Below are 72089 nucleotides of genomic sequence, written 5' to 3'. Positions count from 1 at the left end.
GAGGTGTAAAGTCCAGGTTCAGAAAGTAAAAGTCCTCCTCAGTATTTTGTTCCAATCACCTGGATTTGCTTATTAGCAGTTTTTCAGTCAGGAGACAGAAATCAGCTGAAATCAACAGTCAATCAGTTCATGGCTGGAATAAACACATGGCAGGACTTCTACTTTTTCTCTACTTCTACTTCTACTTTATACACCTCCTGTTACAGCAACCAGATAACTTATTTCAGTTTTTTTCTTCAACCCCTGCTGATACTAACCAGATACTTATTTTTTATTTACATTTTATTTGATTTTTTTTTTCCTCCACAGGCAAATATCCTACAGCGTCACACACTACATGCTAACAGCATGACAGGAACCCCCCCTCCCATCTCAGAGAGATACTCAGAGGAACTGAGGGAGTTGATCAGACAAATGCTCAGCTGTGACCCTCATACGAGACCTTCAGCTGATGAGATTCTAGCAAAACCATTCCTGAAAGAAGGAGTAAAGAGAAATAAGAGAATTCCAGAGGCACTTGAGCAAAGCTTCATGAAGTCCATCAATGCCTTTGATAAGGCCTATGACAATAACTATAAAGACATTGAGGGTTTAGTTAGTGAGTGGGGGAAAATAACAGATTCGATGGAGTCTGCACATTATAATGCCAGAGCAGGGAGTCTGACAGGTTCAGTGATCGGAGCCGCTGGAGGAATCACTGCATTGGCTGGTTTAGTTTTGTCACCGTTCACTTTTGGAGCGTCTCTGATTGTAGCAGGTGTTGGTGTTGGAGTCGGAGTTGCAGGTGGTGTAACAGGTGCTGCAGCCAACATTACTGATACAGTGCAACAAAAATCATTCAGAGAGAGCCTTGAACAAATTCAGCAGAAGTATGAATCTGTAAGCAAACCAATTTTCACACCACTGAATACACTGAGAAAGGTACTGAGAAAAATTACAAAGTTCAAGGTTTTTTTTCGGCAACCCGACTGTTGACAATGTACGCATGGCATGCAATGTAGACAAAAGAAATGTTTTTGGTGGCGCACAACTCGTCAATCTAGGTCTTTTGGCAAATGTTAGCAGAATTGTTACTCGGACTGCAGGAGTTGGACGAGTGGCAGCAGAAGCAGTCTCTGGTGTGTTGGGCGGACTATTACTCATAGCTGACGTCGCCTTCATAGTGATGGATTCTGCAGACATTCACCAGATGAGACAGGGAAAAGTAGATGATCCAGAAAAGGTCAATTCCAGTGTCCTCAAATCCATCGCTCACATGAGGAAAACACACAATGAGCTTTGCAATGTTCAGAAGGAAATAGAAAAAACAAGAGAGGAATTTAAAAAATATAAATTGGCAAGAGACAGAGAAATAGACAATGATTTAAATAGTTTTAAATTAATTTAAAAATATATCGATATGATTCGAGTTAGATACTCATGCAACCTCCTGATTTATCCATGAGCATGAGTAAAGAATTTTTTTTTTTGATCTAAATATTTAATATGTTGCTCACAATCAACCATAATTCAAGAGTGTAGCATGAGTTTTACTCAGGTGTTATATATATATATATATATATATATATATATATATATATATATATATATAGTTTTTGATTCTGATTGGCTGAAAGCCTTTTCCAGCGATATTCTCCCAGCATCAGCACTGGAACCATTTCACCATGTATATCTCTCGGCTTGCAGCATTTCTCACAGCGAGTGTCATGGCGGAACAGCAAACCACCATCATTTTACAAATACTACTGTTGTTGTGTCACGTAATGCAGTTTTAAGAGTTTTTAGGCGAGAATGTAGTTATTTAGACCTCAAATGCGACTTAAAAATAAACATAGTGCATATTTTACACTACAAGATGTGAGCTCCAGACTGTCAGCAAACAAAGATGATCAGGTGATATAGTTCAGCGCTCATGTGTCCGCGAGAACAGCGTCATCTCCGCCAGTCCTTCGGGAGTTTGGTTTCTCTTATGTAGTATCTAATAGTTTTTAAACATGAGGTTTTTTGCATATATCAAGCAGGCAATCTTTGGACTTATTAATCTATTACTTGTTCCAGAGCAAATCGATTTAGCTAAGGGCGAAGTTAAGATTTATAGCTTTATATTTTTATATAACTGAAATCCTGTACTATAACTAGCGCTGCTTTTGTACTTTTGACTGAACCGTTTGCTTGTTTATTTCCTTTTAAACTTCTTATACTTTTATAATGGCTAATATTGTTTATTTTCCTCTTTTTTTTGTAATATAAATACTAGTGCTGGGCAACGATTAATTTTTTAAATCCCGATTAATCGCATGATTTTCTGCGATTAATCACAGTATGTACAAAATTCAATAATGAATTCAAAAGTAGTGTATTGCGTACTACTTTTATTTTAAAAGTACTACTATGAACAAAAGTGCAATAACATTTGGTCTTCAAACACTTTAAACAAATAAGGTCCTTTTTTATAGCGGTTAAAGTTAGTAGCAGTTAAAATATTCTAGTAAATCTTAACTTAAACATTAATGTAATCAAATTAAATAAAACCAAAACTATTTGCCACTGCCAGGGCATTAACATGTTGTTTAGTTTGTTATAAAAAAATAAAAAAAAGTTACAGCATTCTCCTTTGGAGAATCTTAGTAAAAAAAACAACAGAAAAAAAAACACTTTCAGTGATACAGGTTGAGTACTTATACAATGACAAAATTAACGGCATTTATCCATTCCTCCAACTTTACATTTACTTACACATCTGCACCAAGCCAGTTGCTAAGACACACAAGGTCATTAACATTTTCAGATGATAAAGAAACTCTCTTCTTCTGTACAATATGACCAGCAAGAGAAAACAACCTTTCACAGGGTACAGATGTTGCAGGTGTGGCCAAATACTTCTGTGCAATGGAGGCCAGCCTGCTGTGTGAGCCTGCATGTTTGGACCACCACTGTAACGGACAGGCCTCTGTACTGATGGTGGGCTCTGCTCTGTATCGACGCACACTGTTCTCAACTGATAGACACAGGTTTCTCTGCAACAACCCTCTGTTCCTTTAGTAAGTTAGTGACTGAGGCCCACACCTCACCTCTCTCAGCTCTGGGTATACATTTGAGGTCCTTGAATCTCGGGTCCAATGCGGTAGCAATCTTCAGATATGCAATGTTGGCATTTTCCTTGCATGTCTCCAGGTCTGTTCTGAATGTAATGACGGCTGCTTGGGCAGATATTGTGTTTTGCAGTAGGTGGTATGCCATACATTTACATTTATTCATTTAGCTGACGCTTTTATCCAAAGCGACTTACAATTGCTAGGGGTTAAGTGTCTTGTCTCACAGTAGATTCGAACCCGGGTCTCTCACACCAAAGGCATGTGTCTTATCCACTGCGCCACCACCACCCATACGGAACCATTGCCATTGAAACTGCATATTAAAGCACCAGTGGGGCTCGGCAGCCTTAGTCAAACGGGTTGGCGCATATGGTTGGGTTGCGGAGAGATTGTGAGATTGTGGTTAGGTCTCAGCAGCAGGAGGGATGTAGAGGTCAGTAAGCAGGGCTGAGTTGAGTGGGGGACGGAGGGGGGTGACTCTGCACAGCAAAAACTCCAGTGTTAAATTAACTCTCCTGGGAGTATATATGGCTCCAGACTCAAGAGTGTAAAGTGTTATAATATGAGTGTTAAATTAACACTCAAGAGTGTTAAAGTTAATGAGATAATTAAGTGATTACTTGAGTAATAATTGAGCATTATTGAAGACACCTGATGTTAACAAGCAGAATCACTGAAGGAGAAAATCACAAATTGTACGTCACCATTATATAGATCAGTTTTTGCTTTAGTTGGGTTCTTGACCCTTTTATTTTTGTCTTGAGATTTTGTTTGTCTGCTGTTATTGAGTTATAGCAGCCAGATGAACAAAGACTAAAAGAGATTGGATGCTGTTGGTTATTTTTTGACATAATCATGTTGCGATTTGAAAATCTAAACTTACTGAGATAGTTTAACTTGTTAATTACAACTGCTCTGTGATTCTACAGCATAGGACTTTCAGTGCTTTTAATATAATCAAAAATATCAAAAAAAGTTTTCAGAATTAATAATCAGACTGTGAATCTCAACAATGGTGACAATAATAAAGCATGTTACATTGCATTCTGGCAGCCACCAATCACAACTCATTAATGGCTTCCATCATGCATTGCGGTATGAATAAATTATGATCTGAATTGTCTATATAATTTACTTTTCCTAATTGAATATTCTGCTCGTCACCATTGTTGAGATGCATAGATTGAATCTTGATGTCTGTGTGTGCCTAAAATAAAGACTTTTTTATTTTTGAAAACAACTTTTAAGAAATCCTTTGTATTATATAGAAAATTCTAGATCTTTGTCGTATAATCAATGATGTTGTAATCAACAATATGTATCTATGTCACAAGATTCTCAATGAGTTCAGTGATCAAGTTCATATGATGATTACATCATAACATAATCAACAATGTCAAATCAATTTTTTACTTTATTTATCTGGCTGTTATAATTAAGTAACAACAGACAAACAAAATCTAATGTTAAAAATAAAAGGGTCAAAAGCCCAACTAAAGCACACACTGATCTCCATAATGGTGATGTACAATTTGTGATTTTCTCCTTCAGTGATTCTGCTTATTAACATCAGGTGTCTTCAACAATTCTCAATCATCCCTCAATTAATCACGTAATTATCTCATTAACTTTAACCCTCTTGAGTGTTAATTTAACACTCATATTTTAACACTTTACACTCTTGAGTCTGGAGCCATATAAACTTCCAGGAGAGTTCGTAAAAAAAAATCGTAAAAAAAGGGTCAAATGACTGGCAGCTACGGCTGCTTAACAAAAAAACATAAAATTAAAGTAAAATATGCTAATTTAAATAAACCGAAAAAACATTGTTATTTCACAGGTATTTCCTGCATTATTAAGATAAAATACCTTCATTGTAAAAAAATCGTAAAAAAGGGTCAAATGACTGCCAGCTGCGGCTGCCAAACAAAAACCATAAAATTAAAGTAAAATATGCTAATTTAAATAAAGTGTAAAAAACTTTAATTCTCTAAGGTTCTCTAATATTACAGTAAAATCTCTGAATATGATAGTTCAGATTTTAGAGTATGTAGGTGGAATTTGGCTTTATACAAAGTCTTTAATTAATTTCATAATTTTTCACATGCTCCCACATATTGTGGTATCAGTATTATAACAATCTGCATTTAATATATATATATATATATATATATATATATATATATATATATATATATATATACTACACAAAAAAAGTTTTGTCATTTTTTGTTGTTGTATAGAGACATCAAGATTCAACATATGAATCTCAACAATGGTGACAACCAAAAAAGTTTTTCTTTTCATTGTCACCATTGTTGTGATTCATACGCTCATTCTTGATGTCTGAGTGAGTCTATATGATCCGGTCAAATATTTTCTGTATAATGACTTCATAAAATCTGAGTATCACAGCACTGGAGAATGTTTTATAGAAGCTTTGTCATGCAAAATGATTAATTAATATTTAATGACATAATCAGATATTATACTTCAGATGGTATCATTGGAGCCAGACTCTACATGATGACTATTATCACTACAAAGTGACTAACATCATATGATCTGAATTTCTCTTTGACCCTTACCATAGCAAATATGGATCAGAGACACACAATGAATGCAGCCAGAGAAACATTAGAGTACAATGCTAAAAGTTCAAGAGCCGAACTAAAGCAAACACTGATCTCCATCATAGTGACATCAAACTTTATTCTTTTCAATAAAGCTTCAACTTCTAAACCTCTGTTAATTCTCAATAATAATGTTAGTATGAAAGAAATAAAGTCTGGATTGTAATAAGTGAAGATGCTGAGATCCTGAGAGATCTGTTAGTGTTTAAAGTTCTGTTGGGGTTTAAAGTGTTTCTGTATGGTGTTTCGTGTGTCACCATTGTGTTGAAGCGTAGAGCCTGAGCTTCAGTGCAGGACGAGCAAATGAACACAGATGAAATGCAGCAATGTTTCTTTATTTAACTGACAGTAACTGTGTAGTTGCTGATGTAGTGATGTAAATAGTCAAAGCAAATCATGCATGTAATTAACTGTGTGTTTTTCAGTAAATAAATCAGAAAATAAATGTGAAGTAACTGTGTTTAAACTGTGTGTTTCTGTTAAAAAAGATTAATGAAGATTTCTGTAAAAGTATTTTGCACTTATTTAAATTAAGATATTTTACATTAATTTTATGGTTTTTGTATGGCAGCCGTTGCTGACAGTCATTTGACTGTTTTTTTTATGGGATTTTTTACAATGAAGGTGTTTGATCGTAATAATTCAGGAAATAGTTGTAAAATAACAGTGTTTTTTCTGTAAAAAAAATTAAGAAAAATTTCTGTAAAAGTTTTTTGCATTTCATTTAAATTACTATATTTTACTTTATTTTTACAGTTTTTGTTTGGCAGCTGTATCTGCCAGTCATTGACCGGTTTTTTACGATTTTATTTTTTTTACAGTGAGCCTATGACTATAAATCATTAGAAAGGTCTTAAGTGTTTATTATAAAATATTATATTATTATGATACAATTGATAATTATAATAATTTGTTTGTCAGAAGGTATGAAAAAATCAAAAACAGAGTCTTTAATATTAAATATGAGCCTCTTACCTATTGTGCACATTTCTGTACACTAAAGAAAAAAACATGGATTATCATCTTTACCTCAAATTTCTTTAGAGAGAATTATTAATTTTCCTATTTTTACACTAAATAGGATGGAGTGAACATTACAGAGTCCTAAACACACTTAATACACATACTAAACGCACTTAACACACACACACTAAACACTAAACACACTTAACACACTTAACACACTTGTTTGACACGTGTTGCTTTTTCAAATGCTCAATATAAGCGACTCAAACTCAGTGTTTTCAGAGATGGAGCAGCGTTTACTACTGATCACAGAGCCGCTCTTCACTAACACACTCTGCATATATTTATTTAATTCGGAAATATATCGCAGCCTTAGCTATTTCATAATCACACTAAGCCAAATCGGCGTTTCGGTATAATTGCAATTTATTGTTCAGCACTAGTGTATATTCCATGGTTAATGTCATTCATATTCTCATATCTTTTCCCCTCTCCGTTCCTTCATACTCTCAGAGTTATGGATATGGAGGCGGTCGCTGGGCCTCTGAATGAGGGCATTGCCTCCATCTCGAAGATAAGCTATTGCCTTATGAATGCAGACGTAGATCCCAATACTGACATGTGTTCCAATTACAAAGAAATCCGGGAACACATTGAACATGCTGAGCAGAGCCTGAAACAATCAGAGATGATGATAATACAAAAACTGAAACGTTTGGATGAACACATGGAGCAACTTATCATAGAAAAAGAAAAGGTTGAGCGGCAGCACAAAGAAAAGTGCATGAGCATGGATAGATTACGCATCGAGAAGACCTCTATGGAAGAATCCCTGAATTACTCCAAAGCAGCTTTGGCGACAGCTTACAGAAATTACATTTACATTTATTCATTTAGCTGACGCTTTCATCCAAAGCGACTTACAATTGCTATATATGTCAGAGGTCGCACGCCTCTGGAGCAATTAGGAGTTAAGTGTCTTGCTCAGGGACACATTAGTGTCTCACAGTGGATTCAAACCCGGGTCTCTCACACCAAAGGCATGTGTCTTATCCACTGCGCCATCACCACTTCACACTGTCTGAGCAAGCCTGACAAACAAGTTCCCTTTCGATTGACGTATTAGGGAACGCCTCAGGCGTGACAGGTGTCTGAAATCACTATCAAATCACAGCAATCCTATTGACCAGTGGCAGCCCATGACTTCATTAATAACTTGCAACCCAGAATATAAGGGCGCCTTGCAAACATGACTTCATGGACTGTTCTGTCTGTAAGCGCTATGATACACTGAGAAGGCTGAGTGCTTTCAGAAGCATGCAGACCCGTGCCCAAGGTATTTGACGCCAGGTGACACACAGAAATAGTGCGTTTTCTGTCTGGGGGAAGAGCACACACAGGCAGTTCTCGGGGGAGCTGTCTGTGCAAATTGTGAGCGTTTTTCTGTGAAAAGCTCCGCTCTCGACTGGCCCTCTTTTCAAGAGAGGAGGGATCAGCGTTTGGACCTCTTGGCTCAGGTCCCACTCGTGCTGAGGCAGAGCAGCGATGATGATTATCTGCCAACGAAGGCTGTGCTGTAAAGTAGTAGGCCTCAGCAGGCCTCCTTGATGGGCAGACCCTAAAAATGGCTCTTTAGGCCAGCTTGCCTCAGGTGGATGGCCTTAGTAGTTCGGGCACTGGACTCACTGACAGGTAGTAGATCTTAACAGGCCTCCTCGGAAGAGAGTCCCAATGTAGTGGGACATACATTATAGCTTCGACAAGGTAGCCAGCCTAAAGAGGCCTCCTGTGTGTGGCCCCAATATTTGTGTTGGTGTAGTATGCTTCCCAACGGTGTTGTGTTCGTAGCAGAATAGACTTGCTATCAGCTAGTAGGCCCTACCAGGCCTCTCTAAAAGCGAGTCCCCAGCAGTATTGGTAGAATGCTGACAGCACTGGCTTGCTTCAGGCCTAGTAGGCCTCTCAAATCCTCAAAGTGAGTTTCGAGTGACGGGGTATACAGCCAGCAGTGTTGACGGTCAGGCACTGGCCTTAGCAGGCCTCCCTGACCCTGAGTCCCATCATGGGGTGCTTGGCTGTTAAATTCACTGGCCAATCAGGCAATTGGCTTCAGTGGGCCTCTCTGTAGGCGAGCCCGATTTGGATCAGCCAAATAAGATTTGCCACTATATGGTTGGCCGTTTAGGCAAACCCCCAACAGCGTGGGGAAGACCACTTTCAGGTGGTTGGCCTAATCAAACCACCATGAAGCTCAGTCCCCAACCTTACTGATCCATAGCAGTCAGTTTCTTACTTAAGAACACTTTCAGGCGCCCGGCCTTAACAGGCCCCTCCGAGACTGAGAGCCAGGACTGGGCAGCTGGCCTTAGCAGGCCACCCTGGGGCAGACACCCGGAATCAGGGTTCATAGCAACTATAGAGAAGGGTCAACAGTGTATTTACTCATGTAATTACTTTGATTAATTACACAGCTGTAATTACATGCAGGTATTTTTAAAATATAAGTACAATGTTAGAACATGTATGTACACAATAAGTCCATTGTATCAAATTATTAGTTTCAATGTAAGTACATAGTACTTAAATCCACTTAAGAGGTTTAGATGTCGAGGATCAGTGTTTGCTTTAGTTGGGCTGCTCTTGACTCTTGACTTTTTAGTTTTAGTGTTTTTTCTATCTGTTTTTGTAAGATACAGTTGTTATAGCAAAAATAATAATAGAAACAGAAATATGAACATGCACAAAAGGTAAAACCCGTAAAACCAGCATCACATTTTTCAAACCTAAAGCTCTTTTGCATATAATGATATGACAACATATATAATTCCAAATATTTTTAAAGTATGTCACACACCCTCTGTTAATCTTCTATGCTATGTTGCAGGTATTTATTTATTATTATTTTTTTATTTTTTTTTTGCAAACTCAGCCTTTGTTCTGAGACACCTGCAGTTGTTAAGGCCTTACCCTTCTCTTAAATTCCCCAGACACAATAAACACTTTTCCACCGTCAGCCCAAACTGTTCTGGTTAATTAACCGTTCCATTCTGTGCAGATCCGGCCCAGCCAGTATGAACACGGTTTCACTTTCCACTGCGGGGCGTATTACAGCCCAAATATCAAGCAAGCATCGAAACAATGTAAAATCAATGTTAATGTGCCAACGTTAACTGCATTGAATCAACATCACTTTGCACCTGCAATTAATGTTGAAATTTCATCCAAAAATCAAAGGTAATGGCATTGAATCAATTGGTTCAACATCATGCCTGACTCAGAAAATTAAACACAACAAATGAATGGAAATGTTTGGTCACCGTTATGATGATCGGTGTTCCCTTTCGAGAGGTCTCTCCTATTGCGTAATGCTTACGCTATGGGAAAACTCCTTTTCTCGAGAAATATTGAAGTCTTTATGTAAAACGCTTTGCAGCTGCACAGCATACAGTAATGAGCGAGGCAGCTCGGTCATTGGCTGTGCTGCGGCAACTTGCACGAACCAATGACGGGGCGACTCTGAACCCGCTTCCAATGAGCGTGCTTCGTGTCCACGCGCGTCAGAGGTGTGTCCTACAGGTGTGTCGCTCCAGGATGGGCGTGGCCAAAGGCTATATATTGGGCGCCCCGTCGTCTGAGTTCTTTAGATTTAATCTCCTTCAGCAAAGAACCTTCTCTTCGCTGATCCTCCGGATTGTTGGAGTCTTTCGCCGCCGCCGCCGTCGACAAGCCTACAGCAGGACTGCTTCGAGGACGCCGGCGCCTTCAGCCGCCTTCGATCACCCTTCTGCTAAGCCATCCGGCGCGCATCGCTATATCCTTTTTGCAAAGCTAATCAGTGTTCGCCCCCACGACACTTTTATTCTAAAAGAGCAATTTTCAAGGCGTCAAATGCCTTCCTGCGCTTCGTGTCGAGGCCCTCTCCAAGACGGGGATCGCCACATCATCTGCGCCCGCTGCCTGGGACCGGACCACGCAGAGGCTGCCCTTACTCGAGGCGGATGCCCCGAGTGTGACGCCCTGGGCCTCACCGAGCTGCGCGCTCGCTTCGCCGTCTTCACCGCGAAAGAGCCCACCTCTTCCGTGCTGCCATCTCCTCTGGTCGAGCCGCGAAAGAAAAAACGCCGCTCACAGAGGCTGCCTGAGCACGTGGTTTGCAGTGATGTCACGCCGGGTCAATCCCCGCGTGCTTCACCGCCACCCGAAGATTCCCCGCCGCCAGTCCAGTTCACACAGGCGGACCAACACCCCTCCAGCGGAGCGATGGGGCTCGTCTCGTTTGGCGCGTCAGGGGATGACCATGACAAGGATGACAGCTTTTCCTGCGATGCTGCATCCGATGACTGGCCGGGCTCGTCTTTCGACCCCGCGCCGTCGACACTAGCGGGCACGAGCGCGGGCTCCAGCATGGACTCAGAGATCGTCCGCGTTCTCTCCAAGGCCGTGGAAGACCTCGGGCTCGATTGGTCTTCCCCGGAAGAACCCGCCCGCAGCCGACTGGACGAGTGGTTCCTGCAGGGGCGCCGACAGGCCCCTCGACAAAGACCCTCCCCCTTCTTCCCGGAAGTTCACGACGAACTCACGAAGTCGTGGAAAGCCCCGCACTCCGCTCGCCTGAAGCCCTCTTTTTCTTTGTCGCTCTCCTCCGTGGACGGCGCAAAAGAAAGAGGCTATGAGGGGACTCCACCCCTCGAGGAGGCCGTGGCCAACCACCTGTGTCCACCCTCCAACGCTGGATGGAAAGCTAAGGCTTCTCATCCCTCGAAGCCTTGCCGGTCCACGTCAGCTCTCGCCGGTCGCGCATACGCCGCCGCCGGCCAAGCTGCATCAGCACTTCACTCTATGGCTGTCCTACAGGTGTTTCAAGCCAAACTTCTCCGCAGTATGGACGAGTCTGGACCCGAGCCTGAGGCATTTAAGGACCTGCGCAGCGCCACTGACATAGCGCTGCGAGCCACAAAAGCCACCGCCCAATCCATCGGCCGTGCTATGGCTAACCTGACTGTCCTTGAGCGCCATCTGTGGCTGACGCTAACTGATATGAAGGATGCAGATAAGGCGTCTTTCCTCGATGCGCCGATCTCCCAAGACGGCCTGTTTGGACCAGCGGTGAAGGAGTTCGCCGAGCGCTTCACCGAAGCCCGTAAGGACTCACAGGCTATGCGTCACTTCCTGCCTAAGCGATCTAGCTCATCGCAGAGCCGCCAACGGCCGCCTCAACAGCAGCGAGCTAAGACGGCGCCCCCCGTTTCTCAGCCCAAACCTGAAACGGATTTTCGACGCCGTTCACGCTCGGCCAACAGGAAGCAACCGCCCGAGCGACGGGGACCTCGGCCCAGGATTGTGCTGAACCCAGAGCCTCGTAAGTCCTCCTAGCCACAGGGAGGAAAAGGGAGAGCGCGTGTCTCGCAAAAGCCGGACCGTTCTCTCCAAAACGCCTAAAGCATTACCCAGTTCCCTTACAGGCGGCTGGAAATGTCTATACAGCAGTCAATGTGCCAGCCACACAGCTCGCCCACCTGCAAACAAACGCCGTTTTTACGGCGACACACAGAAATCACATAAAGAGCTATTTTCTGCCTGTGTCATTAAAGGGTCACGTGTCCACACCAAAGTGCGCATTCCCACTTTTCAAAACTGTTAACGCAGTGCCAAATGTTGTCCCAGCTCAGGCTGGACGCCCCATAAATGTAGATTGTGTTCCAACTGTTACGTATGCACCACTACACACAAGCACTGTTCCCACAGTTATAAACACTTCCCCAGTAAAAGCGGGAAGTTGTATAAGAGTAGCGCGTGTGCCCGCTGTTATGCACGCACCCCAACTCACAAACACTGTTTATATGGCCAAAAACCCCCCGCCACGAGCGGGAAGTTTTATGAAAGTGGCGCGCGTGCCTACCACAGTATATGCACCCCCACCCATAAGCACTATGCACACAGTGTCAAACATTGCCCCATCTCACTCTGTGAGCATTACAGCGAGCGTGCCTGTAATCTCACACGCACCCCTGCACTCGGCATTCAGCAGAGCTGCTCAGCGCGCGTCCGCGCCGCTGAGAGCTGTAAGCTCGGTGTTAACACAGAACGATTCGCTGACGGGAGCCATACGTCACTACGACACGCCCCCAGCCAGCAGTCAGCCCATATCTGTGCGAGCGAAAGCTTGGGAAAATATCCCCGACATGCCGAAGTGGGTTTTGAACATAATAAAACACGGTTACTCGCTTCAATTCGCTCGCAGACCGCCCCGCTTCACAGCGGTGGTAGAGACGAAAGTGAGAAAAGATGTTTCACATGTTCTACGCACCGAGATGCTCAAACTGATAGAGAAAGGCGCTATAGAAACAGTCCCCCCCTCTATGAGCGAGGCAGGTTTTTACAGCCGCTATTTTCTCGTCCCGAAAAAGGATGGCGGTCTCCGCCCCATTCTAGATCTCAGACATCTGAACAAAGCTTTAATGATTCGTTCGTTCAGAATGATAACTACCAAGCATATCCTCGCGCAAGTTCGCCCGAGGGATTGGTTTCTGTCAGTGGATCTGAAAGACGCTTACTTTCACATTCCAATAGCGCCTCATCACAGGCCGTTTCTGAGATTCGCTTTCGAGGGACAGTCATACCAGTACACAGTACTACCATTCGGCCTGTCACTGGCACCCCGTACATTTACGAAATGTATGGATGCAGCACTTTCCCCCCTGAGACAGCGGGGAGTGCGAATACCGAATTATCTCGACGATTGGCTAATACTAGCACAATCAGAGAGCCAGTTAGTGACACACAGGTCTTGGATTATCAGTCATCTAGAGTGCCTAGGTCTAAAAATCAATTTTGCAAAGAGCATGCTATCCCCCAGCCAGAATATTTCTTTTCTGGGAATAGTGCTAGACTCAGTGCAGATGACGGCGCGCCTCTCATCAGAGCGCGCGCTCACTATCCGGCGCCTTGCAACATCGTTCAGAGCGGGCGCGCGCGCCCCCGTCAAGCGGTTTCAGAGGATGCTCGGTCTCATGGCCTCAGCATCAGCTGTACTCCAACTAGGATTGTTGCACATGCGTCCTCTCCAACGCTGGCTCAAAAGCCGTGTCCCCACTCGTGCGTGGCGCTCGGGCCACTTTTTAATCAGGGCAAATCACGGCTGCATAAAAGCCCTGACGCCCTGGAAAGCTGTCGACTGGTATCAGTCCGGCGTGAGTTTGGGTGTAAACACAAGGAGAAAAATGATCACGACAGATGCCTCCAAAATAGGCTGGGGGGCCGTTTACGAGGGCAGGCCTGTCTCCGGCTTGTGGTCAAACCCGGAGAAGCGCCTACATATCAACTGTCTGGAATTGAAAGCGGTCGCTTTGGCTCTCAGAGCCCTGCTCCCGTACTTGAAGGACGAGCACGTCCTAGTCCGAACGGACAACATGACGGTAGTCTCGCATATAAATCGTCAGGGTGGACTCAGATCGAGCTCCCTGCACTCGATGGCCAGGGAGCTCCTCCTATGGTCCCAGCGCAACCTGCGCTCGCTGAGAGCAGCGCATGTGCCAGGCGTTCTGAACCAGGGAGCGGACATGCTGTCCAGAGACAAAGTTCTCCCAGGAGAATGGTCTCTCCACCCCCTGACGGTTCAGTGGTTATGGCAAACCTTTGGCAGAGCAGAGGTCGACCTCTTTGCCTCCAAGGAGAATACGCACTGCCCCCTCTTCTTTTCAAAGAGCACGGACGCGCTCGCCCAAGTCTGGCCGAGCCGCCCGCTGTATGCCTTCCCTCCAGTTGCGATGCTACCCCAGGTCATCAGTCGGATCAGGGAGGAGAAATGTGCAGTGCTCCTGGTAGCCCCACTCTGGAAAAACCAGACGTGGTTTCCAGAACTGATGCAGATGATACAATCTGCCCCATGGCCGATCCCACTGAGGCTAGATCTCCTCAGGCAGGCCAACGGGACGATCCTCCATCCCCGCCCCGATCTGTGGGCCCTCCATGCGTGGCCCCTCAACAGATTCCCGGGAACCTCCCCAGTGGAGTGTTGAGAACCATCACTGAGGCACGAGCGCCCTCTACGAGGCGCTTATATGCCCAGAAATGGAAGGTGTTCAGTGACTGGTGCAAGCCCAGGAACCTGAATCCTGACACATGCGAAGTACCGAGTGTGCTCGTTTTCTTACAAGAGCTGTTGGAGGCAGGCCGCACCCCCTCCACGCTCAAAGTATATGTGGCTGCCATAGCGGCATCACATGAGCCGGTCGAAGGACGCACACTAGGGAAAAACTACCTAGTTGTTCGTTTCCTGAGGGGCGCCAGGAGGATAAATCCCCCACGCCCCCCCTCGGTGCCGATTTGGGACCTGACCACGGTCCTGGACGCACTTAAGCGTGCCCCGTTCGAACCCCTCCGAACTGTGTACCTTAAACAGCTCTCGCTCAAAACTGCTCTCTTGCTGGCTCTCGCCTCGGTCAAGAGAGTGGGCGACCTGCACGCGCTGTCATCAAGCGCTTCCTGCCTGGAGTTTGGACCTAACGACAACAGGGTTGTCCTCAGGCCAAGGCACGGGTATATTCCTAAAGTGCTCTCTACTCCTTTCAGAGCACAGGTGATATCTTTGGCCGCGCTATCGTCCCCAGCAGACGAAAGTAACGCCAATTTACTCTGCCCGGTCAGGGCACTCAGAGTATATTTGGAACGTTCTGCCCCGTTCAGACAGACAGAGCAGTTGTTCGTATGCTTTGGCGGCCGCACTAAGGGTCTGGCTGTATCAAAGCAGAGAATATCGCGCTGGATAGTTGATGCTATAGCACTGGCTTATGAGGCCAAGGGCCTTCAGTGCCCCTTGGGCATCAGAGCTCACTCTACGAGAGGCATGGCCTCCTCGTGGGCGTGGTCGAGTGGGATACCCATTCAAGATATTTGTGCGGCTGCAGGCTGGGCCTCACCGTCCACATTTATCAGGTTTTATAACCTACAGGTCCCCTCATTGCACTCTAACATACTGTCGGTCTAACTATGCATAGGCTGAGGTGTGTACATGCTGAGCATTATCTCCTCCCTCATAAAATCACATCTTTGCATCTGATATGGAGGATTTTTCATACATAACAGTACATAGAAATGTGCTTGTGTGTATATTTGGACGCCCTTTGGGCCGTTCCACGTTGTCCCTTTATAAAGCCCGCCTGCGGCTGGCTCGTTGGATAATTACTTCGCTAAAAAAAAAAAAAAAACCTCAGGCACCGGCCTCCGGCTTAATAGATGCGAAGTCAGCACGCACGGCGTTTTACATGGCGTTCCCATAGCGTAAGCATTACGCAATAGGAGAGACCTCTCGAAAGGGAACGACTCGGTTACTAACGTAACCTCGGTTCCCTGAGAGGAGGGAACGAGTATTGCGTAATCTGCCGTGCTTGTGCTTGGTCAATTTGCTTCAGTCGATTGAACCTAAAGAACTCAGACGACGGGGCGCCCAATATATAGCCTTTGGCCACGGCCATCCTGGCGGGCTCTGACGCGCGTGGACGCGAAGCACGCTCATTGGAAGCGGGTTCAGAGTCGCCCCGTCATTGGTTCGTGCAAGTTGCCGCAGCACAGCCAATGACCGAGCTGCCTCGCTCATTACTGTATGCTGTGCAGCTGCAATGCGTTTTACATAAAGACTTCAATATTTCTCGAGAAAAGGAGTTTTCCCATAGCGTAAGCATTACGCAATACTCGTTCCCTCCTCTCAGGGAACCGAGGTTACGTTAGTAACCGAGTCGTTTCCTTTTGTTTGCTTTTTATGTGAGTTTGTTTTATCTTTGTAATGTTTAATAAAACATGTAATTTGTTGCAAAGAAAATCAGAAACAAAGATTATCAGGTGATATAACTTTCATCAATAATGAATGTACACTGAACAAAATTATAAACACAACACTTTTATTTTTCATGAGCTGATCTCATAAGATCTAAGACTTCTTCTATGTACACAAAAGGTCTATTTCTCTCAAATATTGTTCACAAATCTGTCTAAATCTGTGTTAGTGAGCGCTTCTCCTTTGCCGAGATAATCCATCCACCTCACAGGTGTGGCATATCAAGATGCTGATTAGACAGCATGACTATTCTGCACAAACTGTCAGAAAGCGTCTCAGGGAAGCTCATCTGCATGCTCATGTTGCACAGTTTGCACATTACTATAATATCGGTAACTTTCTCCAGGTTATTTTCCCGGCGAATAGAGCAGGCGGCTACGTGTGGGGTCCGACATGCATGACATATTTGTTGCCTTCATCCAATAGCGTGCGTGGGAAAGTGTCGGTGTTGGTGACGCGTTTGTCAACACACTGGCGCGCTGATATGAAGTTGCTGTCTAACTCTGTGGACATCTTTTCGAGAAGTGATTTTAGCCCTGGAAAGATTGAACTTGTTAACTCATTTTGCCCACTTATGCTACATATTCAGTTTGACACAAAATGTGAATGCAGAGGTAACGTTATGCATTCTCACTGTTTTTATTTTATGTAACCGTCTTTTGTCATAAGATGTCCTGTCATTTCGTTGTAATCTTTGATAAATATACCGTTCTGTTTTCACAAATTTGATCCATGGTATTGCTTGGAAGAACAACATCATAAAAACCATAGACAGCAGGATACAACGTTAAAATAGCCTAAATATAAAGTTATGAAACTTTACTTTGCCCTCAGCCAAAACGGTTTGCCAAGGAACAAATTATAGATTAATGAGACCAAGGTTATCACCCGTTAGATATACACAAGCCGAATTACATATCATGTTTAACCACTAGACATCAGAGCCAGCGGCACACGTCAGAAGCACTAGCCGAAGTAAGGCTGTTCCAGGTGGGGTACATGAGCGCTGAGCGCCCGGTGATCGCCTGGATCTCTTTCTCCGAAAACATCAGATCAAAATGTTAAATAGGCTCTATATGAATAAACCATAGATTTGAGCTTTAGGCAACTACATTGTCGACTGAAAAACTATTAAAACTACATTTCGTGACACAATAACAGTAGTATTTTGAAATTTCTAATTATATAATGGCCAAATACAACCAGAAAGAAATGTTCAGTCTTGCTTGTGAAAGGTAATTCCTCGAGACCTGTTTTCAATTGTGTGGCGATTTGTACAGACCCAAGCAGCACACGAAACACACTTTTCTCAATTCCCAGTATGAAAGTTATGGGAAAGTTGCCCTCCGCAAAATGACGGCACCGTTGACGTACGCTCCAGCGGGCAATTGGGCGTCTATGTATTTATTATGTCTATGATAAAAACGAGCCAGACAATACTCTTTTTCCCGCACATTTTTACTGTGGAAGAAATGGCAAAAACATGAAGTGCTGCATGCATATATGTGAGGGATATGGACCCACCATTCCCTTCACAGACATAAGTTGGGAGAAATTAATTAAATCTGTGTTTCTGTGGAAAGACCTTGAATGCAGAGAAAGTCTTATAGCAGAAGAGGCAGTACAGGCATACAAGTTACAAAGCCAGGAACCTACAAACCAGTTAGTCAAACCAGCTAACATTGGCTACCACAGGGAGTGCTACAACCATTTCACAAATATCACGAAGATAGAACAAGCAAAAAGGAGAAGAGAGAAGGCAGTATTAGTTGAAGAAACTGCAAATGAAGGTTGGTATTATATTGTATAGACAGGAGGTGCAGTAAAAGACATACAGTGCAGTATTATATTGTATAGACAGGTGGCGCAGTATATTACAGTGCAGTATTATATCGTCACCTTGCGAAAGTAATTGCCTAAGTCATTTTTTGACCCAATTTTTTTTTTTTTTTTGCACAAGTCATCTTTTCATGATGCTTGCCACCTCTGGTAAAATTGCCCACATCCTCAGTTGAACAGATCATGCAATTCTATCCCTGTAGTATAATGGCCTATTTCAAAAGTGTGACTTAGGCCGTTTTATTTTGCCTAAGTCAAAAGACAATGAGACAAAGACAACTTAGGCAATTTTACAAGCTTTTCAAGATGGCAGTTGCATCAAGAAGAACACAAATCTACTCGGCCTCAGAAGTTAGGTTCCGTTTTTTGAGTTTTCTGAGAAACCTGAAAAAATTACGTGGGCAATTATTTTAGAAAGGTGACGATATTGTATAGATAAGTGGCGCAGTATAAGACATTCGGTACAGTAGTATACATTTAAGAAAGTAGTATGTTTTACAATAATATACATGTATATGTATACAATATAAATGTGCAATGTATTAGCAGTAGCCTTATAAGAGCATAATAGGGATGAGTCTCTCCTTCTCCATATCCAAGACAGGGACTTGGTGGCTAGTGAAGCACGCTATCACTTAACCTGCTATCGAGATTATACCCGGTACCTGACCACAAAAAAAAAAAAAAAAAGAAAAAAGAGAGAACAGAAACAAACATATATGAAAATGGATACAAGCACTTCTGCAGTGCTTCGACTGTCAAAGCTGTATTTGCTATTCAAAAAAACTGTCGAAGAAACAGAGGGAGTGAACATTTAGAATTAAAATGAAGGATACATTAATCTAGGCTACTAGTAATGTCGTAGTTTTGGTTCAGAGCTGTGTCCTAACGTTAGACATGCTAGCTACTGCTACAGTAGTTAGCCAGCTGAAACTACTCTACTTAAAACGGCACTAAAGAGACGCTTACTTACGTTTAAACAACACAGTGTACAGTGTTTTCATAGATATCATATTCTAATTAAATGAACACGGACAATCACAAAAACAATGTCCTTGGCGATAGTCACTGTGCTGCCGCCGCAGATGCCGCTCGTGTCTGACTGACAGCTGAATCATCCGTGTAACAGCTGTTCTAAATAAGCTACATCTGATTGGTTAATAATAATCCTATGTCTGTATCTTGACACGCTATTGGCTCGACTGGTATAGTAGGCAAACGCGTTTGCCTGCATATTAACGGTCCTGCATCTTGATTTCGGGGGGAAATGTGCAATAAATGGGAGTGGCAACACTTTTCATATCGTTGAGAATAAAACAACCGTCCCAACTTTACAAATTCAGGTTCTCCCTCCATGGGGATCATCCATTTCGAAAAGTAAAGCAGATACGGGCCCTCGGCCCACCGTCTATAACTGTTGTGGAGATGTTTAAGGTCATTGCTGTGTATTTCTGTGTATTTTTCTGTATTGCTGCTTTTGCGATTTCCCTCTCTGTTTTCTCGCTATGCTAGGGATGGGCAAATGAATCCTCATGAAGCACCGCTTTCCCCTGATTGTTCCAGGAAAAGATTCGAAGCATCAAGAGTGTTGAAAACAGCGCCATCTTGTGGCAGATAAAATGTATAGCAGCCATAAACCCGAGAGCGCAGTGCCGTTGTTTTATCTATTAAGCACAAATACAAGCCTGAGTGACAACGCTTAATGTTCAGTTTTCTGATCATATAATTCACATATTAAAATGTGGCAATGAATTACATGTAATAATTATATTAATACTAATTATACAAATACCAACAGAGTTGCTTAATGCAAGTAAATGGTGGTCCAAATTTGGTATTGTTTCTATGCTGTTTATATGGCAGAATATATGATCATCTAACATAGGCGATAGGCTTATTCATGAAAAAATATGTTATTAAATGGACTTAAACTTGTAGAGTATGGTCTGGGTTCAAACATTCAGACACGCAAAGTGAAGCATTCACGTGACTAGAAAGAAAGTGAGGCTTTGTTTTTCGTTGATCACGTGTTTCTCTGAAAACAATACGGGCTCCGGCATGGAGCTTCATGAGAAATTGTGCTGCGAACTCGATACACACTTTGAAGCTTCAGTGTCATATGTAACATCACTAGTAAACACCTGTACCTCATTTACTGATGGTCATCTAGCACACCTTTCATTGGTTCCTGCAAGAAGACCAGCAATGCAAGCATCTTAAAGCCACAGCGAGCAGAGATGAGCAGGTTTATCTCTTCTCATGCAGACTTCTTCTCTTCTGCCCCAGTAACTTTGTGGGTGGATCCCGGCGCTGTTGCTATTTAACCGGCGGGATAAATGACTCTTGCGCTCGACGCAAATCTAAAAGGGGTTGGTCTGAAGTAGCTTCATTATTCATAGGTGTGGTTTGGGTGTAACGGGAAACAAACCAATAAGAGCTTTATATCACATTCCCTTTAAGAGCATGATGAACGAGGTGCGCTTGTTCCATGGCGCAATACTATTATAACAGCGCATTTACCAGGCGCGCTTCTGAATCGGTTCTCAGCCGAGGAGATCGATGTTCTCGTCAGGGCCGTACAAGAAAGAGAAGTGACATTGGGGATGGGACAAACCCACCCAAATTAGCTTCGGTTAAACATGCATGTAATAATTTCGGTAAATGTGTAAGCTTTATGCCTATTTTCCCCATCGCCATGGACACAACAATGATTTCCCTCGTGTTTTAATATTGTTCCTTATAATAATGCATAATTTGCAAAAAGGAAAATGCATCTGTGTAGATGACAGAATCATCTACAGTGTATGTGCGTTCTTCACACTCTGTATTATGGCCAAGCATGGGCGCTTAAAATAGCATCTGAATGTACGCGCAACGCGCCACAGACTAGGTTTTTTCTGGTCAGTGGCGCAATTGTTTTCTGGAACTGCAAAATAGCATGAGGGATTGTTTGCGCCGGAACACGCCTCCTTTTTTGCGCTGAACCGCCCCGGGGAGCGCAAGTTCATTCCCTAGTTTGCCGGCGTGCGCCGTGGAGGGAAAAGTCCGCTTTGCGCAGGTGCAAAATACGAATGATACATGCGTCGGTGTACAAAGTCAATTGCGCTGGGTGCAATATAGAGCCCAAGGTGTGTTTCAACTGCCGAAAGACATCAATTCATATCAGTTCATTTTTCAAGCTCAAGTCTACTGATGTTTATCTAACTGTACTGTCTGGTTAGTTTGTCGAACAAGAATGGGAGGTATCGGTGTTATGATTGATAATGTTTGTTATGAAAAAAACAATGAGAAAAATGTTCGTGATTTTTCTTTGTAACTTGTAATGCCCCTGCGTGAACTCACACTAGTTGATCTGAATCGTGCCCGAGCGCGTTTGACTAGTGTGATCTCTCCTTACCCTGCCATGGCACGTTTCGTTTAACCATCCCTGGCCCACGTGGAAGAGGTGAACTGCACTGTAAAAAAACGCAACTTGAAAAAAGTTGAAATGACTGATGTTGTTGTGTTGGTTCAGCAAAAATCCACACTGTAAAAATCTCGTACAACAAAAAAAAAAATCTTAGTACTAATTTCCCCTAGCTTTTTCTTGTTGACTCAACTTTTGTAAACAATGCAGAAAACATTATTTGTTTTCTGGAGAGATGCAACTATTCTGTGACAAATCTTTAGCAGTTGAACCAATTCAACATGTTTTGTGTATTGGAATCAGAAGTTCTTATTAAGAATAAACAGGTTCAGATGTAGCTTTTTGGTGGTGGGTGTTGAAGGGGTGGTGGAGGGACGATGCTAAACTGTCAATGAATTGAGGTGAGACTGCTGAATCTATATACACCTCTTATTGTTAATTGTCGAGTGCTCTCCACCCGTGTTAAATATCTAAACGTACTCCTCCCGAACTTTGTTAATAAAACATAATTTAAAAAAAATTATAATCTGAATGTGTGCTCTTGGGCAAGAAAGTATTGATGGTGAATATATTATATTAATAACAAAGAAACACTTTTTGTCAGGGATAAAATTTGTGAATTACTCTAATTCTATAAAGCTATATCACCTGATCATCTTTGTTTCTGGATTTCCTTGCAACAAATGATATGTTTTATTAAACATTACAACGACCATAAACTCAGATAAAAAGTCAATAGTCAAACTGGCCAACGAAAGGGAACACCGATCATCATAACGGTGACAAAACATTTCCATTCATTTGTTGTGTTTAATTTTCTGAGTCAGGCATGATGTTGAACCAATAGATTCAATGCCATTAGCTTTGATTTTTGGATGAAATTTCAACAATAATTGCAGGTGCAAAAGTGATGTTGATTTAATGCAGTTAACGTTGACACATTAACATTGATTAAACATTGCTTGCTATCTGTACAGTGGAAAGTGAAACTGGCTGAGCCGGATCTGCACAGAATGGAACGGTTAATTAACCAGAACAGTTTGGGCTGACGATGGAAACGTGTTTATTGTGTCTGGGGAATTTAAGAGAAAGGTGAGGCCTTTACAACTGCAGGTGTCTCAGAACAAAGGCTGAGTTTGCAGAAGAAAAAAAATAAAAAATAACAGCAACATACCTTAGAAGATTAACAGAGGGTGTGAGACTATTTGGAATATGTTCTAGTGTTATATCACTGTATGGAGAAAATTGTGATGGTGGTTTTACAGGTTTTACCTTTTGTGCATGTTCATGTTTCTGTTGCAGCCCACGTCAACTACTTTTACAACTCACACCATTAGTTTTAGCACTATTGTTATACTTAAAAAAAGATCAGATAGCAGCTAGAAAAAACACAAACTAAAGTTAGGTGTGTCGTGTGTGTGACTTGAAGCGGCGCTGCACAGACGATCACTGTGTGACATCAGATTACCGCGATTAGAGAGTAGACGGTTCAGTGCTTTTGAATCGTTCTCACGGTATTTTGATGACATAAACTGATCGGTCTGTGCAGCGCCGCTTCAAGTCACACACCTGATATATATCAGATATTCTGTACTGGTTCCTAAGAGTTGCTGCGAGAGCACCATTTAATGAACACCAGAAGACTATATGTTTATGTAACAGGTACATAAGTGTACTGTTAAATGTATGTATAGTTTATTAGAATTCTCACAAAATTGTTTGTTTACATGTACCTGATATGACTGCCTAAGTGAAGTGAGTACCTTTCCCTTTAATTGATGTGATGTCATGAGTCAATATAATTTCCTGCTTCTGACCGCGCATAAGGAGGGCGCGTGTGTGAGATGAACAGCGTGTGACATCGCGGAACGAATTGTTGCATGTTAAAGGAACGGTAAAAGGTTATTGACTTCCTGATAGAGTTTTTTTTTCTTTCTCCGGAGCGCTTTCGTTGATCGTTGGTGCATATTGAATGACAGAGACTGTGAAAAGCACCGTGGGACGCTTCAGTTTCCCTCATGCATCGTATCCTTTATCTGTACAGTATATAATCAATGACTGTTGAGGCATTTTAAACAAGAAAAAGTTTATAATATATTTTTTTGAGAGAATTTTGAAATTGAAGTGTTTTGAGACATTTGATTTCATACATTTCGCTGCATATTTGAAATTTTCAACAGTTAAGGTTTTGCTGTTTGTGGCATATAATTTGCTGTCATTTTTACATGTTTTATCTGTTTCATTTCACAAATTGAAACATGTTTGAGGATCCTAGCAAAGACGATTTCAGTCCCGTGAAACAATCTAAGTCACTCTTCCACTGGGCAGAGGTCGTGGGCCTGAAATGTATCGAAATGAGGGGGTGTCTGAATTTACACGTTGTTATGGGAGAGGGAGAGCATTAGCTAATTTGGGACTTGACCGTGTGCACACAGCCGATTCAGCGATTGGTTTTTCTGTAGGTCCAGCAGCTAGCTCAACCCCAATCATACGCCCTGATATTGAACGTGTTGTTACTCCTGAGTCGTTAGGGGTTATCATTACAGATCTGGCTCAGAAAATAGGAGAGAGTATTTCAGCTCACCTTAACCTTGTGCGCCAGCCCAGCCCAGTACAGTCTAATCCACCGTGCCAGTCTCAGCACTCAAGTGACGACATTGATAAATCTAGCCTCAAGGTGATAGTACAGCAAGATGCACCACCTCCACCATTCTTCAGGGGAGATAAGAGTGATTCATTTACTGTGCACGAGTGGGAATATATGATGTACAGTTATTTGAACAGAATGAAATGCAGAACGAAAACCGATGTCTCTGATGTCATCCTGAGCAGATTGGCTGGCAAAGCGAAAGATGTGGTTAACGTGTCCCTGCGAAGCCACCCTGAACTGGGTGCCAGTGAGCTCCCAAGTGCAGTGTTTGACATACTGAAACGCAACTTCAGTGAGTTGTCTTACTCTAACATGCTTATGGCTGACTTCTATAACACTGTCCCTAGAGCAGATGAAAGTCCCATGGATTACTGGATACGGCTTAACAAGTCCATAGATGTTGCTGATGAGTGCTTGCACCGCTGCTGAAGCAGTCATGATGTTTATTTCTCATTGCCCGGACCCGAGTCTTGCTATGTCTTTTCAGTTTAAGCCAGCTGAGAAGTGGAGAGCCGCTGAGGTCCAGGAGCGCTTGGATAGTCATCAGAGGGATCTAAAGAGAGTATTTTCGAGGAAGGAGCACACAATGTCCTTGTCAGCAAGCAACCAGTGCATGGTTATGGCAGGCTCCAATAATGTGCCTAGTTCTCTTCCGCAGCCTGTTTCCATGCCCAGTTCTCCTCAGCAGCCAGTTTCCATGGCAGCCCAGTCCTTGACTCCTGTAAGTCCTCTTAATCCATATGCTTTCTCTCCAGATACCAGCCTTCAGCACATTGTTGGCATGATGGATAGAGTCCTGTCATTGTGCACTGCCTCTTTAACTTCACCCAGTCAGGTTCACCAAGGCAAAACTCCAGATTTCAAAACCAACTTAAGCACTGCATGTAGGGTCTGTAGATCCAAGGAACACACAACGTATGAACATTGTAGACGTCAAAGGGTATGTCGTCACTGTTTTAGTCCTGGCCACTGTTTTAGTCCTGGCCACCTGGCAAGTGAGTTGTTTTATGCTCCTGTGACAGCCTGCGACCGTTGCACATTAAAGGGGTTACTGGATTCTGGTAGTATGGCCTGCACGCTTAGTGAAGAGGGTGAGTCCAAGCTGCAAGCTGATGGTCTTCTTCCTCATCCTCAAATGATTGCGAGTAATGTGGTCCTGGTTGGCTGTGGTGGCCTTACGATTCAGCCGAAGTGTTCATACGACTTGGAGATTGAAGTCTATTGATTTAACTTTGTCATTCCTACTCTTGTGGTGCCTGGACAAAGAGATGAGTTTATAATTGGAAGTAATCTGATCAAATGTGTTGTGCAGAAGATGAAATCGCATGACAAGTACTGGGAGCTTGTTTCCTGCAATAACAGTAATCCTGAGTGTGAGCAATTCCTTGAGCTTCTGAGCTGCATCTCCCGATGGTCTGGGCCTCAACAGTCTAATAAAATTGGGACTGTGAAACTCTGTCAGGCAATCACTCTGCTTCCCAAATGTGAGTATCTTGTTTGGGGCAAATTGCCAGCTAATGTGCCCGTTTCCCCAGGAAGTACTGTAATTGTTGAGCCAACCACTGCACATTCAGCTCCTAAAAACATTCTTCTCGGGCGTGTAGTAACTCCGATGTGGGGTGATCGATGGGTACCAATGAAAATAGTGAACCCTAACCCAATATCGGTGTCACTTCGCCGTAACACTAAAGTGGCTGATGTTTCTTCCTGTCTAGCTGTGGAGGATTTCACTGTCATGCAGGGTCTGAGCAGAGCCCAATGTGATGTTCCTGATTCAAATCCCCTCATAACTGACTCATCCTTTAATCCGGCACAGCTGCTGAAGGTTCTTGGTCTTAGAGACATTGACATTGATGGATGTGAAGTCTCTGAGATGTGTAAGGGAAAATTAGTGGCTCTTCTTGGTTCCTACCTTGATGTCTTCTCCAAGGATAAGCTGGATTGTGGAGAGGTGAGGGATTTTGTGCACAGGATCCATCTTTATGATGAGCGCCCATTCCGTCTGCCCTATCGCCGCATCCCACCTGCCCACTATCAAAAATTGAGAGAATTGTTGTCAGAGATGGAGGAGAAAAGCATAATCAGCAAGTCTGTCAGTGAGTATGTGTCACCCTTAGTGATGGTCTGGAAGAAAGACGGTAATCTGAGGGTCTGCACTGATTTTCGTTGGCTCAATGCCAAAACCTTTAAGGACACCCACCCTCTGCCCCATCAAGCTGACTGTCTCGCAGCCTTGGTTGGTAATGCCTTTTTCAGCACCATGGACTTAACTTCAGGATTCAACATTCCACTCCATGTGCCTGACCGACGACACACTGCCTTCACAACACAAATTGGCTTGTATGAGTATAATCGTCTTCCTCAAGGTCTTTGCAATAGCCCTGCTTCTTTCATGCGCATGATGCTCAGCATTTTTGGAGACCTTAACTTTTCCACTCTGCTCTGTTATCTGGATGACTTGTTGGTCTTTGCACCTTCTGAAGAGGAGGCAATGAAGCGGTTGGACGTCGTGTTTTCTCGATTGAGAAACAGCAACTTGAAGCTAGCACCTAAAAAGTGTCACTTTCTGAGAAAATCCGTAAAGTTCCTGGGCCATGTGATAGATGGTGCTGGTGTTTCAGTTGATGAGGAGAAAGTTAAAGTCATCTCTGCTTTTCAGAAGGAGGACTTAATGAAGGAAAACAAAACCACACCTTCACAAAAAAAGATCAGATCATTTCTTGGTATGGTCCTGTACTACCAATCCTTTATTCCAAGTTGCTCACGCATTGCCAGACCCTTATTCAACTTAACAGCTGGCCAGAAACGCTCAGTGAAAGCTGCTGGTAGTCACAAGAGAGCAGGAACTTTTCGGGAGTTGACACCCCAGGACTTGACCCCTGACTGTGATGTGGCATTTGAAGAGCTAAAAAGGGCCCTTGTTGACAGTGTGGTGCTGGCTCATCCCGATTTTGAGCGTCCCTTTCTTCTCTGTACTGACACCTCATTGGATGGCATTGGTGCAGTACTCTCTCAGATCCCTGCTGGTGAGGACAAGGCAAGGCCAATAGCGTTTGCTAGCAAGGCTTTGAGCCGCAGCCAAACTAAATATCCTGCACACAGACTGGAATTCTTAGCTCTAAAGTGGGCGGTGTGTGACAAGTTCAGTCACTGGCTTAAGGGCCATGAGTTTACTGTCTGGACAGATAATAATCCGCTGACATACATTATGACCAAGCCGAAGTTGGATGCATGTGAGCAGCGCTGGGTCTCGAAACTTGCACCATATTGTTTTGAGATCAAATACGTTCCTGGAAAACTCAACGTGGTGGCGGATGCGCTCAGTAGGGATCCATTTGTTAGGCCAGTGAGTCAGCGGCTTTTGTCCGAGCCTTATTCTGAACTGTTGCGACAAGTACACAGTGTAGAGGATGGAAATGTGCAAGAGATGTTCCGTCTTACCTGCCAACCGAAAACAGTAGGGAAAGGATCACTTGATGCTGGGCTGGATACATCAATGTCCGCTGATGGCGTGTCTTCCATTTTGTCCTCCTGTGATGAATGGGAAACAGGAACTGAATGTAGAGCAACGTCGGTTGCAGAACATCTGAACTCTTTAATCAGTGGAGACGAGGAAGTGTTTCATTCTCTTTCACTGATAGACTTGCAAAAACATCAGCACAAAGACCCTGTCATTGCTAGGGTGTCTTATGTCGGCAGGAAGCGCAGACCATCAAGACGTGAGCGTGCCAATGATAACCAGTGTGTGCTGAGAATTATGAAGCAGTGGGACAAACTTTCTTTGCTTAATGGAATCCTGTACAGAGCTATTAAAGACCCGCTCACCAAGCACAAGAAGTTCCAACTCGTTTTACCTGACTGAGGCACTTTTGGGTGTTCACGACCTGGCTGGACATCAAGGGCAGCCTCGCACTCTATCTTTGACCCGTCAGAGGTTTTTCTGGCTTGACATGGAGCGTGATGTGCGCAATTACGTGAAGAAATGTCCCAGGTGTGTCCTCAGCAAAACTCTGGGACAGCTCTTTCTGCGTCTATGGATTTCCCCAACGCATCCATTCTGACCAGGGGGCTACCTTTGAGAGTGAGTTGATTGCCGAGCTCCTTGAACTGGCTGGAGTTGACAAGTCGAGAACCACCCCTTACCACCCAATGGGGAATGGTGGTACCGAACGTTTCAACAGGACATTAGGAAATATGCTGAGGTCTCTTCCACCTAGGGCTAAGCAGAGGTGGCCACAGTTGATACAGACCATGACATTTGGGTATAACTGCACAGCACACGAAACGACAGGTTTCGCCCCTTTTTACCTAATGTTCGGTAGGGTACCAAGATTGCCAGTTGACCTCATGTTCCGTAGTGTTCTGCAGGATAAGACAATCTGTGACTATGACAAGTATGTCAAATCTCTTGTCAGCGACCTCCAGTCTGCCATGGCGTTGGCACAGAAGAATGCTGTTGTGGAACAAAAACACCAGTCCAGCCAGTACAACAAAAGAGCTAAAGGCCTACCTCTAGCCGTTGGTGATCAAGTGCTTGTGGCTAACAAGGGTTGTTGAGGGAAACGTAAACTTGCTGACAAACATCTCCAATGTTGCTACTTGTGGTGATGTCCGCACTTCTTCATGGGTGCATTCTCAGTTGTCCAATCAAGAGGAGCCACATGCACAAGTTGCTGTGTCAGTGACTGATGATGATACTGTGGCTGTGGCTGGCGCCATCCACTCTCCCCAAACTCCTGTCTCTGCCAGTGAACCCTTTAGGCAAGATCCTGTAGCTGATTTAAATACAGATGTTCGTTACACTACCAGGCTTGGTAGAGTAATTAAGCCTGTTCGTAGGCTGATTGAGTCAATGGTTCAACTAGAAACCTCACTTGGTATGGAGTCTGTATCTCCTGTTATTCACGTTTAGATCAGTCTCTTCTTTTTTTTCTTCTTTTTTTTTCTTCCCGCTGTCTCTTAAAATGCTAGAAGTCAAGGCTTGTATTTTCTAATGCCTATTGGCTCTGTTTAAGTACTTGGTCTGAGATTTTTCAAAGTGTAATGGGCACTTTGGTAATGCCTACAATATGTGATGAAGTTTGGCCAACTTTCTTCATATTTGTATCCCTTTCGTTTGGGTAACTTTTTATGCTGTGTATTCACTGTTTTTTGTAAGTGTGGACCATGCAATTCTAGTGACCAGTGTTTTTTTATATACTCTGGGAATTTTGTGTAAATTCTGAGGGGTGAGTGTAACAGGTACAAAAGTGTACTATTAAATGTATGTATAGTTTATTAGAATTCTCACAAAATTGTATGTTTACATGTACCTGATATGACTGCCTAAGTGAAGTGAGTACCTTTCCCTTTAATTGATGTGATGTCATGAGTCAATATAATTTCCTGTTCTGTCCCCTCCTCTTCCTCTTTGCATTGGTGATGCAGTGAGAGGTGAGGTTATTTTGGGCTCCCGATAATCATCTTTAATCTTAATTTGAATTGTTGTTGTTATGTCTATATTTTCACTCTAATCTATGTATATAATATTATTTTACCTATCTGTGTGGTTATTTTTGTCATTTCATCCCGATTAAGTGATATTTTTGCTTCTGGGCCTAAATGTGAAATGAGAGCACACGTGATAAGTGTACATCACATTTGTTTTATAGAATTACTGCGCATGCGCGTGCGATCTGTGTTTGTGTATGGAGCTCCGTCGAATTGATTCATTAATCCCTTATTTTCTTCTTTACCACTCATTTATAAACAAGCACTTTCTATTTTTATATCATGTGAACTTATCCTCGACACTATTCCCTATAAAAAACAATCGGATTGCTTTGATATCGCTACTTAGATCCAACTTTCCGAATCTCGGCTACTAGCCTTTAGCCCGCTAGCATTTCACGCGTGGCCTCGCGCCTATCGACCCTCTCATTTTACACCCGTTTGACTGAAAGGATACGGGTTATATCCATCATTTCAGTCCTAAATTAGTAGTGATATTGGTAGTATCACTACTAATTTACTGTTCATCTGTTATAATGGCGAACATATCGGATGTGTGTCTTACGTTACCTCTGAGTGCAGGTGAGGACACATTCGAGCTGTTTTCGGTACGATTGGAGCTGGAGTCGGTGGAGAAGTAGATCCGTGTTCTGCTGGTGAAGCAAGCCGAGCTGCGAGATCGGCGATCAGCGCTTGAAACATCACGCGCCGATGCTCACAAGTCAGTGGTTAGTAACTTTTTGACTCCGACTTCGTCTACTCCGTGCGTTTCTCTGCCCAGGAGGACGCGATCATCTCTGCCTTCACTCACTCCGGCACCGAGGCAACACCATGGACCCTGGGTGATCCAACAGCGGAAGACACGAGCCAGGACCAGACCAAGGACTTCCCCGCCCCTCCCGGTCTTCGAGATCTCCACCCGGAACCGCTTCTCCCCTCTTCGGGAGCCGGAACGTGACGCCGCCGTGATCATCGGCACTTCCATGGTCCGTCATGTCCGTGCTACCTCAGGTAAGCGTAAGGTGCGCACTCACTGCTTTCCTGGTGCTCGTGTTCTTGATGTCGCTGCACAGATTCCCGAGATCCTGAACGGTGACGAGCGCGTCGGAGCTGTTGTGCTACACGCGGGGACGAACGACATCAGGCTGCGGCAGACGGAGGTTCTGAAGAAGGACTACAGAAGCCTGATCGAGACGGTTCGCAGCACATCGCCTGAAGCAACGATCATCGTGTCTGGACCGCTTCACACGTACCGACTAGGACAAGAACGGTTCAGTAGATTATTTGCTCTAAATGAATGGTTAATGTCATGGTGTAATGAACAGAAACTGCTCTTTGTAAATAATTGGAATCTGTTCTGGGAGCGACCTAGGCTCTACCATTCTGATGGCCTGCACCCCAGCAGAATCGGAGCGGCTGTTCTGTCGGACAACATCTCCAAGACGTTACACACCATATGACTAGTAAGTCAAAGTCCAAATCACAGTCTTTGCTGTCCCAACTTAATTGATATAAGTAGTGTAGAACATTATATAGAAACTGTGTCTATTCCTCGCTTAGTGAGGCCAAACAATAAATCTAGTGTAGGATCTAGCAAAAATCTTATTGTAATTAAACCAGAAAATCTAAATATCAGTGAACAAAAACAATTTCTAAAGCTAGGTCTTCTAAACATTAGATCGCTCACACCTAAGGCGGTCATTGTAAATGAAATGGTCACAGATAATAGTTTCGATGTACTTTGCCTTACTGAAACCTGGCTTAAACCAAATGATTATTTCGGTCTAAATGAGTCTACTCCACCAGGATACTGTTATAAGCATGAGCCCCGTCTGATCGGTCGTGGCGGCGGTGTTGCAACAATCTATAGAGATATTCTTAATGTTACTCAGAAAACAGGTCACAGGTTTAATTCGTTTGAAGTACTTGTGCTAAATGTTACGCTCTTAGATGTAAGAAACAAATCCATATTATCTCTAGCCTTGGCTACCCTATATAGACCTCCAGGGCCCTATGCTGACTTCCTAAAAGAGTTTGCATACTTTCTATCAGATCTATTGGTCAATGTCGATAAAGCAATAATTGTTGGAGACTTTAACATACACGTAGATAATACAAATGATGCGTTAGGGGCTGCGTTTACAGATTTATTAAACTCCTTTGGGGTCACGCAAAACGTCAGTGGTCCCACTCATCGTCTAAATCATACACTAGATTTAATTATATGATATGGAACCAATCCAACTGATATAAATATTATACCGCAAAGTGACGATCTCACTGATCATTACATGGTATCTTGCGTAATACGTACTGCTGAAATTTGTCATGTTGCGCCACGTTATCGACCAGGCAGAACAATCCTTCCAACCACTATAGATAGATTCTCAAATAGCTTACCTGATCTATCTCAGCTGCTCAGTGCACCCAAACAAACAGATGAACTAGAGGAAATGACTAGCAGTTTGAACACAATGTTCTCTAGTACACTAGATATTGTTGCACCAATTAGATTAAAAAAGGTTAGAGAGAAAACTAAAGCACCATGGTACAACAGTGCTACGCATGCAATCAAGAGAGAAACTCGTAACTTAGAGCGTAAATGGAAGCAAACTAATTTAGAGGTCTTTAGAATCGCGTGGAAAGACAGTATGTCACGTTATAAAAAGGCTCTAAAAGCAACCAGGGCTGAGCATCTCCGCAAACTAATAGAAAATAACCAAAATAATCCAAGGTTTTTATTCAACACCGTGGCTAGACTAACAAATAAACAAACATCACCAGAGCAAAATATTCCGTTACAATATAGTAGTAATGATTTTATGAATTACTTCAATGAGAAAATAGAAAGCATCCGAAACACAAGTGTAAATATACAATCCTCTATGATGTCTTATGATTCAGCCTCAATTATCGCCCCTCAAGAACAACTACACCGCTTTACAACTATAGGACAGGAAGAGCTAAATAAACTTATCATTGCATCTAAACCAACAAAATGTTTATTAGATCCAATACCCACTAAACTACTGAAAGAAGTGTTACCTGTAGTCGAAGAGCCTCTTCTTAATATTATTAACTCGTCTTTATTTTTGGGTCATGTACCAAAAATATTCAAGCTGGCAGTAATAAAACCTCTCATTAAGAAACCGCAATTAGATCCAAATAACTTAGCAAATTACAGACCCATCTCAAATCTTCCATTTATGTCTAAAATACTAGAAAAAGTTGTGTCCGCTCAATTGTGTTCTTTCTTGCAAGAAAATGATATCTATGAAAAATTCCAGTCGGGATTCAGACCGCATCATAGCACAGAAACTGCGCTAGTTAAAATTACAAATGATTTACATTTAGCTTCTGACCAAGGCTGTATCTCAATACTAGTTCTACTAGATCTTAGCGCTGCGTTCAACACTATAGATCATAAAATACTCTTGGATCGACTACAAAACTACACTGGTGTTCAGGGACAGGCATTAAGCTGGTTTAGATCGTACTTATCAGACCGTTACCATTTTGTCTGTTTAAATGGGGAAAAATCAAAGATAACGCCAGTAGACTATGGAGTGCCGCAAGGATCGGTGTTAGGCCCTCTGCTATTCTCAATATACATGCTGCCACTTGGTAATATTATAAGAAAACATGGAATTAATTTCCACTGTTATGCTGATGACACTCAATTATATATCTCATCACGACCAGATGAAAACACTAACTTATCAAATTGACAGAGTGTCTAAATGATATAAAATGCTGGATGACGTGTAATTTCCTGCTATTAAATTCAGATAAAACGGAGGTACTACTTATTGGTCCAAAAAACTACCCACAAAATCCCTTACAATACAACTTTAATTTAGAAGGATGTCCTGTTACTTTATCCACTACAGTAAAAGACCTGGGTGTTATACTAGACCGCAACTTGACTTTCGAAAATCATATTTCATATATTACAAGAACAGCCTTTTTCCACCTTAGAAACATTGCTAAGCTACGTAACATGCTATCTGTTTCTGATGCAGAAAAGTTAGTTCATGCATTCATGACCTCGAGACTAGATTACTGTAATGCTTTATTAGCTGGTTGTCCTGCATCCTCAATAAACAAGCTACAGTTAGTGCAAAATGCAGCTGCTAGAGTTCTTACTAGATCAAGAAAATATGATCATATAACACCTATTTTATCATCTCTACACTGGTTACCTATTAAGTTACGTATCAATTACAAAGTATTCCTACTGACCTATAAAGCCCTAAATGGTTTAGCTCCTGTGTATTTAACAGACCTTCTATCGCCATACAATCCATCGCGCTCTTTAAGATCACTAAATTCGAGGCTTCTGGTCATTCCTAGGATATCTAAGTCCACTAAAGGAGGGAGGGCGTTCTCGCATTTAGCTCCTAAACTCTGGAATAGCCTTCCTGATATTGTTCGAGACTCAGACTCGCTGTCCCAGTTTAAAACTAGATTAAAGACGCATCTCTTTAACCAAGCATTCACTTAATGCTTAACCTTTAATACTACTGCTGAATCAGTTCGAATGCATTAACATTATGAACATCAGCTAAGCTAATTATTTCCCATCTGCCTTTCTGCTGTTAGCGTCCCGAGGTAAATAGCGTTCGTCAGCTCCAGTTTGTATCCAGCCTCTCACGGAGACTTCAGATGCCCCAACGCCTGTGAAGAGACGACTCGACGCCTGTGAAGAGACGACTCAAAGCCGGCGATTATGTTATGCCATAAATTACTACTTGATTAACTAACTGTATTTTTCTATGTACATTTCCGAAATACACTTTCTGTAAAGCTGCTTTGAGACAATGTGTATTGTGAAAAGCGCTATACAAATAAATTTGAATTTGAATTGAATTGAATTGAATTAACGAGGGCGACTCTCACTAAGAGGCTGATTACATTTGTTTGTATATCAGGAATAAAAGATCAGTGAAACTGCCGAATGCTGTCCTGTTCTTCTCATACCAACCAAAACACAACGCAGAAAAGAGACTAGTTACATTTATAGTACCTGAAACTCTAATATTAAAAACACTTCAATTCAATTTCCAATTCACTATAGCTATTACACTACAATATGTAGTAAATATTATAATATACTACAGTTTACTGAAAATACAAAAGTATACTGCAGTATTTACTACAGTTTATCAATTCATTATAGTTAATACTACAGTATATGCTGTAGTATAAATTAATAAAGTGTAGTAAATACTAAAATATACTACAGAATACAATTTACTGCAGTTTACTATAGTAAATACTAAAGTTTACTACAATATTTTTTCATGTCACATTAAGATGCCAAGCGTTACGTTATTCTCTTGAAGTCTAAAAATAGAAGAAGGACATTGTACTGCTCATTCAGTCAGACTGACGGATAAGGATTATTTGTTGTGTAACGTTATGATTTTAAATTATTTTAAGTGGAACTTCCCCAAACCGGGAGTCCTTCCCATAATCTAAAACATATTAGGCTCATTAGGAAAAAGACGAATATAAATAATTAATTTGCAGAAGTAGCAGTTACACATTAATCTGAAGAGGAATATTCTCATCTTCTGTTTAAATGAGAACTGAAAATGAGAATTAAGTTTTAATACCTCAGTTTACATTTGGGTTTGATTCATTTTTCCATAAAACACTACATTTAATGCAAAACCAAGTAACTTTTCCTCTGCGGTCGCCCTACAGGCGTTGCAAAATACAAAATAATTTAGCCTACCGCCGCCTACTGTCGCACGCGCACACTCGCTGTTTATCCAGCACCGGCTTTGCAATCAACAATGGCCACAGACAAGGTAGAGTATGATGCATTATTTTATGCAAGTATGATGTAACGCTTGCCGTAAAGCAAGTCAAATTAGTAGTTTTCTTATGTCTCATTCGGACTACAGAAACGCGACCCGATCTGCCAATCTTACATAGCGTGGATATATCAGATAAAGGACCGCAAAGCTGTGGCATAAGTGCATTTCACCATGCCACGACTTGATGAACCACTGAAATGATTTTGAAAACATTATTTTAAGGTAAAAATTCTTACTTAGTGTTGCTTTAAATCATGCACGCACACACACACACACACACACACACACAAATAAGTTCAAACCCATTAAAACGTTTCCTTAACCTAACCTGCCACCTGTATGTAATGAAAAAAAACAAAAAAAACATTGTTTTATATAGTAGAATATTTATTGAAATATTTTGAATGAATATTTATTAAAAATAATAATTGGTTATTTTGGTTATAATGAGTTAATCCATTAACATGAAGTGCACATTTCTGACAGCATGCATACATACCTGGCATTTTATAACAGACTATTCAGATGACAGTGACACGTAAGACACACTGGATTGGGAGGGACTTCAGGCTTGTTAAATAAACCAGCATTTCAGTCAAAGCTGATTGTTCAGACACACACTTCACACACTTCAGGTCTTCAGTGAGAGCACAGATTCAGGCCAGCCAGCACCATGGATCCCAGGCGAGTTTAAATTATTGTTGTTGTTTTTTTACAGGAGAATATAATTTTTTAAAAATCTAATTTAAGATAAATAACTCTGGGGTCTTAAGCCTGTAATCTTTTGAATGTTTCATTAATGTTTAATTTAAAAAATAACATTTCATTGATTTAATGTTTTATTTTTTTAAGTTCACCCCGTGGATCTGTTCTCAAAAGCAGCCAAACTCTAAAAAATAATAATATAGTATAATAATATCTAAAAAATTATAATTCAGAGGCTTAGTAAATAACACAGTAATAGCCTACTTAACTTAATAAATTCTCTGAATATCATTTACTTGACGGTTTGAGTTGAACTACCAAAATATTTGACTAAAAATCCAACAGTTCATTTTGTCTAAAATTCACAGATTAATATATATATATATATACCAACCAACCATTTTTATGAAATATATGAAATTTTGTGAAATTTCTATCAAATATTTGAGAATGGAGAATTAATCACCTGTTTCAAGAACCACAAATACTACTTAATTCAAATCAAAATGATTAATATTGTGAACACACTCTTTAGAAATTGAGTTAGTTTACTCAATTAAAACAAAGCACGCCTCCTCCACACTCTGACATGTAGTCTCAACGGTTGAGTGAACGCGGGCTTTTTGAACTCTCTCCAGTCTCCAGAACAGTTCACAGCATCGCAGAATTGGTGCATTTCCTCTGTGAAATTCAGGTGTGTGTATGTTTTATTTGATCTATAAAATCATTACTGTGCTTTAAATCATTTTATTTAATGCCAAACAACATACTTGGATGCAATGTGAGTCACCTAAACAAGTGTTGAAATGCCTGATGCCTTGCATAAAAAACACGACTTTATTCCTAAAGATAATACATATAAATATTTTGGATGATAAAATGTTCTCAGAATTGTGCACTGTTTTGGTTATTGGCAGGTTATTCAATAGCGCAGAATCTTTCGGCTATGAGTGAAACGCAGGACGGTGGTCTGATGTTTGAAATTCCCCCGCAGAGCATCTCGGGCACGAGAACCAGCACTGAAACGGTGGAAATGGGATAACAGATCGGTTGATTACATGGTTGAATTACTTTTTAAATTTTTATTTCTAATATGTTATATGAGTTTAAATGTAGGGAATGTTGTATACATGTTAAAACTGTATAAAATATGCTGCATTGCTACTCGTCGTCGACAATAAAGGCCGATGTCATGTATAACTTTACCTGTGGTTGTGTCGAGTATTTTACAAAGGTTTACAGGAAATTAAAATGAATATTACTTATACTATAAAAGTTAATATTACTCATAAATAAAAACAGTTAATGTTACTCATATTGTTTTTTTAAGTGTTTTCCTCAATAATTTCTACTTAACTTTATTTGTCAATGTACCAAATGCAGTTAGTCAGATCTACTTATTTTTTTTACTTACATTTACTCAGGTCATATGGTATATGAAAATAATTTCTTATGAAAATAATGTTTAAGTGTAAAATTGTTTCACCAAAAAAAAAAAGTTAGTAAATCATTGTAAAAGCTTTTAGAGTGTATTCAACGATTGTCAGGCCAATGTCATGCATACCTGTGTTTGTGTGGTATATATTACAAAGGTTTAGAGTAAATTCAAAGTTAATTATTACTAATACTATAAAAGTTAATATTACTAATAAATAAAAACAGTTCAGATTACACATAAATATTGTTTTTTAAAAGTTTTCCCGAATTATTTGTACAAATTATTTTTTGCTAATGTACCAAATGCAGTTACTCAGATCTGCTTTTTCTTTTTTTTTTACTTACTTTTACTCTGTTTATACGGTAGGCCTATACAGTATGTAATTGATTTCATTGCTTTAAAATGTAATCAATATTTTTAAGTTTAAAATTGTTTCACCCCCCAAAAATGTGTAAATGATAGTAATCAGTATATAAAGCCTTTTTATAAACAATGGCACTTAAATGTGGAATTGATATTTTGCTACAACTATGAAAATGCATATTTTTCTCAGTTACGTATGTAACCCTCGTTCCCTGAAGGAGACGTAGTCGACGTGTCAACTGATTTGGATCATGTTTAGGGAGCCTGTCATCTACGTTAAAATGAGTCAATGCACATTGGCGTTTTTCCAGTTTTCCACACGCACCAGTTGTTTTTTGCTGAGGAGCCGACCGGAGCCCAGAGTCAGCGGTGATCCAGCAATAGTGGCGACAGGACTACGCCTCCGTTCCCTCCTTCAGGGAACGAGGGTTACATACATAACCGAGACGTTCCCTTTCAGCTGCTCACGTTCAACGTAGTTGACGTGTCGACTGATTGGGATCTCAATTAAAACAACACTAGTGCTACCACCTTCCAGTGCCTAGACAAAAGCCTTCTGATCCCCCCGCATTATTGAGGCGGAGATGGGATAAGACTTAGGCCAGGGAAGTCACTGCCGTTCCACAAGACCACTGAGATAGCGTTCCCTTTTTTTGGAAAGGAAGGAATAACCGCAAGAAGCGAAAGGGACAGAGAAAAGCCAGGGCTGGGTCTGCCTCCTCCGGGGCAGCGCTTGCAGGCTCACCACCTGGTCCCATTTAAGGGAGAGGTAGAAACCTAGGGCACATATGCAGGCCAGGGTCTCAGGATACCGTGAGAGTTGGCCGGCCCTGATTCCAGCACGATTCTTTCAACCGAAAATGTGTGCAGGTCTCCTACTCTCTTGATAGAGGCCAAGCAAACAGTATAACTGTTCTCTTAAAAACTCAGCTGCCTCTACAGTCTCTGCAGTGTTGTAGCACGAGACATAAGTCCCAAGAGGGTATAGAGGGGGCACGAGGCAGATTCAGTCTCCTCGCTCCCCTCAGGAACCTTGCGATCAAGGCGTGCAGGCCAGGTGATTGTCACGCAGAGTTTGCCGCTCTGCCACGGCCACCACAGGACTCGGCCGTGAAGCGGTCTTCAAATGGAGGAAGCCGTGCTATTGCAGCTGCGTCTGCCATATTTCTCAGGAGTTTCTGCAAAGTTTCAGTGGGACCCTTTCTCAGTTCTGTTTATCACCAACCAGACACTTTCCTCCTGAGAGAAGTGTTGGACCAAGTCCATCTCCATACCGGAAAAAGAGATTATCAGCCCATAGGCGAGTTTACTCTTGTCCTAGTTGACCTAAAGACCCAAGTGGCTGTGCAGCACTCGAAGGGTAGGACTTTGTACTGACTTCGAACCCTCAAACACTACAAAACACAGGTATGGCCTGTGTTGCGGAAGGATAGAGATCCTAAGTACCGTCCTTCAGGTCGTACGCTGCAGACGGTGGAAATGCTGCTTGGGGATGGAGCATTCTAAAATGTGTCTCTGATTTAGCTACTTGAATGGAAGCTCAAAAAAGGGCCCAAATCAAGACTTGCAGGTCCAAGATTGGCCGTAACATACCACCTTTCTTGGGTACAATGAAGTACGGGCTAGAGATACCGATCTTCATATCGGCTGGAGGGACTGGCTCTATCACATCCTTCGCCAGTAGGAATGCGATGTCCACGCTCCTGCCAGGGGCACATTATCTCAACACCAGGTTGGGAGCATTTTAAGCATCTACGAACCGGGCCAGGGGGACCAGGGGCACCACAGACGTACCCAGGGTGGGGCAGCGAGATGTAGGATAGGGAGTCGGCTCGGAAGGCCCGGTGCAACACTTACATGTCTCCACATGATGGCAGGGGGTGCGTGAGAAGGCGTGACCGTGTCCTCGAACGCACCCAAGTGCCGGCTGGTGATTCCAGAGGGGGATGAGGGGTGAAAGGCTTTGCAGGGCCGCACACCGCCAGTCTGGCTCTCTTGGAACCCAGGGACAGAGGAAATTGCTCTTTCTTTGAAAATGTGGGTTGTTTAAAAATGTCCGTTTTTTTGGGAGCCAGCGGCGGAACAGACACTCCATCCCAGAGTGGCCCTCTCAGGAACGCACTTTAGCCTTCTTCTACGGAAGTTGCCCCAGAAGAAACACTAGAGCAGGGCATGGGAGTAGGGACTCCACCTTCACAAATAAAGGCGAGTCTTGATCTCAACAACGAGATGGTCATATTCCCGCTGTGGGAACATGAATCATCCACAAGAGCTGCTGCAGCCCAAACACGTGATGCAGTAATTGTGACCGTCAGAGGGGGACAGAGCCCTACCGCACCCAGAAACGCACGGATGGAATGGCATCTTGAAAAAGACACAAACGCACGCGTGTTGCTCTTTCAGGAAATGGGACCAGTCACCAGTGCCGGAGCACAAAGAACAGTGAACTGAAACAGTGAAGCACTCACTTCTTTGCCCTCTAACCAACTGTCAACAAACACAAACACAGAGACTAGATGCTGTTAAAACAGCAGTTGAGAGCTCAGAAGCACACGATCACTAGAGCACTCTCACTGTGGAAAGCATAGAAAGCACCAGCACTGGGAGAGTCTTCCAGAAGAACACCGACACACTCGCTCGTTGTATAGACCCCTTTTCAGTTAGTAAACATGGTGACTTTTTTTTGTGGCAGAGCTTAATTGGTGGCTGAACGATCCCTCTGGCCGATCACTAACGTTAGTTTGCAAGTTTTGTTAGCTTGTTTTTTAACAATGACTGGAGAAAATCCTATTTTTCTTAATGTGCAAGGTCACTCACTGTCCAGGACCATGATTGTTATTTGCAAAAGATAATTTTAACTGACGGAACCAGATTGGCTGACCCGTACACACTCACTCAATGGATGGACGATCTGACAGGATTAACGTTAACGCTACCTCCGGTGGAGTGCGACTTCTACACCTACTCGATAGAGAAACCGAGTGTAAAGAGAAACTGAGGGGATATAAATCTTTAGATGCCTATAACTATGTGATGAATGGTCATGTACAAGACTTGTGTGCTACGATCCGCACAAGATGTAAAGAGTGACATTACCTCCTAACCACTGTACTAAATACAGATAAAGCTAATTCTAAAAATCTACGCTAACTTGAAGCTATCCTAACTGATGCAATACTATGCTACTAACTAACTATGCTTCTAGCATTACTACACTAACAACTATGCTAATTAACTACCTAGGCTACACGAAATAACCTAAATAAGTATATAAATGTTACATTTACATTTACATTTAGTCATTTAGCAGACGCTTTTATCCAAAGCGACTTACATTTGAGGATTAAACCAAGCGAGTCATCATGGAGAGGCAAAAACAACGCAAGAAGTGCTCAGAATACCAAGTTCAAACATTGCTCACAGTAGCATAAACCAGACAAGCGAAGATTTCAAGAAAATTGTTGTTTTTTTTGTGTGTTTTTTTCTATGTTAAGTGCTCACGGAAGAGATGAGTTTTCAGTTGTCTTTTGAATGCTGTCAGGGATTCTGCATTCCGGACGAGGGTGGGGAGATCATTCCACCAGCATGGAAACGTGAATGAGAATGTTCTGAACAGTGATTTTGTGCCTCGCTGTGATGGCACCACAAGCCGTCGCTCCTTGGCCGATCGTCGGCTTCTGGTAGGGATGTAGACCCGTAGGAGCGAGTGAAAGTAGGAGGGAGCTGAGCCGGTGGACAATCTGTAAGCAAGTGTCAGCGCCTTGAACTTGATTCGAGCAGCGAGTGGTAGCCAATGCAGGGAGATGAACAGCAGTGTGACGTGGGCTCTTTTGGGCTCGTTGAAGACAAGACGAGCAGCAGCATACTGGATCATTTGTAAGGGTTTAGTTGCACATGATGGAAGACCAGCTAGAAGAGCATTGCAGTAATCAAGCCTAGAAATAACCAGGGCCTGGACAAGAAGTTGTGTTCCATGCTCAGTTAGGAAAGGCCTGATCTTCCTGATGTTGTGCATTGCAAACCTGCATGATCGAGCTGTCTTTGAAATGTGGTCTGTGAAGGTTAGCTGGTCATCAAAGATTACTCCAAGATTTCTGACTGACCTTGATGGGGTGATTGAGGATGAGTCTAGCTGGATAGTGAAGTCGTGCTGTAGAGACGGATTGGCAGGGAGGACGAGAAGCTCAGTCTTTGCCAGATTGAGCTGCAGGTGATGTTCCTTCATCCATGCCGAGATGTCCGCCAGACAGCTAGAGATACGTGCAGCTACTGTGGGATCGTCTGGTTGAAATGAGAGGTAGAGCTGGGTGTCATCAGCATAGCAGTGGTAAGAGAAACCATGTGCCTGTATGATGGGTCCCAGTGATGTGGTGTAAATGGAGAAGAGGAGGGGTCCAAGGACTGACCCCTGGGGAACCCCTGTGGTCAGTCGATGTGCTTTGGATATCTCGCCTCTCCATGCGACCCTGAATGACCTACCTGTGAGATAGGACTCAAACCAGTGGAGGGAAGTTCCAGTGATTCCCAGTGATGAGAGGGTGGACAGAAGGATCTGATGATTCACAGTGTCGAAGGCAGCAGACAGGTCTAGGAGAATGAGAACTGATGATTTGGAAGCAGCTTTAGCGATCCGCAGGGCTTCTGTGACTGAAAGTAATGTGGTCTCGGTCGAATGCCCTTTCTTGAAGCCAGATTGGTTAACATCCAGCTGGTTGTTCAGAGACAGGAAAGATGATACCTGGTTGAAAGCAACTCGTTCAAGTGTTTTTGCAATGAATGGTAGGAGAGAGACAGGTCTGTAATTCTCTAGAAGTGATGTGTTTAATGTTGGTTTTTTAAGCAGTGGGGTTACCCGAGCCTGCTTAAATGCTGTAGGAAAAATGCCAGTATGGAGGGATGAGTTGATGATGTGTGTGAGTGCTTGTAGAAGTGTGGGAGAGATGGCTTGTAGAAGGTGTGAGGGGATGGGGTCTAGAGGGCAGGTGGTAGGATGACTGGAGAGGAGAAGTTTAGATACTTCTTCCTCGGTTAGTGGAGAGAAGGAGGAGAGAAGGTTATTGGCTGTGGGAGAGGTTGGCCTAGGTTCCAGTGTGTGTGGAGGAGAGAACTGACTGCTAATGGTTGTTGTTTTGTTAGTGAAGAAGTTAGCAAAATCATCAGCAGTTAGCGAGGAGGAGGGTGGTGGTGGAGGTGGACAGAGGAGAGAGTTGAATGCCTTGAAAAGTGTTCGTGTGTTAGAGGCGGTGTTGATCTTGTTGTGGAAATATGAAGATTTTGCGGCGTGAACATCAGCAGAAAAGAAAGAGAGCAGAGATTGGTACATACACAGCAAAATCCCCAGTGTTAAATGAACACTCCTGGTGTACATATAGGTCCAACTACAGGGTGTTAAAAATGAACACTGAAGCAGTGTTGAAGTTAATGAGATAATTAAGTGATTAATTAAGTGATGATTGGCCATTAGTGGTGACACCTGATGTTAATAAGCAGAATCATTGAAGGAAAGAGAAACAACAAGAACGGAAAAAAAGAGAAACACAAGAACTACTGACTTCGAGCCTTTACATATTATTGCACTTATTATTACCAGTGTGACTTTATTTCTGTCATACATCTACAAAAGATATTGAGAATCAACAGAAGTTTAGACGGCAATGTTTTATGGAATTTTTCATTTCAAGCCACCATTATGGTGGTCAGTGTTTGTTTTAGTTGGGCTCTTGAACCTTTTTTTTTTTATTGTAAGTTTATCTCTGGCTTCTCCAACATTGTGTTTATAAAGCGCATTTGTTATTGCACGAAAAAACCTGCTAACAATATGTTGTGATGATGACATTATCATCACGTAGTGACCTGATTCACTGATGTCATTCAGAGTCTAAATCCTTGTCTATATGATTGATGTTGCATTTTAGTATTGGTGATTGTAGCCCTGAGATTCTACAGTTTGAGATCCAACAGAAATATGAACAATTTTGAAAAATCTTTTTGCACTTGAGCTGTTGTGTTTAGACACACAAACATCAATAATCAGCATATAAATCACAACAATGGTGACAATAAACAAACTAGTGACACACATCAACTCTGAACATCACAAAACAAGCTATTAAAGTCATAACAAAACAATAGCAAAAAAAAAATAAAGCAAACAGGAAAAACAATGAAAATTACAGGACATTTCAGCTGTATAATTTATTCCTACTGCAATGCATGATGGGAGCCATGGATGCATTTTGATTGGTGGCTCCCATCATGCACTGCAATATGAATCTTGTGTGTGATTGTCACCATTGTTGAGATTCATATGTAGATTCTTGATATCTGTGTGTGATTTTAAAACCTTCAGATTATTAAAGCACTGCTGGAATTAGCTACTTTAATGAATAGAACCTTTGTATAATCAGTTTATAATGCTGGTTGAGTGAATCAGGACACTACAGGATTGTAATTTCATAATTTAAACATAACCATCATGACCTGGGCTGTGTTTCCTAAAAGCATTTTAAGCCTAACTTGATCATAGAACGATTGCAACAAAAGGTCTGTACGATCAAATTAGGCTTACGATGCTTTCGGGAAACACAGCCCATGTCATGTTTTCTCTTGCAGTAACACATGTGCTTTATAAACACAGAGTTGGAGCAGCCAGAGATTAAAATAATGTTAAAAAGCGAAAAAGAGTCCAGAGCCCAACTAAAGCAAACACTGATCGCCATAATGGTGACATGAAACGAAACATTCCATAAAGCATTACCATCTAAACTGCTGTTCAATATAAATAAGATTGTGTGTAGATGTATGACAGAAATACACTGGTAATAATACGTACAATAATGTCTAATGGCTCGAAGTCAGTATTTCTTGTGTTTCTCTTTTTTCTGTTCTTGTTGTTTCTCTTTCCTTCAATGATTCTTCTTATTAACATCAGGTGTCACCACTAATGGCCAATCATCACTTAATTAATCACTAAATTATCTCATTAACTTCAACACTGCTTCAGTGTTCATTTTTAACACCCTGTAGTTGGACCTATATGTACACCAGGAGTGTACATATGTACACTGGGGATTTTGCTGTGTACTCAGGTCAGATGTATCTTTTGATTTGCGCCATTTTCTCTCCATTGCCCTGAGTTTAGTCCGGTGTTCACGAAGAACCTCAGATAACCAGGGGTTAGAGGGGGTAGCGCGTGCTGGCCTGGAGAAGAGAGGGCAGATAGTGTCTAAAGAAGAAGTTAAAGTGGAGCATAAAGTATCCGTTGCGGTATTCACATCTAGAGATGAGAATTGTGAATATGCTAACTAGATGCTAATATACGCTATCCTGATCATTTTCAATACTCGCAATTCCAACTCCTGACTCGCTAAAGTGGTTTTGAAGGAACAATATGTTTTTATACCAGGGGCTGAGGCTATACCAAGGGCGTGGTGAGCTGGTGCCTGCTTGCGTCAAGCAGGGAAACAACTTCCAATAGGAAAATTCAACTGCAGTTGCCACCGTTCAACCTGAAGAGGGCAGCACTAGGCCGTTTTAACACCATATAGTGTAGAATTAAAACACTTTATACCAAATGTCAAAATATTTACTCGAAACAAAGTATAGCACTAATAAAGCACCATTCTTACAGATTATTAAATAAAAAAAATGGTTTTTGGTTTTAGTTACCCTTTAACACTGCCTCAGTTTCATTTCAACACCTTGTAGTTGGACACATATGTACACTGAGGCGTGTTCATTTAACACTGGTGATTTTGCTGTGGTCAAATTAATTGATATAAAACCTCCAACCATTTTTTTCGTCTAAAAGTAACATGACATCATGCCATGAGAAAGTGACTGATCTAGAGGTAAATATGAATGTTTTTTAAATGAAGTTATTCGGATGGAAGTTATTTATTTTGATGGACTTCCTATTATAATAATGTGTCTTAACATGTATATGAACATGTTTAAAATGTCTGTATTTTGATGGGTATTTCTAGCCTTCAATTAATTCAATGCAAATGTTTTTATAAACATTTGCCTCCTTATTTTACAGACAGCCAAATCTTCAACCACGCAGATCAACTCTTATTCATCAAGGTCCTCCGAAACGGTACCGTCTTCACACAGATAGAAAAGTGCTTGATGATAATGGAAAAGTCAGAAAATGGACTTATGGGAAAAAAGACACCAGTAAACAAAACAAAATTGTTCTGCTGGTGGGAGAAACCGGCGCTGGCAAGACGACTCTCATCAACAACATGGTCAACTTCTTACTAGAGGTGAAGTTTGAGGAAGAACTATGGTATGAAATCACAGAAGAAGAAGCCAGAGACCAAGCAGAATCACAAACCTCTGAAATCACCATGTATGAGCTCTTTCCTATAAAGAGTCCCATATCTCTCACCATCATTGATACTCCAGGCTACGGAGACACTAGAGGACTGGAAAAAGATCTGGAGGTTGCTGCAAATTTATCCACACTGTTTCAAAGTAGTGATGGAGTTTGTGAAGTCGAAGCCGTATGTTTTGTGACTCAAGCGTCTAAGAATCGTCTCTCAGACAGACAGCATTACATTATCAGTTCAATTCTGTCTTTGTTTGGAAAAGACATTGTGAACAACATTGTGTTTCTAATCACACACTCTGATGGTCTGCCACCCAAAAACGTCCTCGGCGCCATTAATAAAGCTAGAATCCCCTGCAAACGAGACCACAATAACCAGCCTGTTCATTTCTTATTCAACAACCGGCAGGCTGACATTCGTAATGAACGACACATTAAAGCACAAAGACATGCCTGGGAAGAAAGCATGGATGGCATGAAGCAATTCCTTCAGTCTCTGAATGAAATGAACAAAAGAAGTTTAGAGTTGACTTCAAATGTCCTGATCGAGCGCATTCAATTAGAAGCGTCCATCTGCAACTTAAAGCTGCGATTTCTAGAGAAAGAGCAGAAAAAGGATGAAGTACTTCAGATACAGGAGGCAATTAAACAAAACAAGGAAAAGATTGAGACTTTTAAAAACTTTAACATTAAATTAAAAAAGACTGTCAAAGAGAAGGTGCCCATTGAAAGCGCTTCATGGAAGCACAGGAAGGCGACGACCTGCACCGTCTGTGAGGAAAACTGCCATGAGTTTGACTGCTGGTGGGTTTCGAATCCCAGCAAATGTGAAGTCATGCAAAACGGTCATTGCACCGTGTGCACAGGAAAGTGCCACCACAGCAAACACGTCAAAGAAAACAAGAAATATGTCATCAAATCCTCAGTTGTGATGATGGAATTTGATGAATTTAATAAGGATTATGAAAAAGCTCAAGAAAAAAACAAGAGGTTTTTGTTTATAATGGATTCACTTGAGAAAGATCTGAAAGAGATTGAGGACCAGAAGCAAATTCTTTTGTTCAATGCGTACAACACCATCAAGCATCTGTCTCAGATCGCATTAAAGCCAGACTCGGCCTTCACTCTTCAGCATCTGGACTTCTTCATCCCCAGAGTGAGAGAGGCTGGGAAAAAAGACTGGGTCCGAGAACTGGAGGAAATGAGGAGAATCGCTGAAGCTGAAGAAGCGACTAAAGATGCTCTGAGTTATCTGAAAGCTGGTCTGTCAAAACTTTTCCTTGCTGGGCAATGAACAAATGTAGGGAAGACAAGAGATGAATCAATGTACATTAAGACTTCTTGCAACGAGAAAGTACATAATTCCCTTTAGCATGATAAATAAATGAACAAGAATACTATAATATTTAGAAATTATTTAGGTTAACAAATCAATACATACTCCATGACTTTCTTTAAATGACTAGTCTAATTTTTGGGTACTGGATGATAGATTTTTGTTATTATAAAAGATACAATTTTTGTTTTGATACACAAAGCATTTTGATAAAATGCTTTTCCTTTTGCTTATATTGTTATTTCCTTCATATTATCTGTGTATGAAAATTGTTAAAACTAAAATAAATAAATTTCAGACATCATAAACTTGATATTTTCTTCATTTGATTTCTATTCCAGTCAAAATGTTGAGTCAAGCCAGCCAACGTCTTTAACTTCAGGTTTGTTTCTAAAGGACAAATATCTGCCCTGTAAAATCTTGCTGTAAAAAAACGGCATAATTCTGACAGTAACATACCATTTTCTATTAAAACAGTAATATACCGTAAAAAGCAATGCATTCTGTGTAATATTTGTAATTTTCGAGAAAGTAGCCTACATGAATATACTGTGAATTATCAGCGCTCAAAGTCGACACTCAGAGGATGTGTTCAAAAAGCACACCTTATACCCTCATTCACTATGCCCTACATTTGTTCACTAATATAATCCACTTGAGGGAGATTCAGAGTGAGTGAATTCAGACACTGATGAACACCTACTGTTAACAAGCAGATCACTGAAGGACAGAGACCAGAAGACCAGAAAAAAGGATAAACAGAAACACAAGAACTGCAACTGACTTCCAGCAACACTGAGTGTGAAACTAATTTACAAACCAGTTTGACATTGTTTCAGTCATACATGTACTAAAGTTCTTGTTGATAATTAACAGAGATTGAGATGTTGTTTTATTGAAAATAATTAAATTTGTAGTCTCCATTATGGTGATAAGAGTTTGCTTTAGTTGTACTCTTGACCTTTGACTCTTTATCTTTAGTTTTTCACTGTCTGCTGTAAATGTGAATTCATAAAGCAAGATGTTTTTTTTTTATGGCAAGATGTTGCAGGTGTTTTTGGCTGTTGTGATGATGCCATAAATGTCTTGGACTTGTCTGATTCACTGATCACTTTCTGTGTCTAATCTTTGATTTGATGGGTGTTTTTATTTTGTATTTATTGATTATAGTACTGTGATTCTACAGCATGAGATCCAGCAATGTTTCAGTAATCAGTTATTTTGAAGGATATTGAAATCATATAGAGCATGACATTTGATATTCCTGCATCACTTCAACACACACAGACATCAACAATCAGCATTTGAATCTCAACAATGGTGACAATCAAAAGTTTTGTCACAACCAGTGTTGGGTGTAATTACTTTTCCCTTGCAAAAGGGAATTCTTAAAGGGATTGCTCTTATTTTTTATATAATTTAATTACAGTTACTTTTGACGTAATTGTATTAAATACTGTATAGACTATAAAACAATGATATATAAAACAATCGCCTTTTCTCTTTGTTCATCTGGCTGTTATAACTCAGGTGCAACAGCCAAACACAATCTAGAGTTAATGACTTAAGGGTCAACAGCCCAACTTAAGCAAACACTGATCTCCATAATGGTAACATACCAATTACAATGTTCTCCTTCAGTGATTCTGCTTGTTAACATCAGGTGTCTTCAATAATGCTCAATTGTCACTCAATTAATCACTTAATTATCTCATTAACTTTAGCCCTGCTTCAGTGTTCATTTAACACTCTCTGAGTGTGGACTCATATAAACACTGAGAAGTGTTAATTTCACACTGGGGATTTTGCAGTGTATTAACAGATCAACACAATTGTTAGATTCCAAAGTCATCAGTGAATCAAGCTTTTTCATGATGATTATAAAACCATCAACAGGTAACCATTATAACCTGATCTCATTTCACTTTAGCTTTCTTTGCTGCTACAAATGTGTTTGACTAAACACACTGTCACAACGGCCAAAAAACGACAAAAGATATTTTAAGACTTAAGAGCCCAACTAATGGAAACACTAATCACTATTATGGTGACTTCAAATGAAAAACATTAGACTTAAACCTCTGTTAATTCTCAATAAAAACTTCTGTAGAAGTCTGACAGAAATAAAGTCAGTCTGGTTAGTAATAAGTGAAGCTGGTAATGCTGTTTGTGGAGTTGTTTAATCCTCCTCTGCTGAGATCTTCACAGATTTAATGTTTTCTTTTATCTTCAGGTTATTTCATCTAAGGCTGTGTCTGAAGTCAGTCGTAGTTCTTGTGTTTCTGCTTATCTCTTTTTCTATTCTCTTATGTCCTTCCGTGATTCTGCTTGTTAACAGGCTTATTAAGGTTGAGATGACTCCATATTTAATATACACATATTTTGTGGCTCAGATAAAGTCAATTTCTGGTTTATTTCTTCGCTCTTGGCTGACATGTGGCATTGCTATGGTCTGCTTGTGGCCCAGATCTGGCAAACAGGAGTGGGCCACCCAAGCACCGTCATTCCAAGCTGCATGTGGGCCAGATCCGCATCCCACAAGTGCCAGATGTGGGCCGGATCTGGGCCGAAACAATGTTGCTATCTGGATAGTGCGTGCTTACCGTTTTGAATATCAATCCTGTTAAACACTTTCTTTATTCCACTCCACTCATGTTAATATTTAAATATTTGCCAAGGAACACTCATGTAAGATGACGTAGCATAACAGCAGCCTTCTATCTGTACCGTTTTGACTTCTTTGCTCTCTGTTTTGCTATTATTCTCGTGCACTGACTCGTTCACTAAGCTGAACAGCCAATCAGAGTTCCCTCTTTCACCGACGGCCCGACACCGATTCAACATGTCGAATCGGCTGTTAAAAAGCCGACGAGGACCAATGTTAAATTGTTAAATTGCATGTTGTCTGAAGAGAGAGTAACCCAGCATTGCTGTCAACAATGCAAAACTGTTGCTACTGTTGTCCGGTGCCTAGACTGTGTTCCCTCAAGAAATCAGTTTTTCTATTCAACATGTAACAACGAGATCCACAGAAAAAATGTTTTCCATGATAGAGAAGCTATGTTTGATGTTTTTTTAAAACCTATTCCACCATCATCCTTAGTGGTGGTTGATGAAAGTGGTCAATATCAACTCAGTGAACAAGGTATGTTCAGATAATGTAGTAGGTGTCCTCTGCAGTTTCCTTTAACTGAATATTTTTATTTTGTATTTTTTTTAATTTGTTGAGTAAATGTGTAGACATTACTGATATTACTTTCTGAAATTTGATTTACTGCAGTGTGTATGCTTCCATTTCCTCCACCGATGCAAATCTGTTCCTGTGGTCCAAACCAAGATTTCACAATTATCCCAGGAAAGCAGACTGTTTTGGTGACTATCAACGGTATGTTTTATCACTTCCTTCTACCTTTTTATATCCAACCAGATGAAGTCAAGCATAATAGTGGCTTACTATATGCTTTTGTCCTGTGCTGTACAAATACTGGTATAAATAGTAAACACATGTTTGTTTTAGGGTCCATACAACCTGTGTCTGCCATGTATAAGCTGTCCACTTTGTTCTTCCAAATGGACTCCTGGGATTAGTGACTTGCTTGAATTCAGATACTGGCCAGCAACCACCAGCTGCCAAATGCTGTTCAAGTTTGATCTGTTCATATCATTTGAGCAGATGAAATTAGCCAGCCCAGCTTTATCCCAACAAGCATCAGGATGCTTGATCATCGATCTCTTTGCACTGGTTGGGTAAGGGCTGTTTGAATTCCAGACTTCAAAATGTTTTATTAACCAAAATAATACCATCCTTCTTTCCAGACGGGTAGTATTTGTGGTGATACATTCCACAGAGTCTTTCGGGAGTTTGCCTTCTGCAACTTTAAGAAAGAAGATCTGTGCCTGATGGAGCCCTTTAAATGCCCAGCATGCACACCAGACATGCTGGCTATATCTGCAGACGGTAATAGAAAACATTACCGCTTCAAGAAGTCAAAAGGGTACGTGGAATATTTTTTTTTAATTTTTATTTAGATATAGGGTGGTGCAGTGGTGTTTTTGTGGAGCCCTGCAATAGAGTGGCAGATATGTCCATGCTGCACGTCACCTCTCACCCAGTGCATGATGGGATAGGCACTAGACCCCCCATGCCATTACCCTCTAAAGGAAAAGCAAGTATAGCTATTGGTTGGATGGACTGATAGTTATTTATAGAGAAACTATGCTTCACCTTATTGCTGCAAAAACTAACAATAATTTTGTGGCATCTAAACATATTTCTTCGACACAAAAATGGTGGCTCTAGTCATTATATTAATTATACTTTTATTTGAAATGATGTGTGATTGCTTCACAAACGTAAATGCTTTCACAATTTTAAAAAGTGTTTGAAAGATATAGTACTGTTTTAAACAAGCGTATAATATTACAGTTCTATGACAACAATCTGGTAAATTGTTCAGGAACTTTTTCTCCCTTCTGTAGCTTGAAGACATGAACAACAATAAAGGTGTTATTATTATTATTTTTACTTTAAACAGTATGTTTTTTACTTTTTACTCAAGTTAATGCCAAATTACAGCATTCATTGCCACAGGACAAATACATGCTGATACTCTAAACACAGTGTTCCAGATCAAATGTAGTTCATACAGACTAAAATGTGTGGCACCTTTATGGTTAATTGTCATATTAATTTAGGTGAATGCAGCATTTAATTATGATTGTTATTGTTTTGGCGATAAATTCCTCTCATTTAGGACAGACGAACCATCTCTTTTTGATGGGCTGTTCATCGCACAAGATGCCAAAGTATCTGCGTTTGTTGACCAAATAAGAAGCCAGATGTTAAGTGTAAGGATTTCTTCAACTCTATAACCCTTCTTTTATTTCATTTTATTTTTATTTACATGTAACATATTTTTTCTACTTTCAGAGGACAGGTTATGATGTCGGACCGGCAACATTTACAGCAGGCAGAGAAATATCACAGAAGTCCAGGGCCAAGGTGGATGAAGAGGGCCTTGAAATGGCTGTGTGTAGACATGGACTCTTGCTGCAAGGCTTGAATCACAACCGTGGAGAAATATATACCCAATGTTCCTGCAGAAGGAGCTGGCACAAGCTGCAAATGCAAAATGTTTTTGTATGGACATTGCTTGCAGGTAGATAGCCATTGCCAAATGATAAATTAAGTTTTTACTGATGTTTTACCTTTAATAATACATGCCATGCATGGGAATAACACACATTTTATATATTATGGAATTAGAAAATTTATTTTGGTAACAAGTCACATAGGTCCTGGTTAGTCTCCTTACCAGTTTTGCAAATTTTCCCATTACAGGTAATGGCCTTATTTGGAAAAGATGGCAGAGAAGTTACCTGAGCTCCAACCACTGACCATGATGAAGCCTTTTCTCTCTGTAATGCATGCCAAGGCTCACACTGGCAAATGTGAGGTACAGTGTGCAAGTTAAGTTTACGTTTAAAGTTTTTAGACGTATCATTGCAGCATCAGAAAAAATTAGCTTGATTTTTATCTATGTAAATATGCACGTTTCCAAAAAAAATAGTGCACATTAGTGAAATACTTTAATGCAGTGGTTTTCAAACTTGTCCTGGAGGACCCCAGGACTGCATTGTGTACAGTATGTCTCCCTTATCTGACAAACCCGATTCAGGTCTTGCAGTCTCTACTAATGAGCTGATGAGTTAAATCAAGTGTGACATATAAGTGAGATATACAAAATGTGTAGTGCCGGGGGTCTCAAGGACAAGTTTAAAACCACTTATTTAGTGTGTGTGTCTATATATATATATATATATATATATATATATATATATATATATACACACACACACACACACACACAGCGCTTATGAACTTTTAAAACATAGTTAACATTACACAGCAAAATCCCCAGTGTTAAATTAACACTGAAAAGTGTGAATTATATAAACTCTGAGCAGAGTGTTAAATGAACACTGAAGCAGTGTTAAAGTTAATGAGATAATTAGATCCAACCCCCAATGGGCGGGTTTGAAAGGGTGGGAACTAGTGCTTGTAGTCTTTACAGAAACCCCCCCTTTTTACACTTCCTCAGGAAGTGAAAAGTTAAATAGAGGATTTCTCTCGTCTCAGGGGAAAATGAAAGAGTGTTGCCCGACCATTCAATAGTATGACTGGATTTCTTACAATGGAAATCTTAATGCAAATGGGTGGAGAGTCCCTTTAATACAGAATACTAACATATTCAGTATCACCTCTAAATAACAGTTAAAGCACACAATATGGAGAGGATGGGCAATTGAAGACAATAACAAAAACTATTGGTTTGGTCACAAATGACTTTAGCATTAATATATATTAATGAATCCAGATGCATCAACAAACAATCTAAATTCCCAAATTGGAATAATTAAAGGGAAATAATACCGGATAATCCTTCTGCAGAATAATTAGTTAACATATTACAGACATATACAACGTAAACTGACACATTTAACTATATTTAGCAGAAATCATGTTACACACATCTTATTTATCAGTCAAATGATCGCATATGAATCGTCCGGGCATGCACATTTAAGTGCACAAGGCTCAATAATAGCTTAAAACATGGTTAAAACGTCGAGAAATCAGAAAACTTACTTTATGGTCATGTACTTCTACTTTTAACACCAAACACCAAACGAACATCCAAATAACAGACAGGAAGAAACTTCTAAGTGCGCAGTTGCCATATTTATTCTTATGTAGTGTTTTGAGTTTTGTGACCATTCCAGCTTACTTTAAGTCATCCTCCCCACAGACATAATTTAAATCTATTTCTATTGTATTTTTGTGTCTCTGTGCAGATATTGCTGTTTATATCCTTTTATGAGTCGGGTAAAACTGTTCATATTTGTTTTAAAATGATATACTGAGTTTTATTTTTGAGTGATGTCATTCCAAACTAAAACATCATGTTTTCTTTGTCAAGAGAATTCTCTTTTTATGTGTAAAATGTTATATTTGTAGCCATGTGATCACTTACAGTGTTAATGGGGGCAGGGGTTCACTTTTCTCTTTTCTTACACTCCTCACAGACCACAGAACTGTTTGTGATGCATTAATTCCTGTCCTGTCATTAATAAACTGCAGGAATGTCATATTGCAACAAAAGTATTACCACTAGGCTATACGATCATATGTCATTGTGATGTTAGATTTAAACATACTTTTATGTATTTTCAAAATATGAAATATAATCAACCCTAACATAATTATCATCAAACATAAATAAAGCCATAAAATGCACACTGACATCATAAATTAACATAAACGCAACAACTTTTCCCACATCACACAACACATAGTGGGCCTATCCACTCAGTTCCGGCTGCCGCTATTATTGCGGAGATGTGACCAAGGTTATTTTCGGAAACGAAAACTGAAACTAAAATGATTGGTCAAAAAACATTTTCATAAACTGAAATAAAACTAATAATTCATAATAAATGAAAAACTAAAACTAAATGAAACTAACAACAGTTACTGAAAACTAACTGAAATAAAATAATAATTTGCAAAATTAAATAATCATTTTCGTAATTAGTAAGCTCTTTACTTTGGCGGAAAATCTGACCTGTGGCTGTTTAAGGAAATGTCTGTATATGGCACTTCATGCACTGAAGTTGCTGAGGCGATTAACCGCTGTCCTGTGACGCTCAGTGAAGGACCGTAGCGTCGAACACATCGCTAGTGCTAAGCGGCTGTTCTTAAAGTCTGTGGCAGCGGGATGGGAAATAAAGTAATACGACGCAAGTTGACCTTCTTTTAACTTGAGCGCAGCGTTTTTAGATGTGACAGGGTTGTATGCATCTCCAACGTTGGTCAGGACTTTATCAAAGATGAGTTTGGTCTCTGTACTAAAAGGTCCTCGATTTGTACCATCTGTTGCCGACTTGGATGCAGTAAATGCCACTTTTGGACTCTCTGTGCGTGGAGAAGAGTATTTCCCCAAGGAAATGTGAATAATGCTTGTTCATGATAAATGGTAATAGTTGCAAAGTTACAACAATGTCCAGATACTGTCTCCAAACCCAAACCAATTTGAGAATTTACCCTTAACCTGTTTCCGCAGGTCCTGAATCAAGATTTTCTGCTCTTCGAGTTCATTTTTAGCAGAGTTTAGATCTGTTCTCAGTCCATCAAGCGAAGCTTTAAAGGGATAGATTGAAACTTGCCAGCCCCAAAAAGTTATTAAAGGTCCCATATTATGCCCCTTTTCACAAGATGTAAAATAAGTGAAGTTAAAATAAGTGTGAAGTTTTAGCTCAAAATACCCAAAAGATCATTTTTTACAGCATGTTTAAATTGGAATTTTTTGGTACTCAGAAAAACGCGCTGTTTAAGTGTGTGCCCTTTAAATGCAAATGAGTAAGGCACAGGGGGCGGAGCTTCAAGAGCTCGCGCTCAGTCTCAGGACAATTTCATCTCACAGAATGATGATAATAATGTCAGAAACTCTCAGTAACGGTGTTCATTTCGACCCGGAGTCGGACAATAATGCCTACAGAGTCAGAGTGCTGTATAGAGATGGAACAGGTATAGTTTAGTAGTTTAATTACGGTTATAACGTATTTGTCATCTGCTTGTATGTATCCACTCTTAATAGCCTACAATACAATACAAGCCTGCTGTTTCGGACCAGGTCCGAATGATGATCAAACATATACTCAGGGGCGGATTGGCCATCGGGAATACCGGGAACAATCCCGAACGGCCGGTCCATTTCAGGCCGAAGACCGGCCGGTGGTCTAAGAGTTTTTTTTTTATTTTTTTAATGATACGCGACCAGCCTAACCGGCCGCTTAGTGCCTGCAGCGGAACGCTGTGTGTGTGTGTGTGCATAGATATCATATAGAGACTAGATGCCCTATTGGCCGCTGAGCACCGAGAAATCCGGCCGCCATTTTGAACCGGTCATATCCTAGTTTCGTTGCGTGGCAGCAGATAAGATGCCAGAGCATTGTGGAGCTTTTTCCTGTTCTAATCGCCGGACCATCGAAAATAGGGCTTTTCACAAGTAAGTCTTAACATTACTGTACTATTGGTTGTATTTTGTGAATAGAATATTACCAGATAATCGAGAAGGAGCAAGGATATTTGCTATTACTGTACTGAAATCGTTGTGAAATGCTGTTTAACCTACTGCATCAGCCGGTGTTCACCCGGCATGGAGAGGTGGGGTAACGTTAACTGTTAAAGTAATAATTACAAGAGCTTCTAGGTTATCAGATAAGCATTCAACTGCCCTGTTGTATAGGTTAGTTGTGTTTACGCACATGATATCAATGTAATACGCATGACAGCGATGCTGAGCAAATTGAGTTACCCCTCCAACTTCTAGTGTTATTGATAACCTATATCTTATCACATGCGATTTGGCTATTGATATTACAGAAGTCCTGTGGTAAAATTACATTATTAACTTACTCCATACCCTTGTAAAGTTAATCCGAATAGGGTTTCAGTCTCGACATTTTCACCCCCCACATCCACATACAATAAAAAAAGGTATAGGCTTAATGTTGTCCGAATTTAATTAAAAAAAATTACTGATGCAAACACGTTGAAAAGCTTCTTCTCAATTTTTATTACAGGTGGCTGCGTTCGGTGGCTGCGTTCTGTGTGTGAAAGTGTGTGTGTGTGTGTGTGTGTGTGTGTGAGAGAGAGAGAGACAGAGAAAGAGAGAGAGAGAGTGAGTGTGTGTCTGTTCGTGTTTGTTTGTGTGTCTGTTCGTGTGTATGTGCGTGTCACAAATCATAAATTGTTTCTTCAACTTATTAAAATATCTTACTTTACTGCAACTATCTGTTTCTGCTTCTTTATTATATTTATAGTGTGTGATTTATAAAATACATTATATCCTTCATCACACATAATGTGTCTGGTCACTTTATATCTTATATCAGAATATTATATTTTAAGCCTACTATGGATATTAAAATACGCCGAACCATGTGTCCTGTATCATAGCTACATGAATGACCTTTGCAGCAAAAAAAACGCGTGAAAATCAGTTCAGTATTCTGTGAGATATGATTAATTTAATGCGCTGACAGCTCATTTCACCTGCCATTCAGATTACACTAACTGGAGCGGGTGACCGGTTTAAGATGGCGGCCCCAATTCTCGTCCGTGCCAATAGGCAGTAGCGGTCGATAGGGCGTCTACCTATATGATGTCTATGTGTGTGTGTGTGTGTGTGATTCAAAACGGGCCAAACCAATACTTTCAATCTGAGGTGAGATGCGAGCGGCCCCTTTTAACTTGGACTGATCCTCGTTTTTCCTGACATCCGATTGGCTCTAACTAGGCGCCGATCAAAGGAGTTTACTTTTGATCATGTTTGGCGGGTTTGTGTGAATGCAATGCAACAGAGACGGACGGTAAAAATGGCGAAAAGAAGGAGAGATTACTGTCTACGGAAAGAAGAGAAAGAAATGGGTGGGGCCGAAAAAATAAGAATTAAAAAGAAAAGGTATTTGGCACAAGAGGCAGCTAAATGCACCAAATTAACAGACCTTTTCCGTAGTGGAAAGAGTGCTGTGGCAGCCGGAGGTGCAGATGAGGAAGGACCCAGCAGCATGGACAGGACAGGTGGACGATTAGGGGTATATTGGTGATTTATAATACACTGAAATTGTTTATATTTGCATTTAAATATAGGCATTTATTACATGGCTTGGTAGAATTCCAATGTAGCATGCGGTGTGTTATTTCTTGATAACAGACCGCTGTTAAGTATAACACACCGTTGCCATGGAAAACAGCGCGTTGCCATGGATGCAGTTCAGAGACGGAACAGACTATTTTCTTTAGCGGAAGCAATACAATCGTTTTTAAATCAATACACTGCTTTTTAAATCAACATTTTGTGTGAAATTATTGATTTATTTGGTAGGTAGACATGTAATAAGCGGGATAATGTATAGTGAGGCGGTTGCTATAGCGAATACAAACGCTATAACAACCGCCTCGCTATACATTATCCCTTACATATATTATATATTTATAGATATATTATATATTATAAACAGCAGTTTGTCGTCACACACAGACAACATCCTTCTATAAGCAAGGAATCTCTGTATGTCTGTATATGTATATTAGCTGTTAAGGTCAGTGTTGGAGAGGGACAGGTTGATGATGACCCCTGCAGTCATATTGATGAGAAGGGGGAGGAAGGAAAGCAGCAAGAGAAAGAAGAGCTGGAGGATGAGGAGAATGGAACCAGCACAAAAACAAGGACAGGTACAGGGGCAGAGTGCAGGGCTGTGTACTAGGCAATCATATTATGCATAGGTAGAAAATGTATTATTCTTAGTCTTATTTATTACTGATGTTCTTCTCATGTTCTTCTCAGCTGTACAATCAGTAAGCAGAGGCAGGGAGAGTTGAAAGTGAGGACACACACACAAATCTCTATTTTATGGGACTGCATCGTAGTTTTTGAGTATCTGAGTGGGTATTTGGTAGTGTTTGTAACTATTTTATCACTCCGACTGACTGTACACATGACTTGCTGGTAGTTAGCAGTATACTGTGACTTAAGTGTTTGAGATTAGGTTTTGCTGACCTGGTTGTGTTCAGTGCAGTGGTGACTTGTTTATACTTACCTGAGGAGGCAGGTATCATCCTAAAATTTCTTGAAGGTCTTCAGTGTAATCTGATTCTCTTTATACCATAAAAACACTATTAGAATTAAAATAACTGCAAAAAATCCTTGTGCTCGTGCACCAAGGGCACTCGCGTAAAAGGCCTCTGCATCTTAAAGTCCCGGGCTGAATTTCAGTCCCAGTACGTCCCTGCATATACTGATGAGTTTAATAATTGTTTTTCCGCTACATATTAAGGCCTGTTTACGGTGTGTTTTAGCCGGGTTTTCGGCTGGAAGGCTCTAAAGAAATCTGGCACCCTATTTATTGAACGAAGTTAAACTGAGATAGCGTGCCGTTCACAGACACCAGAATGAACTGATGCTACTGCCCCAGCAAATGGCTGCAAAGAGAATTGTGCTTTCGACAGCAGACTGATAGAACATATTCAACATCCTGCTGCATACAGTACATTAAAACTCCTAAGCTTCCTCAAGAAGTAGAGTCTGCTCTGGTCCTTCTTGTAGATGGCCCCAGTGTTGTACCTCTAGTCCAGTCTGTTGTGAAGGTGTACACCCAGGTATTTAAAGCTCCCAGAAGGTGAATGGTGTTTAGTGTTTTTGTTCTGGTCCTCCTAAAGTTCACCACCATCTCCTTCGTCTTCATCACGTTTAGGAGGAGGTGTTTTTTTCCCCAGATCCCTGCACTCTGTCTCATCTCCAGCGTTAATACACCCAACAACCGCAGAGTCATCTGAGTATTTTTGGAGATGACAGGACTCTGAGTTGTGCTGGAAGTCTGAAGTGTACAGCGTGAAGAGAAATGGTGAGAGAACAGTCCCTGTGGTGCTCCTGTTCAGACACACCACCCCTCAGTCGCACAAACTGCGGTCGGTCTGTCTGTCTGGTAGTCCGTTATCCAGGAAGTTGTGGAGGTGTCCGCCTGCATCTTCTGAAGCTTCTCCCGCAGCAGTGAAGGCTGGATCGTGTTAAAAGCACTGGAGAAATCAAAGAACATGATCCTCACAATGATCCTTGATCCACAATGATTTAGAACCTTTTCTTATGAAGTGTAAGAAAATAATACATTGGTTCATACTTTAAATGCATTTAAACTTTCATATTGCATACAAAATTGCCAAATGCATTACTTTATTACATTTCTAATCAAATAAACAATGTGAATGATTTATGCATTATTCTGTCTTTAATTCCCAAATTCATTTTCTCACTCATTTTTGAGGAGGCACTGCCAAAACTTATTGTGCCCTGACTCTCTTCGAAAGAACAAGATGATCAGAGAAACCATGAAGGATTGTGTTGCTGTCAGTAGGTTTTCCTATTAGAGATATCACCAGAGAAATAATATTTAGAAAAAGCAGCAAACTTTCAGAGAAACAATATGCCTTCATCACACTTCTGTGTTTGAAAAGCAGAAGCTTCAAATAATAGCACGGAAAAACTTCCGCTGCAGCCTGTATCAACGGCTGTGCGTACATAACGGGAGTGTTGTGATTTATTTATGTAAAATTCATCACAGATACTTCTTTTAAAGACACCAACCTCAGTTTACAGTCATTAATTGAGCACTTTGAAACCAAGAAAAATTGTGTCATAATTTTTCGATGCATTTTTCGTGATTTAAAGGAGACTCACTCTGTATGTGTATGTGCAGTACTTCAGAGTCTGATCACCTTATTTTATTACACACTATTTCACCTATTTTATGTAAAATTACACATACCCCTGTAAAAATACAGACAATTTCCTTTAAAATAAATGTAAAATTGATGTAAAACCAAAATACAAGCAGTTACCTGTAAATGTAATAGTGGACCTTTAAATTACAGTAAATATCTGTAAAATAACAGGCATTCACTGTATAATGACAAAACGGCAAAATTTGAAAAAAAAAAAAAACGTTACCTGTAAATTTAGTTTTTTTTTCTTACGGTGCAGGGCTATCGTTAAATATACCTATAAAAAAACATTTATATGTATATGTATTTATTTATTTTATTTTATTACTTGAAATAATGAATGAATGAGAAATCCGTTTACTTAAAGTTGAGTACTAAAATAACGAAAACAGAAAATATGATAAATAAAAAATATATAAATAAAAAATATAATATAATAATAAATATAATAAAATCTATTCTGTCAAAACTTATAACAATGATGCTACAATAATAGCTGGCCAAAATCTTTCTCCAATGATGAACATGGATATAAGTGTGAATATTGAAGTGGAATTCTAGTTAAATAGACGTGATTGGTGGTCCAATTATTTGCTGGTAAAGTGGTAAAACATCTTGACCAATGAAGAAACATTGACCTAAATCTGCCAAAGCCACTGGAGTTTTCCTGTCATGCACTGTAAATATCCTCAACACCGCCTCATTCCTGCTCTCTAAAGAAACTTCCCAGTTCATTCATGCAAAGGTCACAGAGGACGGGGAATGAACTGCCTGACGTCTCTAAAGCTCTTCAAACACCAGTCTGGGTTATTAACGTAACACCCGAACTGCAGTTTGACAGATTAACTCAATGAACATTGTTATATGTAACTAGAACTCCATAAATTCAATCAGAGATTTTCAGTCAGAAATCAACTATGAAAGCCACTAAACAGAAATCCATATGCCATTTTAGTAGGAAGATAAATTTTTTTTTTTGTCGGATTTTTTCCGACAAAAAAAAACAAACATGACTAAACAAAAATACTGTCAGTATATTTAATTATTATTTTTCTTTGCACATTTGAATTTCCTTTCAATGTATTTTTGTAGCATTTTTTATAGTGCATATTGCTCCAAAGCAGCTTTATAGTGAATTACAGTCTCACAAACCCGTCAGCATTCAAACCAAAGATGAATGAGACATAGAAAAATCAACCTTGAGATGTTGACAAGGAAAACAACCTTGAGAAGAAACAAGATTCAGCTTTTGTTCAGATCCTCCTCGGGTTCAACAAAAGACGCAGGAAAAAGATGAAATTCGCATTTCTTCATTCGCAAATGTAGAGTTTGCCATTGACCGGAAAGCATGATGTGACCCACACAGTATCTCAGAGCACCAACATCAAAACCTCTTCTGTAAAGCTGAAGAGGATTATTTAGAAGATAATGATGTTCATCAGAAAGTCAAACTGCCTATAGAGAGAGTTCAGTGTTGTTGCTCTCAGTGCGCGTCCTGAACAAAACCAGGCTCAATAATCAACGATGTTCAGAAGAGTCAAACACGATGTTAAACGCTATATACAAATAATGTCATATGTCATAATGATTTCATGTAAACCTGCCTTTACCGGCAAAAGCCTCCTCCTTTTTAAACAAATTAGTTTTCAAACAATGTAAACTATTCGTGTGACTATTGTAAGGAACTCAGCTTTTTGGAAATATTAATAATCAATAATATCTTGTTATTATTAATTATAAATATTTGGGTCAGTTAATTGGATTAACTTGATGTGGCTGAATTAATATTACAATCAATTAATCAGTTCTTCCAACGAACTCTTTTGATTATTAATTTATTCTAATAAAGGGTATCTTCCGTGGCCACAGAAGAATAATTTCTTCGCCTGTACAGTACTTTGAGCCAGTAGCAAAAACTGTGATCGTAAAGTGACTTGTATTGCAAACAAAACAGAACCAAATACATATTATGTACAAGTTTTATTGACTAAATATAGATATTTATATGAATATAAATAAACTGAACAACATGCACACATGAAAACATAAATAGGTTAGTGATAGGATGAAATTGGAAACCGGAAGAGGGTCTATGAGAAGAACCATCAGAAAATGTGAATTTTCACATTTCATTGAATTGAAAACTTGCATTTGTAATGGGAACAATTCTTGAAGTTGTTGAAAATTGAAGTCGTTGATGGTTCCGGCAGCGTCAAGTGGAAGTTGGTTGAGCGTTCTCTTTCTCCAGGAACGCATCGCTGGTTTGGTGAAGGCCTGGGACTCTGTTGAGGCCACGCCGAGCACCCAGGAGAAGTGAGGAAGTCGGAAGGATGGGTGATTGGAGTCGTTGTTGGTTGGAGTCTTTGTTCCAAAACTCCTGAGATTGTCCTTGGTTCTTTGTGAGAGAGTCTTCTCTCTCCTGCCTGAGCCCATATCTGGTTGGATTGAGGCCTGCTGGGCCCTGGGGCCCCCGTGGAGGGGGTTCCCCAGAATCACCAGAACAGTGTTGCGGCTGGATGAAAGAACTAAGAGAGGGAGGTCACATGTGGACTGTCTCTAATAAGGCATGGAGACGATCCTCCCCTAAGGGTTGAACTCGACCAATCAGAAAGGGGACATGTCTGAGAGGGAAAGTGGCTCTTAGTTGATTTACGGTTCTTTGTCCCTAGCGTGGTTATACCTTCATTAATGCTCAGATAGCTATAACACATCCACACTGCATTCTAGAAGAAGGTGATGTACATCAAAGTGTGAGTCATTAAATGAGCATTAATTAGGTAGGAGGCATGATACAGGTGAGGTTACATTGATCGTTAGTTGGTTGTATACCAGGATACATACCATAATATATACCTAATACTACACGAGACAGTAAACCATTTACACTGTTTCTTTCACAGTTTTATGCATGTTCATTTATAGATCGGTTAGTCTATGATTAATGCAGCAAAGTCTGTTTTAAAGAGGGTTTCTGTTTCATAGTCTCTCTCTTGAGTATGTGGCCACATTCCTCGGAGGTCGTAAAATCTCCTTATCATGCCCTGTAACATGACACTGTTTCTGCCCTTGTGTTTGTTCATTTGGGCTGTGTGAGGAGTTTCATAAACCTTTGTGTATAATGAATAATTAGTATGTGTCTGATTGGTCCATACTCTACACTATGCCCCTGCCCTAGTGCTATTGTGGCGTATCGTGGTTTAGTATCGTGCTATCTGTTTGGTTGTAAAATGTATTACCTGAATGAAATGGAATCGAATGTATCATCCTGTGGAATCATTCATTCACAGACAGCATACGAAGATGTTCAACTAATAGGCTAAATATCTTCATCGCTGGCAAAATATGATGCATTTGCAGATTTGCTTTCACTAGACTTAGGCTATGTTTACACGGAAACGATCTGAAGAGAAAACGCAAAAGTGGCGTTGCGTTATCACTTTTTATTCTGCGTTTAGACGAGCATTATGGGGGCGAAATCAAAACATGGTGAAGCGAACAGCAAAAAGACTCTTGTACGTTTATCAGAGCTGTTGGGGCAACTTGAAGGTCCGACGTATGGAAATAATTCGACATGTTGGTTGTTATTTTCCTGTACTGGCGCATGCCTGTGATGTAAACACGTACGCGACGAGAGCCACCGTGAGCAGATTTGCGTTTTTACCCTTTAGACGGGAACGGGACAGTGGAGCGTTTTTAAGATTTCCACTCTGGAGGGTAGTTTCTTTTTTGCGTTTTTAAGCCCCAAAAACGCCGACGCCGTGTAAACGAAAGGCACATCCGATAAAATATTTTTACGTTTTCACCCGGAATCGTTCTCGTGTAAACAAGGCCTAAACTGTACTGTAGATCCACGGCCACTTCATCCAACGCTCTTGATGTTCTTAAATCTTCCTGTTACGACTCCGAGTCGAGTGTGAATTGAAAGCGCTTCAGACGATTCAGTGCGTGAGGAACTGAACAGATCATTCAGACTGATTAGCGAACCGATTTAGACAGATCTGCCAACTTGTTTTATGAAGTCTTTGAACAGAATCGACTCAAAAGAGTGATTCATTTGTAAATTGAGCATCGCTCATGCTCATACAAAGATACAGCGCGCTTGGAATAAACTCATTTAACGACATGTAATTGCATTAAAATAAAGTAACGAGAGGAACGTCGCCCAACGTAACATGTAAAAGTATACACCTTGTGTCCCTGACAGGAAATACCCTGCAGCGCGATCTGTGATAGTAGGCACGGCGTCAATTATGTCAAATATACTAGGCTACACATGGAATTGCGCGAAAATATAACGATATTCGAAAAAGCTATTTTATGATCCCAACCCAACTTTGAGAATAGATTAACGGCGATATTTTTTTTAGCGCCCGATAAGAGTCTCACATTAACGCAGCACGTTAACGCCGATAACGGCCCACCACTGATATATATATATATATATATATATATATATATATATATATATATATATATAATGATTTCCATTACACGAGAGTAGATGTTAAAACTTCATGCTGATTTGTACTCGGCTTTCGCCAAGATAATCACCAACTAAGACGTAGCTTTACAGTAACCTATGCTTCTCCATCCATTTACGCTTCTTTCCATATGGTGACGTGAATCTTCTGTCTGGTGTTAATACAGTGTATTGCGCGTCAGCACACACAACGGCTGCAACCACAGTGCTGTCCCCCCATAACAACCCTCTGGATTGAGCGGAGTAGGGAACATCTCTAGGGTCTTCAAGTGGGCACCTTCCGTCCTCAGTGCTCGTCGACTAGCCCGCGACACCTCAAGAGGGCTCGACAGTGACTCTGGCGTCCCAGAGTCACCCCCCTCCGTCCCCCACTCAACTCAGCCCAGGTTACTGACCTCTACTTCCCTCTTGCTGCTGAGACCTAACCACAATCTCACAATCTCTCCGCAACCCAACCATACGCGCCAACCCGTTTGACTAAGGCTGTCGAGCCCCACTGGTGCGTTAATATGCAGTTTCAGTGGCAACGGTTCCGTATGGCATACCACCTACCACAAAACACAATATCTGCCCATCCACCCGTCATTCACGCAATATACACAGGAACGTAATGACTGTGAATACTATACAACCTATACAAATAAACCAACAGTTGCTGCTGAGACCTAACCACAATCTCTCCGCAACCCAACCATACGCGCCAACCCGTTTGACTAAGGCTGTCGAGCCCCACTGGTGCGTTAATATGCAGTTTCAGTGGCAACGGTTCCGTATGGCATACCACCTACCACAAAACACAAATCTGCCCAACCACGCGTCATTCACGCAATATACACAGGAACGTAATGACTGTAAATACTATACAACCTATACAAATAAACCAACAGTTGCTGCTGAGACCTAACCACAATCTCACAATCTCTCCGCAACCCAACCATACTCGCCAACCCGTTTGACTAAGGCTGTCGAGCCCCACTGGTGCGTTAATATGCAGTTTCAGTGGCAACGGTTCCGTATGGCATACCACCTACCGCAAAACACAATATCTGCCCAACCACCCGTCATTCACGCAATATACACAGGAACGTAATGACTGTAAATACTATACAACCTATACAAATAAACCAACAGACCTTTCAAGTTTTCAAGAATTCTACGAAACCGTAGCATGGCGGCCTGTACACAGCCAGCTAGAATCTTTCCGTCTCAACCACAGCCAGTTGCTGCTCCTTTCTGCTGCTTCAGATAAGTTCTTTACTGTACGACGCAACTCTTGGCCACTGAATCCGACGTCTCTGAGGAACCGGGTTGTAGAGTGTGCCACAAAACCACGACAACCCACTTCCACTGGATAAACCTGGACTCTCCATCCTCGCTGTTCTGCTTCAGTGGCCAGATGAGCATACCGCAGTTTCTTCCTCTCATATGCCTCATCTACCGCATCCTCCCATGGCACTGTTAACTCTATCAGTTGAACAATGCGTGCTGATCCAGACCACAAAACAATATCTGGTCGTAGGTTAGTGGTGGCAATCTCAGGTGGAAAAATAAGCCGTTGATCAAGATCAACCAGCATCTTCCAGTCCCTAGCAGCTTCCAGTTGTCCTGGGCGAGAATTGGTGTTAGCACCTTTTCTTGGTGGTTGCTCGCCTGGGCGGAGGAATATTGTCTTCTGCGTGTAATGTTTTGCTAGAACAGGCGGCAATTTATTGGTCATACTACGCTTGCCTTCTAATGCTAAAGCCAAACATCGCAATACTTGGTCATGGCACCAAGTAAACCGACCCTGGCTAAGAGCCACCTTACATCCTGTCAAAATGTGCCTTAATGTGGCAGGTGATGAACACAATGGACAAGATGGATCCTCTCCTACCCAGAGGTTTAGGTTCTGCGGTGATGGGAGAACATCATATGTTGACCTAATAAGGAAACTGATCCTACTCTCTTCCATTGACCAAAGGTCTTGCCAGCCCATTTTGCGTTGTTCCACACTCTCCCATCTCATCCACTCTCCCTGCTTGGCCTGGGAAATGGCCTTTATACATCTCATCCTCTCCTCTTGCTTTCGCACCTCGTTGACTACCAGCTTCCTCCTTTGGGCTGGGCCTGCCTTGTGCCATTTAGGAGGAGCTAAACTGAGCCCAAAACCCCCTCTTCCATGCTGTACCTGTCCCACGATATCCCCAATTTGAAGGTCAGCCTTTGCCTCTACTACAGATTTCTTTGCTGACCACTTTCTACCAGTTTTTACCACAGGGGCTGTCTCCCTTACACATTTGTCGCGTGACTCTGCTAAAGTCATTTCCAGTCTGACCTTGGCACACTTAAACTCCTCGGTTAAAGCAGAGACTGGTAGCTGCAATACTCCTTTACTATAAAGTCCCACTCTGCTGAGGCAGCGTGGAACTCCCAACCATTTCCTGATGTATGAACTTATTACCGCTTCCAGCTTATCCACTGTTGTCAAAGAAACCTCATACACAGTCAGTGGCCACAGCAACCTTGGCAGTAGACCAAACTGAAAGCACCAGAGTTTCAGTTTGCCTGGTAGAGCACAGCTGTTTATGCTCTTCAACCCTTCCACTGCTTGTCGTCAAACTTCTCCCACTCGAACTGTGTCCTTTAGATCCCCATCGTACCATCTCCCTAGACTCTTCACTGGCTTCTGAGAAACTGTTGGTATTGCCTCACCATTAATGAAGAATGTTTTATCTACTACCTTGCCTTTAATTATGGAGATGCTCCTTGATTTAAATTGCATTCGTGCCCATTCAATATTATCTGTTAACTTCCCCAATAACCGATTAGTGCAGGCTACCGTTGTAGTCATGGTTGTCATGTCATCCATGTATGCTCTGATTGGTGGTAGTCGCATCCCAGAAGCCAAGCGCTCTCCTCCTACTACCCATTTTGATGCCCTAATGATTACTTCCATTGCCATGGTAAAAGCCAGTGGAGAAATGGTGCATCCTGCCATTATTCCAACCTCTAAGCATTGCCATGTAGTGCTGAATTCTGGAGTTGAGAAACTAAATTGCAAATCTCCAAAATAGGCTTTCACTAAATTTGTTATCGACATCGGTACCCTGAAAAAATCAAATGATGCCCAAAGAAGCTCATGTGGCACTGAACCATATGCTTTAGCCAAATCCAGGAATGTCACGTGGAGCTCCTTCCTCTCCTTTTTAGCTGATTGAATTCGCTGCCAGATAACACTGATATGTTCTAAGCATCCTGAGAATCCTGGAATGCCCGCTTTTTGAACTGAAGTGTCAATGAAGCCATTCTTTAATAGGTAGGTTGACAATCTCTGAGCAATAATGCTGAAGAAAATCTTGCCTTCGACGTTTAATAGTGAAATAGGGTGAAACTGACTGATGCTTGTAGCATCTTTTTCTTTGGGTATAAAGACTCCCCCTGCTCTGCGCCATGCTCTAGGTACAACCTGCTTTTCCCAAGCCACTTTTATCAATTTCCACAGAATTCGTAGAACTCCTGAAGCACTCTTGTACCCTCTGTACGGAACTCCATTAGGCCCTGGAGATGATGAAGCCCTTGCCTTTCTCACAACCTGCTCTATCTCTTTCAACTTAGGTGTACAGACCTCCATTTGGTATTCTGGTGGATTGACAGGTGGGATGTCTGACGGAATAGACATAGGCTTATGCCTTTTTGCATCTGTATGTGTTTCCTCCAAATATCTCTCTAGCTCAACCCTAGATGCTTTTAAAGTGCCATTCTTCTCACTGGTGAATAACTTCTTTGCGAATTTGAATGGATCTTTATAGAAATTAGCCCTCGCACGCTCCTTCTTTTTGTAGCGTTTCCGTAAGCGCTCAGCTCTGCGTAATGTTGCAAGCTTATCTTTTATGGCCCTTTGTAAGAGATTGAGTCCCTCCTTCTGACTTTGTTCCGCTCTTTTCCATTGCTTCCTCAGCTGTCTCCTTTCTCTAACTAACCCTTCTATTTTCTGCTGCCGTCTAGACAATCCAGGAGTAGTTTGTACTTTTTCCTTCCTTTTTTCCACACCAAACCTCTCACTTCCATATGCGTAAATGATGTCCCCAAATTTATCCAGCTTCTTTTCAACTGTACCAGTTAATCTTTCTAATGCAAAGCATAGATCTGTGTTTACCGTGTCCCATGCAGTTTTCTCACAAGCTCTTGGCCATCTAACTCCAGGCCTATGCCCGTTGAGATTCTTTTCTCTCTTATGCTGGTTAGTCTGACCGGGTTCACAAGAATCAATATGTTCATCACTAACTGTGCAAACCCTCCTCTCCTCTATGACAGGGGTGCTGATATCCTGCGAACTGTGGTTTGCTTCCTGTCGCTGGATTTCATTCGACTGACTTGACTGACTTCGTAAGAAGTACTGATCAATGCGAGGCCCTTGTCCCTTCTCCCTCAAGCATTTCATTTTCCCTTGATGAATCTTCAAACCCCTGACCGTTGTCGCCTTGCTCCAGCCACAGACACAAGCTTGGAGTTCAATGGCTTTGCTAACTGCAGAACCTGAACTAGTCTTTTGTGAAGTACTCTCTATACTCATATCCGTTTCCATTCCAAAGTCGTTAACCATGTTGTCCACCATTCAATATATATATATATATATATATTAGAAAACCCAGAAACTCTTAAGTCTATATAATTATGTTTGTTTGTTAAATGTGTTGTAAAAGTCAATAAAAATATGTAAAAAGAAAAAAAGAAAAGAAAACCCAGAGACAGAAATGTTTAAAGATTAAAACAAATAATGATTTTCAGCATTTATAATCAATGATCTCATACCAGAAAGTAAATGTTGATGTTAAATGTAACTGTAAGGCATGAATATAATAATATGTAAACATGAACATCACATGATTTTCTGTTATTGATTTTCTGTTGGTGAAAAGCACCAATAATTAAACACTTTGACTTGATGTTGTTCAGTGAACATAAACGCTGGTTCATTTAGATGGATTCTCTCTAACCAATATGAGACAATTAAATCACATCGATTTAGATGTATTCTTATAGCACTTTATACAGAAAGCAGCTTCACCATAATAAACTGGAAACACCATCAATTTCAGAAGTAAGCAGCAAGAAAATTATTATTCAGCTCAAGTTATTTCAATATTGATTCAATTTAGTCAATTGATTCAATCGGCGTCAAAATTCATGAATTATAAAACAAGATCACTTCAACAATAAAGCAGCTCGACAGAAAACAGTGTCATTCAGTATTCAGCTCAATTCTATTCAAATTTTGTTTTCATCCGGTAGTGTCAGTGCAGTTAAACAATTATATTACTGAATATTGATTTTCTTTAAAATAAGCATAGTATCAAGATTTATCAAGAGATGATGATACATTTCTGACAAAATCATGTCTTAAAGGGAATGAAAGAAAAGAGACAACAGAGTACAGGACACTAAAGGACTCAAGAATGTGCATTTTTGTAATTAAAGGGATAGTTCACCCAAAAATGAAAATTCTGTCAGTATTTACTCTCCCTTATGTTGTTCAACCCCGTAAGACCTTCGTTCATCTTCGGAACACGGATTAAGATATTTGTGATTAAATCTGAGAGCTGGATCACTCCTCCATAGGCTTCTTCAGGGATTGAAACTTGTTCCCCGAAAAGTTATTAAAGACATCGTTAAAATAGTCCAAGTGACTACAGTGGCTCAATCTTAAGTTTACTTTTTAAAAAAGTAAATACTTTTTGTGTGCAAAAACAAACAAAAATAACGACTTTATTCCAACTATTCATTTCCTTCTCTATGGGCCTCTAGTCACACGTAGGCTCACTATTGGCCGACGCTGGTCATGTGGGTGATGTGTGTGACGTACAACACAGAAGCGTACGCTATATCACTAGCGAACTGACTCGAGGCCCACAGAGAAGGAAATGAATAGTTGAAATAAAGTCGTTATTTTTTGTGCTACCACAGAAACCGAAAATTCTCGGGCCAGCTGCATTTGTCCACATTTCAATCTTAACCGTTCTATTTCATCAGAAATGATCTTAAAGTGTAAAATACCAAACTTGTCCTTTAATGTGTCAATGTTAACTGCATTGAATCAAAATTTTTTTGTTCCAGCAAATGTTGAAATTTCATCCATAAATCAATGGTAATGGCGTTGAGTCCATGTTACAATGTGATGTTGGTTCAACATTATGCTTGCACTCTCAGAAAATGAAACACAACAATTACAACTGACTTAAAAGATACAAGGCTTAAGACTTTTTAATGCAGTCCAACCCACACAGCAATGTTAAACTAAAACTAGCACCTGAAAATTTTATTTACATACAATATTATGAGCCTCCCTGAAAGATTCCCTCATGATTCAGGTGACATTTT

The 72089-nt window shown here is 41.0% G+C and overlaps 1 protein-coding gene and 1 pseudogene across 1 annotated transcript; both read left to right on the top strand.

Annotated features, from left to right (window-relative positions):
- LOC143737819 (uncharacterized) overlaps positions 1-1387 on the top strand; it is a 5225-nt pseudogene extending 3838 nt beyond the window's left edge.
- A 34942-nt stretch (positions 1388-36329) lies between these two features.
- LOC143736765 (uncharacterized) lies at positions 36330-48218 on the top strand. Its single transcript, XM_077227459.1, has 2 exons — positions 36330-36420; positions 46284-48218. Exons 1-2 carry the CDS (start codon positions 36410-36412, stop codon positions 47866-47868), a joined length of 1596 nt encoding a protein of 531 aa, XP_077083574.1. The 5' UTR covers positions 36330-36409; the 3' UTR covers positions 47869-48218.
- Positions 48219-72089: the final 23871 nt, after the last annotated feature.

Source organism: Siphateles boraxobius, unplaced genomic scaffold, assembly GCF_051911475.1.
Source record: "Siphateles boraxobius isolate OS27281-9 unplaced genomic scaffold, OSU_SipBor_1 130, whole genome shotgun sequence".
Lineage (NCBI taxonomy): Eukaryota > Metazoa > Chordata > Actinopteri > Cypriniformes > Leuciscidae > Siphateles > Siphateles boraxobius.
This window is presented reverse-complemented; position numbering and strand designations above follow the sequence as displayed.